The following is a 72,089-nucleotide window of genomic DNA, read 5'->3' on the forward strand; positions in this document are numbered from 1 at the left end:
CAGTTGACAATATCTATAGGCCCTTAGCGTATTTGTCAAAAACAAATAGCTAATGGAGCTTACGACAGCTCACTGCACAGCTCCTGAGCTCCACCATTTACAACACAAATAAACAAATGAGGAATATCAAGCCTGGAGCACCCACCCAAACAAAATAGTGCTTCCACAAGGAAGAGGCTCAAGGAAAGTGTTTACAGCATCTTCATTAAGGAAGTGGTGAGATAAGAGCACATGCATGCACCCACACACATAGTGGACACACGCGCACGTTGTCCGCCCGCCCGACTGTGCACGCACACAAACTCAGATACACGCAAGGACAAGCATTGAGCAGCCTACCATATCATAGATAAGGGGACAGAGAGAGAGAGAGGGCCGGCTGGGTTGAGAGGGAGAGCAGAGAACAGAAAGACAGAAAGAGAAGAGGACGTAACAGAGATGACTGCTAGTGGACGCAACCTCATCTGGACCGGAACTCAGGCTCTTTGGGAGAACACATCAAAAGGTGTGCATAGAGGATAAATGCTGGTGAGATCTGGGATGAGAGTAATTTATCTCCACAAAGAGGTCACGCCGTTTGAGAGGAACACATGTTGCTTCCACTGCACAAAATCCAAGGGTCGACGCAACAAAAAAACAACAAAAGTGGTGGACCTTTCGGGACAGGAGATGGACTGAAATGAACTGATCAGCCAAGCTCATCGTTGGATAAAGGGGTCATAGATCATAGTCGTTGTGTACTACTGTGACATTGGTTCTTTTTAAGACAGCCCCAGTGGACACAATAGAAAAGACAGGTTGTTTTTTTTCCATGGCGAGCATCTGTGTCACTATACTAGGAAATATCTTAACCACCAAGACATTGTTCTTGCTGTTTACCCTCCTGCTCTCCCAGGGGCCACTTTTTGTGCGGGGCAACCCGATCTCCCACACCCTCCAGCGGCATCGCCCAGCCCCGGGTCTGGGCGACGGGCATGGAGGGGTGGTCGACCCCTCATTACTGGAGCAGGGCAACGAAATGGACATGCAGAGTCTGCTGGAGAGCCTAAAGGAGCAGTTTCTTCAGACTTTCAATCTGTCTGGTCTGGGCCCCCCTCACCTACAAGCAGGCTCCACCCGCGTGGAGCCCCCAGAGTACATGATGGAGCTGTACAACCGCTTTGCCAACGACCGCACGGCCATGCCCACGGCAAACATTGTGCGAAGCTTCAAAAACGAAGGTACTCACTCCTCAGGCCTCTGCATCAGTTAATGTTTCCATTTCTGTTGATCTTGTGAAAATTAAATCACTTATTCTAGTCAGTTATTAGAAATGTATGCACAAATCAAATGTATTCATGAATTAATTATTGATCATTCATAAAACGCAAATACAATTATTGAAATAAATAATTCTTATTTTCACTGGTAATTTAAGACAATAATGCAATGATGAATTAAAAAATGGCAACTTTAAATCAATTAAAGGTCCCTCTAGGACTGAATCCTGCTTTAGTTAGATTTAAAGTTGTAGCATTTATAAAAATATAATAAACTAAGAAATGACAGCACAAACAAAATAAAACAGAACGCCACTGAACTTCCACTGTTTCTTCTACTCCCCAGACTCATCTCCGAGCGGTGTAGGGGAGGGGGGAGTTAGGCGCCACCCACTCCTTTTCAACGTGTCTGTCCCTCACCATGAGCGGATTACTGCGGCCGAGCTCCGCCTATACACCCTGGTACAGACCGACCGAAACCTCTACGCTGGCGTTGACCGCAAAGTCACCATCTACGAGCTTGAGTCACACACTGGTGACAACAACGTGACTGAAGAAGACAGCACTGAGAGAGGAGATGGCCTGAGAGCATGCAGGGATGGAGGACGAGGAGGAGGAGGGGAGAGGGTGGAATTGGTGGAGTTGGCTTCACGTCAGGTCTATGGGACTGACAATGGCTGGCAAGCCTTTGATCTCACAGCTGCTGTTCAGCGCTGGCGTAAATCAGAGTATGGCACCACCCATAGACTGGAGGTGCACATCGCGAGCCTAGTTACAAGTCCTGATACTGGTCAGGGTACACCAGAGGGACAGGCAATGGGTGACGGAGGAGGGTCACCCACAGGAGACATGGAGATTGACATGAGCCCAGAGGAGAAGCACAAGCCCTTGCTGATCGTCTTCTCCGATGACCAGAGTGGCGATCACCGTGATGACAAGCGTGAACTGAACGAAATGATTGACCGTGAGACTTCGGATAGCCGTGGCCTGAACGAGCTCTGGAGTGAACTGGGGAGGGATGAAGAGGAGCCGGAAGGAGTTGAGGAGCCGGATGAAGAGGCCCTGATCCAGATGCGCTCAAACCTGATCTACGACACCGCGTCTCGCATCCGTCGCAATGCCAAGGGCAACCACTGCAAGAAGCAGTCCCTCTTCGTAGAGTTCAAAGACATTGGGTGGGACAGTTGGATCCTTGCACCAACTGGCTACGATGCCTTCGAGTGCAGTGGCATCTGCACCTACCCACTGACCAAGCATGTGACACCCACAAAGCACGCCATCGTTCAGACCTTGGTTAACATCAACAGCCCTCAAAAGGCAGCAAGGGCATGCTGCGTGCCAACAAAGCTGGACCCTATCTCTCTCCTATACCTGGACGACACAGGCGTGGTCACCTACAAGTATAAATTCGAAGGCATGGTGGTGGCAGAGTGTGGTTGCAGATAGTGACGGAGAGCCCACCTGGTGTAGAGATGGACTGTTCATTAATTAAGTCTTACTATTAAAGGAAAGGACTCAAAATGACAAGGACACAATTTCCTAACAATAAGCTGTGTGCTGATGAAGCGTCACCTGATGCATATTTCAGCAGAGACAAAGGAAGGGCAGTTTTGGGGGTCCCAAGGGCTTACTGAACGAGACAGGAGTACATACCGTATTTTGCCAATAGTGAATCTATCTAAGTTCGAAAAGAATGAGTACAGTACATACATTTTATTTATATGTTGTATTTCAAGGCAGAAAACATGTTTTTTCCCCAATTTCAGTTCTCAACATTCAGATAGTGACCTGATGAAAATAACTTGTGGTTGATTGTGATGTCCAGGCTTGTCTTTGGAACCACAAACTATGAAGACACAAGAGGAAATACAGCCTAAAGTCCTCAGACTGTACAATGTGGCATAGTGAACATTGTGCATGCAGCCTGGTGGGAACTGTTGGGCAAATGGCAGCCCACCCCTGTCCCCGGTTGCCTGTCCCCTTATTTTGACACCGCTATTCTGACATCTGTCATGCTCTGTACTTATCTCTGGCCTCCCACTGGATACAACACTAATCAGCACTTTGTGCAGCCTGGCTCGGGAAAACGACCTCCCTGACTCGACAGCAACCTGACCAAACCCTAGCTCTCTGGGCCTTCCCACAGCTTTCTGTCCCTCCCTTCTTTCTGATACTTACGTTGTTGCTGGGCAGCTGGAGTTATCTCTCCTAACCCTCCTTCCCACTTCAGCCCCGATCAGATGCCATGGCAGCCGCTCTCTTCCACTCCTCTTCTAGCCACGGTGATAACAAGGTGTTGGGGTTGGGAAACACGTTTGCTGCCACTCAAGGTTGAAGGACCGGACTCCTTTCCAAGCTGTTTGGTAGTTGCTGGTGGGATAGGGGAGAAGGACACGGGTGAGTGGGGGGATGTCCAAATTCCTAGGACACTGAGAATCTATATAGGCTCAACTCTGACCTAGCACCACATTGTTCTCCACAAACATATCTACAACACCTTGGCTCCGTCACCCCTCACTTATGTGTAAGAGATGAACTCTTTCAACTTTTATCGTGTTTAGGACATGGGGGCCGCAGTGTCTAGTATCCTGTTTTGGATTCTCAAATAAGAATCAAATATGTTATGTTGTCATGTTTTTTGATACTTACCTCTGCTGCTCAAGTTAAATGAAAGACTATTTATTTTACTAATTTATTGATTTTTACAACAAAGAGTAGATTCATATGTAATATTTTATAACTGTATTGTAGAGAAAATGTGTGTTCACTTTGGGGATATCTGTGGAAAAAGAGTTCCCCAAAGAATTGTCATTGATCCCAATGTTTTGAGAAAGTACAGTACATACTTTGACAACACTATTAAAATGTCATCTTATCTCAGGATGATTTTAAATACATTTGGTTTTGTTTTGTACACCTAAAGTACATCTAAATGTCAATCTGATTTTGTCAGTTTGAAAATTACAGTACAATTAGCATTTTTTATATGATACAATTGAACCTAAACGTGTCGATAATTACAGATAAAGTATCAAAAATCAAGATGTTACTTTCCTACACACGATAAACACTGAACAAATGTGTTTACAAATCATTTTGAAGAGGACCCATTTAAAATGCATTACGTCACTGTCGGGCAGAAACCTCGTATCTCCAAGTTTCAAATGTGTACATTTTTTCGCAGTAAAGCACTGCTTCATCATATGGCCATCTCACAAAAGTAGTGAAAACAGCCAATCTACAAGCACACAACGCCTCACGGTTGTGTGCTTGTAGATCATTAAATCATTTTAGAAATGATAAAAACAAAACAAACGGTTTTGGACATACAAGGTTTCCACCCGACAACGACGATAACTAACATTCAGATCATTCAGTCTGACAATATCAACTAATGGGTCATAGTTCGCACATGACACACAAACAAAGGCCCATGGGAAACGGATTTAGTACCACACTAATGAACGCAATGGATGGCCTGCTGCTCACACTGACAGCTTGCAGATACTGAGGACTGCAACACAAAAAACTTACCTAAACAAAGATCTGGCCTTTGTGCCCTTCTTCATGTTTTCTTGATTCTTGAATTCTTCATAAGAATTTTGCCTCTAACACAACTGGCAACAGTAATCTTTTCATGTATCAACACACACTGAAGATGTAAATAAATCATGAAGACAAGATTGTGTTCAGAAAAGTGTTTAGTTTACTTTGACTTGTTTCATTGTATTTATTTGACAAATTTGTCCAGTGCTTAAAATGAAGCATGTTTACTAATAGTCCTATCCTATTATTATTCAGGATACTGACAAATTCGGATTATGCCGGGTGCATAAATGCTACATACCGTACACTTTACTATAACTAAGATAGTATTGAAATATTCCAGGCATCTTATCCCAATTATGAGCAACCAGGATACATTTCGTGGAATGTTACAAAATTATCTTGAAACATGTAGACTAAAGTCAAAATACTTTATGTGAACCTGTATTGGAGTATGTGGCTACAACACATTTATCTTTTTTAAAGATGTTTATTTTTGTACTTCACTGTTTGAGCATGTTTAGTTCAGCAGTCCGCGTGAGCAAGACACATACAAGACAGGACAAAGACTGTAGAATAGAGCAATTTACCGGTATATTATACAAGTATAATATAAGTCTATTTTGTTATTGCAGATTTACTATACAGCATACTGTACACCATGCTTTAAAAAAGGTTATTAATTGTCTTTTAATTGACTATATCAGTACTTTGTATGCACTCATTTCTAAATACAGAGGAAAATGTTATACTCTAAAGAAATATATTTTAACCACTTTCAACCTGACATGCATATTTTGGGAATGTCATTATGAGCAAACCTTTTTTCTTTCCTCCTGGTTCTGTGGCAATCATAAATTCCCAACACAGGGGCAACCCAACACAGAATGTTTAAATAATTCTCATATGCTGTATAAGCAGACGATGATATCCTCTACAGTGTGCTCCTACACAGCTGTTTCATTAGCCATACGAAACACAAGTTGCTGCTACAGAATGCCTGCATGTTGAGAGGCCTTGTGTCACCCTTATCCACACATGGAGGAGGGGCACAGACAGGGAGTGAGCTTTGCTCTCCCAAGCTGCAACTGCAAGCCACGGGCAGGCACAGAGGATAATTATGCTGCTAGCTTAAATCTTATGATAAGGAGAACATGCAACACAAAATGCATGAAAACAATCATATGCAATTATAATAATACGTTATTGGGAACATCTCAATAGAGAAGAAATCAGGTTGTATTAAATTAAAGTTTACATTATTCCTCTTTTTCTTTTGCCATGTAGGCCTACCATGATGCGATCTTTAATTTACAATCACAAAATTACTACTGTTTTAGAAGCAGTTATTAAGTATGATCTGTGTCTGTGAACTTTCAGTACAAGCTACTGTATATTTTCATAAGATACACACAACACACTATTAATAGATGCAACATTATGTCTCATTTTAGACCTCCCATGCCCAATGAGCATGACTATTCACAGGCAATTCAAAGACAATTTGTTACACTACTGGCAAGTGTAAAGATCTGTTTTGCGAATGCAAACAAGTCAGTCAGTGACTGACATGTTAGATGAGAGTAGAGGTCGTCTAAAAACGGCTGCAGTTCATAGGGCAAGAACCTCTGACAAACAAGCCGAAATGTGCTAATTGCATATTTATAGAACCCCGCCAAAAGAAAACTATCAATCTGGCGCTTGTCACTGAATGGCAAAGGTTTAAGGGAAATGTTGAAATGGGAAGTGATTCTGATAAGGATTGTTGCAGAATGAGCTGTTGTTTCTCTTCCATCTTTATCTTGATCAATGTGTGGTCCAAAATCCCAGTGGACAAATGTGTAATAATATGACTGCATAGTAGGCCTATAACTATTTTAATCTGGAAATATTGCTTACGTGAATAGGTTGTGAAACATCAACGTAGGCCAACAACAAATAAACACACTGCACAATTGCCATGCAAACGATCTCAAATACTGTATGGTTAAAACTTTTGAAATCTTCTGGAAACAAATGAAATTCGAGCAACTGAGTGCACGCCTGTCAGCCTGTGCGTCAGTGCGTGAACGTGTGATTCAGTGTGTGTTATCCTAAGCTGCACTTCTTGCTAATTGGACGTAGAGTCTCTAATAGGGCCTGATTGTTTCCGTTTTGGGTCACATGTTTATCAAGCCATCTTTTTGGCAACACCTCCACCCAGCATTCTCCCTCATCTCCTGTCCCTCGTTTCCAGGGGCGTCACAAGGGGGGGGAGTGGGACTGTGGTAGCCTACTGGGGCCCAAGGTGGAGGGGCCTTAATTATAGAGGGACAGCAAATGCATTTTCCGGCAGCGGCACCTGCCGCGACGTCGCCGGAACTGCCGACAACAGCCGCGGCAATGATTCCTATGCCGTGGCAATTATACCTAATCCGTTAACGCCGGTTCCGGCGACGCCGCGGCAGGTGCCGCTGCCGGGAAGTGTAGGCCTATTTGCTCCTTCTGGAATTATATTGAAAATAGCCGATACAAGCTCACAGCGTGGCACCGAGTGCCGCGCTGTAAGCTTGTAGATCGGCTATTTTTGAAAAGTCGTGAAAATGTGTGCAAATCTTTGAATAGGCCTACAGTATAGACCTATGTATTTTTTAAGCTAACATGTGTTTGATTGATTGATTGAAGAATTTATTAGAAGTTTGCAATAGAAAAAAGTACAGTTTCATGACAGTACAAATCACTGGTACACGGTCAACTAAAAGGAGATCCTAGAAAGCCGAGGCTTATTTCCACAGGAACCACACTTTAAGTATCTCATATAACATTGAAAGACAGACGGATAGATAGACGGATAGATAGTACTTTATCTAATAATATCAGTTTATCAGTAATATATCAGTAACTAACATTCAGTAACTAACATTTTGCTTCTGGGGTGGGGGTCCCTGGAACTAAATATTTTGAGATGGGAAACATAGGTTTTTCAAAAAACCTTAGAAGGATTTGAAATATTCAAAGACTTTCACGATTTGTATAGGCCTATCTGCTATTTTTCAATAGTTAAAGCACAAAATAATGCATAATATAGCGTTCCCAGTCTAAATGGGTTAAACCCCCTCCCCCTATGAAGAACATTCATGGGGGGCACGCAGAGAATCCTTGTACCCAGGGCCCAACATTTGGTGTGACACCCCTGCTCGTTTCCCCTGCAACTCACTCACTTTCCAGGAAACAGCAGTTGTTCAAGTGGACCTGGACGTAAAATGTGCTAAATGTCATCACGTTGCTGAGCCAACATTATCGTCACACTGAAGCCTTGTTTGTTTTAGTTATTGATTTAAATCCGTGAGCATGGTTTGATTTGTAAAAGCAAAATGAGAATTGTTGTATAGGCTCATAGATGTTGCATCACCATGCGCTGTGAGCTTGTAGATCGTATATTTTCACTTTTTGCTTAGAAATAAATGAAAATAAAATAGAAGTGGTCCCACACACTGTCTTCACATACAAAAATGTATTTATTGAAGAACAATGTTCATCAACTAAATAGACCTGCATAGAGCACAGAGAAGTGAGGTCAAATCATGTAGGCCTACTCTATTTTGTGTTGTATTTGTATTTAGTAGTATTATGTATGTAGTATGTATTTATTATCTGATTCAAGATTCTCAAGATTCTTCTCTTTTGTGATGTCCCAATATTGTAATTTAGTGTCAGACCCTTATTGCGACTATACTGTAGGTCACATTTAGTATGGAAACCTGCAGATCATGTCCGTCCGTCCGTCATGCCTCATATCACGCTCCATATATGGCTTTCAAAATACTTTATAGTACCTTTCAAAATACTTTATAAACATTAAGGATGTCCATAATTACAACACCAGAGGCAGCGCCACAGATCACTTTCAACCCAGAGTCAAAACCAACAAAGGGTCAAACTCTTTTTTCTGCTATACCACCAAAATGTGGAAAGCCTTACCGAAGGCCATAAAGGAGTGTGGATCACTAGCATCCTTTAAAATTGCCCTGAAAAACCACTTACAGGCAGCAGCCGTTCGCAACTGGTAAAAAATGAACCAACCCTACCCTCCCCTGCCCCTTCTTTGTATATACTGTTTGTTTTAGACTTACTGTCTTTTTTTTGTTTTTCTTTACATATCTACTGCATAGTACTGTGTTATATTTGTCTGTCATTCAATGTTATGAGATACTTCAATGGTTTCCAGTGGAAATAAGCTTAGTCTTTTCATGGATCTCCTTTTAGAAGACCTTGTACCAGTGAACTGTACCGTCATGAAACTGTACCTTTTCCTATGCAAACTTCTAATAAAGTCTTCAATCAATCAATGTGTCAGTCTCATGGTCTATGACCTTCTTTCTTTAGCCACTTTAGCCATTTTTGATGGGTAAGGTACCGTAAGACAGGTTGTCTTGACATGTGACTGACCAGTCTGACCACCTGCTTAAATTGAGACAACGATCCAATGATCACACAGACGTGCTAATGTACGCATTGCGTCCATATGTTCGTGAATAAAAAACATCAAAATAAAAGAAATGCAGCTTTAGTCCATGCATGAGGTAAAATTAGAAATGTGTTCATTTTGTAATTTGCCATTAACCCTACAAGGGCCGGTCAGAGTGAACCAAAGGGCTGCATATGACCCCCAGGCCGCACAATGCCCAGGTCTGCTGTAAGGGGTCTGAAATGGAACTGAAATGAGATAACAACCACAATGAACAGTAACAAACTAGTTCCAGAAGGTGGCAGCAATGCAAAGGTGTCATTATAATCATCTACAGGCTAGACTCTCCTTTTTCCCTTGTCAGACCATGTGACACAGGTATGAAATGTCACAGTATGTGAACAAACAGGCCCACAGGAAGGATGGAAAAAATTAGTTGAAAATATGTCAAATACAAATAAAATAAAAAAACGCACCTGTGCGAAGTGAGTGATGCAAACACGACATACTTCTAGATCTCTTCATATTTAGGGAGTTGGATATCTTGTGGACTTAGATCTTCAAACCTGAAAAGAAGATCAGGTTTGAATATAATTCGTTTATATTAATGATGTATATATCGAAAAAGAAATTTAGGAGAGCCAATCACAACACGAGGTCCGATACTGTGACAGAACAATAGTGGCGTTTCCATAAACGTATTCGAATTAGGGAAGCGAATTATCAGAAATACGCATTAAGACAAAGCGAATTTAGCATGTTTCCATTTGCGGGTGTCATTCGAATTAGCAACGTTCGCAAGAGTTGATCGGGCTGATTTTTTTCAGACCAAACCTGAGCACTGCACCGTCTGCACGTCTGACTGCTGTGACTCGGTCGCTGTCTAGTAGTGGGAAGAAGGGATTATCAGTCATCTTCATGGCCCCAAATAACTTTTAAATATATTACAATTGGCGACGAGTCTCTTACGAAATTGGCAAGAGTTCCTCTCAATACATAAAGCTACCGGTTCACCGGGAAAACCGCGGTCGCGTCGCTGCACAGTGCAAGTTTCAGCGTCCTCTGGAAGGTCAGGACAGGTGGCCGATGCAAGCTCACAACGCGGCGCGGAGACGTGGATGCGAGCTGCTGTGCCTGTGAGCTTGTAGATTGGGCACTTCAGGCACGCAACACCGTGGGATGAGGAAGGGTTCGCCACCGATGACTCCGTTCACTAGTAAAGACCACACCATCAAACAATACCAGTTGGGTTGTATTTATTGAATGGATACAGTGTGTATGAATGGAGACTGATTGAGGGATGGAGTAATGGGGATGAGAGGTTAAGGTGTGAAGTGTGCGTGGGCTGAGCGGGGAGCGATGGAGGGGCGAACGGCCGCTGGTGCAGATGAGCTGTGCGGTGTGGATGAGCCATGTGGTGGAGATGGGCTGAAGAGGCATGGGTGCCCGTTGATCTGAATGGAGACTGATCGAGGGATGTACTGAGAATGGTGTGGTGTAGATGGGTTGTGTGGTGTAGATGGGTTGAAGAGGCTTGGGGTGCTTGTTGATCTGGGTGCTAGCCGGTGGCAGTTGGTGGTTCCAGGGGGCGATGAACCCTGGGTGTTTGGCTTTGGGGTCCTCGGATCTGGAGTGGCGCCGAGGTCCACGGATCTGGAGTGGCGCCGATTTACGCTTTAAGGCCCCCTGGAACCTGAAGGAAAGGATAAGGAAATGTTAGTGGAGCGCATGAGAAAAGTGTGGAGATTGGGGTGGTGGAGGGATGCGAGAAATGGATCAGAGGGTAGCAGGTGGAGGTGGTCGTGTATAAATACAACCCTTGGTTGGTTTCAGGGAGGAGATAGGGGAGGAGTTGTTATCAATGGGATCACTAGCAGGTGAGCTTGGGAGGAGTAGAAGTCAGCCAGATTGAAGGCAATGACGTAGTGGGGAGATAGTTCTCCGGTGTGGTCTTTTTCCTCCTGAACTTATGTTGTGCCAACAGCATTTCACTAGTAAAGACAGATAGATAGATAGATAGATAGATACCTTTATTATCCCAAGGGGGAAATTCAGTTGTCCAGTAGTAGCACAGCAGTATACAGTTATTTACAAAGTTACAGAGACGTAAGAAAAAATAGATAAGAGGGAAAGAAACAAGAGAACAAAAAAAAGAGCAGTACAGTACCAATAAAGAGAAGGTGCATCAATAGAGGGGGCGAATAATATATAAGTATATATACATAAAGTGTCTTGCAAAAAAGACCATAGCAGTCAATGCTAGTTAGTGCAAACAAGTATCTCACTGTCATTGTTAAACAAAGCAAAAATACTCAGAAACTACCAACACAAACTAATAGTGCAAAGTCAAAAAAAATCAGTGCGAAAAAAGAAGAAACTAGGAAGCGTGTCACCGCAAGACGCACATGAGCACTCTTCCTGGACGGTCCTTTTGGGTCTAGACCACACCATCAAACAATACCAGTTGGGTTGTATTTATTGAATGGATACAGTGTGTATGAATGGAGACTGATTGAGGGATGGAGTAATGGGGATGAGAGGTTAAGGTGTGAAGTGTGCGTGGGCTGAGCGGGGAGCGATGGAGGGGCGAACGGCCGCTGGTGCAGATGAGCTGTGCGGTGTGGATGAGCCATGTGGTGGAGATGGGCTGAAGAGGCATGGGTGCCCGTTGATCTGAATGGAGACTGATCGAGGGATGTACTGAGAATGGTGTGGTGTAGATGGGTTGTGTGGTGTAGATGGGTTGAAGAGGCTTGGGGTGCTTGTTGATCTGGGTGCTAGCCGGTGGCAGTTGGTGGTTCCAGGGGGCGATGAACCCTGGGTGTTTGGCTTTGGGGTCCTCGGATCTGGACTGGCGCCGAGGTCCACGGATCTGGAGTGGCGCCGATTTACGCTTTAAGGCCCCAAAAAGTGGTGCTTGTTTGTCACGAACACATGGCATGGGCAGGGTTGGACCACTGGAACGGATGTAGACGGACTTCGCAGGTAGAGGATCGAGGCATTCGATTATGGGATGGTGGGAGGTATGGAGAGAACATCTGTGGAGAGAGTCAGGACAGGGAGAGAAGTGGACAGGTAGTTGGGCCATGCTAGAAATTCAGAGGGATAGCATCGTTGGTGTAAATTAGTTGTAAGTTAAGTCGGATGGAATGTTGATCCATGCATTAGTTAGAGGCAAGCGCCCTTGAGGTCTTTTCCTGGGAACAACCCGGGAGAGTAAAGGAAGGTTAGTTTAGTTCGATCGGTGTGAACGATATGGGGTGTAGATAGGGGTGACAATTGGTTGTACGGGTGTATGAGGAAGGAGCGGCTGGACAGGAATGGGTTAGGGTAATCGTAGCAGTGAATACTGAAGTGAATACTGGAGTGAATACTGGAGTGAATACTGGAATGAATACGGGAGTGAATACTGGAGTGACGGCGGAGGTGGCGATGGAACCAGGTCCGAGTGATAACGGTGCCGGTTTCAGAAATGAATAGTGGATCGGAAGGTGAAGCGTTTTGGGACCGGCGGGTATGGAGGTGGCGCACGAGTGGCTCGAAGGGACTGAGGGGTGAATTTAGCTTAAAAAGGTAAATGGGAGTCGATGCTCCGTATTGGTCCGTTTTACTGTGCCTGAGCGTGTAGATTAGGGTGGAAGGGTCTAGAATTGTCAGGTCGGCGAGGCAGGGGTGGTGAGCCGGATTGAATCTGGTATTGGACGCGGTGAACTCCGAACACCTGAGGAACCCGTAAAAGGCCAGGAGGAATACTGATTCGAGTGTGGAGTCGGTGGATGGGTTGGCGTGGCAGGAACGGAGTACCGAGATACAATCGGCGAGTGGTGAGGAGAGGGGTTGGCGGCTAGGAGGATGGCGTGGCTCGTACCGTCTAATGCCTTTAAAAAGCAAAGAGACATGGGGATGTGAATGGAAGGGGTGAGGAGCGCCGGTGAGGAGTTTCGATACGAAGTTAATACCGGCGAGGTAAGCACGGATAGTGGACGAGGGCATGGACCGGGAAGTGTGGCAGTAGCTGATGTAGGAGGCGAGTGTGGCTAGGTCTAGGGACAGGAATGGTAGCGCATAGGCGGAGTGAAATAATTGGAAATTTCTCCAGGCGGTCCAGTAGGAGGACAGGGTGGACGGCGCGAGTGACAGGAGAATGGTTCGTTGGGCGTGGTGTATGAGGTGGCGGAGAGGGTGGTCTATGGGAAGGTCATGTGAGAAAACGGAGGTACCGGAGTGGGGTGGATGTCCGCGTCTGGAGCCAGTAGCCTGAATTCCTGGAAGAGAAAACGAGAAAGTGAGTCAGCAATGGTATTAAGGTAACCGGGAATATGGGCGGCACGGATAATGAATTCCTGGAAGAGAAAACGAGAAAGTGAGTCAGCAGGAGCCAGAAGCCTGAATTTCTGGAAGAGAAAACGAGAAAGTGAGTCAGCAATGGTATTAAGGTGACCGGGAATATGGGCGGCACGGATAATGAAGTTATCCAGGTGAGCCATCTGAGGAGGGACATGATGGGGAGTGAGGAGGAACGGCCTTGTTAATGATATCTACGGTGGTTTGATTGTCTGAGTGGATGAGGACGGAGCGGCTGGTCCATTCTGAACCCCAAAGGGAAGCTGCTACTACGATGGGATAAGCTCATACATGGCGGAGGAATGGTGGGGGTCGCACTGGGGATCTAGCATCTCTTTCGGCCATTCGTCCGTGAACCAGCGCCCACGGTAGTAGCCTCCGTAGCCTACGGAGGGTGCGGCATCAGTGAATAGCTGGAGGTCCTCTGGTGAGGAGTGAAAATTGTCATAGAAAAACTAATGCCGTTCCAGTTTTGGAGGAGGACTCGCCAGAGCCTGCGCTCCATTCTGCACTCTTGTGAGAGTGAGGCCTGGTGGTGGAGGGATGGGACGGAGGAGGCTAGTGAGAGGAGGTGGGAGATGAACGAACGGCCTTGGGGGATAATGCGGGTTGCGAAATTGAGGTGGCCTAGGAGTTGGAGTAGTTGCTGTTTGTGCGGGAGGTGGTGTCTGAGAAGTTTGCCACGATTAGGGTGATTCTGTCCAATTTTTCCTGGGGAAGGGCTGAAGTGGGGAATAGAGAAGAATACTGGAATGAATGCTGGAATGAATACTGGCTAGGTCCGTGATTATTTGCAAATAATCATCCAGCTCCTGCCTGCGGTAGGGGAAAATAGAACAAATGGCATTCCGGTAGATGGAGAAGGCCAGGACGAACTCTGTGGGGGAGAGAATGGTGGGGTTAGTGGAGGGGTTGAGGTCGCGGAGGATGATGGACACCCCTCCGCAGTCTACAGTCCTGGCCTGGTGGGAAAAAGCAGAGGGTTTGGTTAAGGCAGCTAGGTCCACGTCCGTACCCTGGAAGATCTGGAGGCGAAGTGTGTTTGAAACCGGCATCAGGTTGACATGGAAATGCATTTGGTATGGTGGAGGCTGAAGTGGGGAATAGAGAAGAATAATGGAATGAATAATGGAATTAGCCGGCGTGGGTTAACGGGGGGAATGGAGGTTAGAAATGGAGGCGGTTAGCGGGGACGGACGTTGAGTTGCATTTATTGAGATTGAGAAGGAGGAAGGGAGGGAGGGAAGGAGGCACAGAAGGAGGAAGGGAGGGAGGGAGGAGGAAGGGAGGGAGGGAAGGAGGCATGGAAGGAAGGGAGGAGGCACGCTGTGCCGGTTGGAGGAGGCATGCTGTGCCGGTCGGAGGGAGGAGGAGGTATTCATCATGGGCTGCTTTGAGGGAGCCTGGAGATGGTGGGTATGGGTGGGCATGCGACATGGGCTGTGGAACTTCGTACCTGGAAAATGCATGACAAAACAAACAAGGGAACAGTTGTGAACGTGGTTAGCACTGGAAGACGAGTAGGCTGTCACTGGCTATATCGCTGGACTGAAGGCAGCTGTGGGTGGGAGGGGATGTTGTAATGGTTTAGCACTGGAAGCCAGGTAGGCAGTCGCAGGCTATGGCTGCTAGGCTTAAAGGCAGCCGTGATAGTAATGGCTAGGAGGGGATGAATGGCTAGAGGGGGATGTTGTAATGGTTAGCACTGGAAGCTAGGTAGGCAGTCGCTGGCTATGGCTGCTGCCTGGGCTGAAGGCAGCCGTAATTGAAATGGCTAGAGGGGGAAGTTGTAATGGTTTAGCACTGGAAGCCAAGTAGGCAGTCGCTGGCTATGGTTACTGGGCTGAAGGCAGACGTGAAGGAATGGCTAGAGGGGGATGTTGTAATGGTTAGCACTGGAAGCTAGGTAGGCAGTCGCAGGCTATGGCTGCTAGGCTTAAAGGCAGCCGTGATAGTAAAGGCTAGGAGGGGATGTTGTAGTGGTATAGCACTGGAAGCCGGGTAGGCAGTCGCTGGCTATGGCTGCTGCCTGGGCTGAAGGCAGCCGTAATTGAAATGGCTAGAAGGGGAAGTTGTAATGGTTTAGCACTGGAAGCCAAGTAGGCAGTCGCTGGCTATGGTTACTGGGCTGAAGGCAGACGTGAAGAAATGGCTAGAGGGGGATGTTGTAATGGTTAGCACTGGAAGCCAGGCAGGCAATCGCTGGCTGTGGCTAGAGGCCTAGACCAGCTATGGATGCAATGTTGGTAGGTGTAGTTTGGAATAAATGCTGAGCCTGCCTTAAATGGTGCAATGGTTACTGTGGAATTCTGCCTGGGCATACGAGGATAGGGACAGAATGTAATGCGACGATGTGATGTCACAACAATGTGTTGTCATGGGTCAGCTATAGACATGCAGCATAGCATTCAATGGGCATACGAGGGACATTAGCAGAATATATTCCACGATGGTGTGATGTCGCAACAATGTGATGTCGTGGGTCAGCTCTAGACATGCGGTATAGCATACAAAGGCATACAAGAGACACAGGCAGAATATGATGTCACGATGAGATGTCACGACAATAGATGTCATAACGGGTTAGCAGCTATAGACATTGAGGCATTACTCACTCACAGATATACGTATGGACAAGGTGTGACAGTTTTCATAGTTAACTGTGACCTACGTTTGCAAGACAATTAACACATGGAGGTGGCAGAGAGCACGTGCGTAAAAATGTATGCATGAAGATTAGGTGGTGGAGAATGTGGGGAGGGGAGGTGAATGTCACGTTTTAATCAATAGCGCAATGGGACGCTGATGAGAGAAATAGTGTGGGGAGTGGTTAATAACCCGAAGGGATGGGTGGATGTATGGATGATTAGATAAGCTGTTTAGGATCATGCGGTGTTAGCTTTTAGACACCGTTTATTAGATATAGAACAAGATGGTGAGCTGGTGAGGACGATGGGGGGAGGAGTGGTGACTATGGACAGATAGATGTATGGATGAATATGATTCAGAGCTTTGTTGGATCACAGTGAATGTAGGGCTGCAATGGAAATGATCATTGTAAAATACCATTGCTCTAGCCTGTATGTTGTTGGGACTGATAGTATTCAGTGAATCAATGTAGAATGGTGGAGGTTGACGAATGAGTAGGTGGGGATGTGCTGTGGGTATAGGAGTCGGGTGTGTGAAAAGATACTTAGCTTTGAGTGTTGGACAGGAAATCATGGGCACGGCTGAGCAACACTGGATCTGGGAGTGACGTCATCGCTGTGAGTTGTAGCGGAGTCCCGTGGAGCGAGCCGGCTTTGAATGGCGGCGTGGGAGAAATAGGCTATTTCGCTAGCCGCGGAGGTGTCTTGAACACCGTGGCGGTCGGGACTGGACTGACTGGTTGTGTGAGGATAGGACTGGTGTGGTGTTGTGATGTGCCGAACCGGGACTGCCTCGAGACGGCGTGTGGAACCGGGCCGCTGGCGAAACATGTTAAAGTTAGTGGCCACGGAATGAAAACAGGACTGTGAGGTTGGTGTTTGATCTCGCTAGCTGGTGCTGGATAGAAGTGATGGCATCGCTGTAGTAGTACGAGCTGGCATCTGTTGTGGGTTGTAGGAGGAGGAATTGTAGGCCTACGTTTGTAGTTAATATTATTTAATCGGTTCGGTTGACCCAGGGACGCGTTGGTGAGCCTGAGCTTGTGTGTGTCCATGCGAGAAATGGATCAGAGGGTAGCAGGTGGAGGTGGTCGTGTATAAATACAACCCTTGGTTGGTTTCAGGGAGGAGATAGGGGAGGAGTTGTTATCAATGGGATCACTAGCAGGTGAGCTTGGGAGGAGTAGAAGTCAGCCAGATTGAAGGCAATGACGTAGTGGGGAGATAGTTCTCCGGTGTGGTCTTTTTCCTCCTGAACTTATGTTGTGCCAACAGCATGGAGGTGAAAACGGGAAGAATTTACACACGGTCCGTGTCACTCCGTGTGTAACAAACAACAGGTTTGTTTTGTGGGCTAACGCTATACCATGGACAAAGCGGCAGGGGAAATGGACCTAGAACGTCATAATCTATTCGCATTTATTGTCTGACCCGTTTCCATTCACTTAAGCGCATTTAGTTTATTCGATAAAGGCTCAAAATCCTCCTCCTCCAAGCGGATAGCTTTTTTTGCGGATAATGAAAGTTTATTCGGATTTTGAAGTGTTTCCATAAAAACATTTTGCGAATAAGCCGTTAATGCGCAAAAAGTGGCTTTATGGAAACGCCACTAGTGACATCTTTCACAATATAAAAGAGTGTCTGTTCGATAATTAAAAACTTTTGATTTGTCCATGTTGTCACCATTGCCATGTTTCTGTTAACACGAAGCAGAGCATAGGAGCGATTTGCACCGCTCAAAAACCACAATTAATGAAACAAATTTGTGACGTGAGGGCTAATTCAAGAAGGTTAGAACAGAAGGGCTCCAATGGTCTCAGTGTGGGCATGAGATCTATTTAAAACATTAATTATGATTTGAATTGATATTTATTATGGTAAAATGCTGCAGTTCCTTAGTTTGTTTGTTTTTCTCAGTTCTCTGTCTGCTGGAAATGTCTCGTCAAATGATTTGTGCTTCGTCCTCAAATGTCTTTCCAAGTTCTCTTTCTTTACCATCACTGTGCAGTTCTTGCTGATGAGACAAATACTTAGAATAATGATGACACCTCTAGTTCCATGTACAGTATGGTAGGCCTACACAAACTTTGTGTATGTTCTCTGACTGCTTCAAATGTCAAGTCAAATGATTTGTGTCGTTCCAATTTCCCTCTCTTCACTATCACTGCATAGCTGTTGCAATTCATTTTCCCATCAAACATATTTTTTGTATACTATAACTTTTGTCTCATGACACAAACTCATTCAACACAACTGATGTCTTGTCTCATTAGTTGTGGTTGAAACATTGTAGTACGGTAGCTTAATAAACAGGTACCATTGCTACCCAATCCTGTACCACACCGCCCGGCCCACTCATTTGTTATTTTTTGTGGTTTCCGTTAAGGTGAACAAGTATTCAAGTTTGATGAGAAAGTCTTAGACCATGTATAAGTGGTGTGATGTAGCCTATGCCAGTGGAACAATGAAAGAATTAAGGCATGCAGCATGCAGCTATTAGCAAACATTTCTTCTAGCATGTCAGTCTTGTCTTGCATCCTAACCTGATGCAATCATGTACGGGTACCGACATTTTAATGAGCATGTCATCCCATCACCAAAATCATTCAAACTAATTGTTTAAATTCTGTGCCACTGACACCTTCGTCCGTGTACGTACAGACATGTGGATGACCCCTGATCAAGGCTTTCTTCATAATTCCTGAAAAACGAAATAAAAACTACTTTTGCACGTTGTAGGCTAAAGCGAACTAAACTAAAATCAAACAAAAACCTGAAAAATGAAATGACAACTTAAACTAATGGATGACTTTCACTTTAGTCATTTCTGTGTGGTTTTCAGGTACTTTTCCCACCATTGCAAAGTTACACTGGATGTTGTTGCGCAATGCTTTTTATGTGCCAAGGACATTACAGTGGTTTGTGTATACAGAATGTGAATATGTTGTTTTTATCACCATCTGTAATCCATTGAAATTCTGTTTTGTGGAGACAGGCCATAGAGATAAAAGACTAGAAAGTTTATTGGTCTGTATTTTACAAATTGTCTGTGTTGATGACAATAACTAGATTTCTTTGGCATAATGCCCAATGCCTTTTCTAAGGGGAGCCTCAGAGAAGAGTATAGCCAACTTGTCCTGCACAAAGGAGTTAATTAGTTAATATTCCTGCAAAAACATCTGGTTTGCATTTGGTTTTATTGAAAAATCCCAAATGTATCATTAGGCTATGTGCACAGCAGGAGGCCCCAGGCAAGCAAATCATAACACCAAAATAGAAATCAATGAGAAGAAATAAATCTGTGTTTTTCTTTTTGCATGCTCCCTAGGCTACTAGTAGCTGTTCTTGGTATTGGCGACATCGACAACTGCCATATTATATAAGCAGGCACCTTTCCTTAAATACACCAACGATACACCTGTCCTGTAGGGTGCACACCAGGCATTTTAATAGACTATGGTAAAACATCCATATCTTTCGCACCACGCCTCTCCTTAAATGCATTGGACCAAATCTAACCTTGATTTTGAACCACTAGCCCAACAACCAGGTACAACAAGGCCTAATTAGTGTGGTTGCAACAGGCAACACCCTATTGTTCTAGATCCGAGAACTTTTATGCCAGCTGAAGTTAACCTGTTTTTTGGATGTTCAATGGATGTTTTTTGTCATAGACATAGAAAGTTTGTTTATTCGAATGCAATGGTCAGCATCTGGAAGTGAACACTCACACAATATCCCACACATAAACTGGCACAAACCCACACACATAAATATCTATGAACCCATACACACTGACATGAACCCACAAACCCACACACACACAATCTCTACTCTATACTCACTACACTGTAATTCGTTAATGTTCCTGCAAAAACATCTGGTTTGCATTTGGTTTTATTGAAAAATCCCAAATGTATCATTAGCACTTTTTAAGAACAGAGTCACAAAGTGTAAAAACAGAGAACAACCGGGTGCTCAAGGGAGATAAAAAGCATCTTAAAAAGTATGTGGTGCTGCCAGGATCAGTGGGAAAAACACTGCAAAGGATGAGGGGATCCGAGCACTCAGAATAAGGAGGAGAGGAGCTTAAAGTTAACACAAAGTTTATTTCATTAAAACCGACATGTTTCGACCTTATGGTCTTCTTCAGGGCAAGAACTGGAGCAACAAACATACAGAGCCATTAAATAGTGGCTATTCACGTGATGTTACAGATGAACAGGCAATTAATGACCATTGTTGTCAAAAGTCACACCCAAACTGTGCAAGTGTGTGTGTACATGCACACTGATTGTGGTGTCTGCACTTTTCATTATTTTTTCTTACATGATATACCGTACAATGTATTTTTTTTCTTTCTGTTTGAGGTACTTGTTCATTTTGCAGGTATTTTCTTTATTGGATTTTGTTATTTGTTATTATATAAATAAGATATTAGAATACGTCTCCTGCAATAAGATATTTGAATACGTCTCCTGCACTTTTAGTGCAGTCTCAGACTATCTCTGTACGCTCAGTAGTGCTCACTTTGGGTGTGTGTGGCTGTGTGCAGACACTACAATCAGTGTGCATGCACAGTTGCACACACCCACTTGAGTAGTTTGGGTGTGTCTTTTGACAACAATGATCATTAATTGCCTGTTCATCTGTAACGTCACGTGAATAGCCACTATTTAATGGCTCTGTATGTTTGTTGCTCCCGTTCTTGCCCTGAAGAAGACTGTAAGGTCGAAACATGTCGGTTTTAATGAAATAAACTTTGTTTTAACTTTAAGCTCCTCTCCTCCTTATTCTGAGTGCTCGGATCCCCTTGTCCTTTTTAAACAGTCACAAAGTGCTTGACAGAAGAATAAAAAATACAAGGAATCGACAATACAAATGCAACAACAACACAACACAACACAACACAAAAGAAAATGTATAAAATGAAAGTACTGTAAAATAGACAAAATACAATAATAACAGATTAAAATCAAGAGTGCAAGGGGTTGAAGGCAGCTCTATAGAGGTGGGTTGGCAAAGATTCAGCAAGCCTTATCTCTTCGGGTAGGGCATTCCAAAGAATTGGTGCTCTGAAAGCAAAGGCACGTTCACCTCTTGTTCTGTGATTGCAGGCAGTAACGTTCAGCAGTCCTTAATTTGCCCGAAGATCTGAGTGCACAGGATGGCATAAGGGTCAAGTAAGTCTGAGAAGTACGACGGTGCAAAGCTGGACATGGCCTTGTACGTGATGAGTGAAAGTTCTAAAAGAAATAAGACAAGAATAAGACACGTGTCCTCAAAAAGAGTGGTAGTGTCACCGCACTTCAATATATGTGCCAAAGACGTGATCCCAGTGTGTGAAGTAGGGGGCGTAGTTTCCCTTGTAAAGGCGGTGGTGGGCCTGGTGGTAGGGGGCACCTCCCAGGCAGGGCAACAGTCTGTGCAGGCTCCAGGGCAGGTCGAATCCACAGTGGTCCTCCACTGCAAGCCAGCTGTTGATGAGGTGGAACAACACCTCGCTCAGTGGATGGCAGCCGACCACCCAGGCGCTGCTCAAGGCCAACAGCAGCTGGGATAGAAGCTCAGCAGAGCTGGCGTCCTGTGCTGCAAGTGCGATTAGCACTTGGTTGTGATTGTGGTGCACTTGGTGGATGTTCTGGTACAGCCACTGAAACCTGGTGATGGACAGATTGATTGATTGATTGATTGATTGATTGATTGATTGAAGTATTTATTAGAAGTTTGCATATGGAAAGGTACAGTTTCATGACAGTACAGTTCACTCACTGGTACAAGGTCAACAAAAAGGAAACTCAGGTATGACGAGGCTTATTTCCATTGAGATCCTTCTCTTTAACTCATATAACATTGAATGACAGACAGATATTACACAGTACTACCACGCTGCGGCGCGCTGCCACGCTGCGGCGCGCTGCCACGCTGCGGCGCGCTGCTGCATCCATTTACCCCGGTGGAGAAAAACAAATTCACTGCGGCAAGCGTCTAGAAATAGAAGAGCGGCGTATCGGAGCGGCGGGCGAGGCGGCAGACCCGGGTCTGGCGCTGCCGGTGTGGGGTAGTTCATTGGAAATAATGGGGGCGTATGTTTTGACGTGCCGCGTCCTCGCCGCCTCCGTGTCCGGTGTGTGTTTCCCATAGGCTGCGTTCAGACATTAGAAACACTAGTATGCGGGCAGTGTCCAATTCATTCCCTATGGCCGCCTCTAGCATGGAAGCCTCTAGCATGCCTCTTAGGCTTGCCTTAAGCCAACAGGTATGAAACCATGTGACTTTCATAGGGAATGAATTGGACGCTGCCCTCCCCCTCATCCCCCAAGGGGATGCTAGAGGTGTGTGCTTCTAATGTCTGTCTGACTCTGCGGCCATAAAGAAGCGAGGCAGATATTTGGAATTCAGACCCTGGTAAATAGGCAACCCGGCCTGGCAGAGATATGCGCTCCAGCCTCCAATAAGCGCACTTTTAAGTTTATCATAAATCATAGGGTTGCCTATCAACTATTAGGTAGGCTACATTATGTCCACATAAACTTAACCTATTCCAAAGTGACTTTAAGGGGAGACATGGCAGGTGAAAACATGTAAAAAATAATTATTAATTAATTAATTTTGAAAATTGACATTTTTTAGTCAATTTTTTTTTCCTAAACAGGTATTTTTGATGAATCTAACATGATTAAAAAGGAGTTTGAAGTTACAATTGGTTTGTATAGGATGGGGGTGTGTCTGATCTTTAGAGGCCGTTTTCTCAAAAATGTGTTTTTCCTACATAAATCTCCACTTCAGTTGCACCCACATACACCAAACCTTGCAGTTTTATTTTTACAGAAGGGTTTGTTGATATATCATTCATAGCCTGATTTACATCACATTTTATTCCCAAAAACATGGTGAAAATTGTTTTTTTATGCCTGTTGACACTATTTTATGATTTATGGAGTGATAAAAAGAGATATCTAAAATCCCCTCTGTAATTTGTTTTGTCTCTAAAAAATATGTCAAGAAAAGGAAACCTGGCATTATACAATCTTCAGATTTATGTAGGCTACCTGAAAAGTATGCAAACTGACTGGGCATTATTAGCGCATATAATGCCTAATTTGCATATCTAAACATATCATATCAGAAAAAAAAATCTTAGTCAACTGGAAAAGTTTCATTGTGGTAAAGCTATTAGGTTTTTTTTACCCTATAAGATAGTGTCTTGCCGTAAAGAGCATAATTAGTCCCACTTTATCCTAATTAAAATGAGAACTTGATAGTTCTGTGCCTATCAGCAATTCAGCATCCTCACCTGTGCATGTAATAGTGCCAGACATAGAACAGCGTGTCAAACAGAAGAAGGCAAGCAAAGACTTCCACAAACAGCTGCCAACAGGACGGAGCCAGCTCCGGCAATGTGGGGCTCCGGATGCTTTGAAACAGAGCGGCGGCGGGTAGAACAGTTTTTAAGTATTTCAAAAGTATCCTCCAAAAGCAGTCTAACCATCGTCTCATGATATGCAGCGGGTCCCACTCTCTGTTATTACCAGAGATTCTGCACAAACGTATCCGCTGAGAGACGCATCCGAGGATATCGAGCACGAAAAAAGGTGCGCAGAGGAGTATGTGTGTGAGGAAAGCGCCCACAGCGGGAAATAAAGGTGAGAAGAGGATCTTGTCATGTCCTCGCAAACTGTCCCAGAGTGCTTGAAGGACGAGTCCTCCTTCCACCACTGTTTCATCATGTCGTTCACATGTTTGATTCATAGTCCCGATAATGTTTTCGCCCTCTGGATGCAATCCTTTCTTCTTTATAATAACCGTTCAGCTGGCACTTCTTTGTCCCATCTCTAAGTGTTTACTTTCCCCACATCTTTTATACATTAGTACCAGTGTGACCAGTGAGTCCACTGGTTTATCTAGATCTCTTGTTACAAGTGGGTGTTCCCATTCGTCTAAAAGCCATGTTATTGGGTCTAGCTAGCCGTTTTGGACTTGGTTGATTTGATTGACGTTTCTTTGTTGGGTGTGTGTGTGTGTGTGTGTGTGTGTGTGTGTGTGTGTGTGTGTGTGTGTGTGTGTGTGTGTTGTTCATACATGAATGAACACACGTCACGACCCAACCCACTCCCAAATGTGTTTGAAACTGCAGTTTCCCAATTTACAAATAATAAGACAACCACAATATAGCAAAAAAACAACATGGGTAGGCTACTGCACATGGAACCTGCTATAACTAGCCTATTATAAAATGTATAACCATCAATATTTGATGGTTATTATTAGGTAGGATGTTTCATGCCATCTTTTTACACTAGGCTATTATTTTCTGTTTGCCTTCGGCCATCACAAGTTGATACCAAGCACCCACAAGTTCACAACTGCGGCTGTTTGGACATGTTTCTTGTGAAATGTGCATAGGATTAACTCCTACTACTTTGTAAATAGTCATACAGGTATGCCATTTGACATGGATAAGTCTGTCTATGCCTATTCTGAAACCAGGGGGATTATCAAAATAACATTCAGGTGCTTTCTGACATTCTATTTTAAAATATCACCCACAGCATCCCCAAAAAGAAGCTAGCCTACTGGCCGCTTGATAAATTACTGTATGATCAAAATGATTATTTCCCAGCACCTTATGGTGAATAGGCCTACATCACTGCATTACTTGTAAAACAAACTTCCCAAGTTCATAAGCTTCCATTTGAGCCATATATATTACCTTTCTACATTGAATAATACTCTCACATTTAAAATTGTGAATTCACATATGTGAAGTCACAAAGTCGCACAACTGTCTGTCTACTCCACTTGAAGTTCAGTTGCGTTCATCTTCATGAACCCTTTTCCAGATGAACTCTATCTACGCTTACAGATTTCTGGGTAGTGCTCATGAGTCATGAGCACTATCCAGAAATCCGTAACAATAGAAATACATTAGGTTTCACTTTGAAACCTAATGTATTTCTAGTCATATTTCTGGGCAGTGCTCATGAGTCCTTCCGAGGCCAGGCTGACATCACCCCCAAAACCCTCGTCATTGTCTTGTCTGTAGAGGGGACAGAAAAGGATGACCTAGGTCAATGGTTCACAACCTTTTCAGGCTTTTGAACTGGGGACTTTATGAACTGGGGACCCCCTGATAAGCACGTGTGTGTAGGAATGTAGGAGTTGTTAACAACACCTCACATTAATCATTAGCCCCATATAGAACCTCACACTCCGCTGGAGATCTGTTATTAGGTGGTGAGGTCCTATGGAAATTGCCGCCTGCTGTTGAGGAACGGTTCCACGGTGACCAAATAGTGTATACCTTTCTTGTGCCGGTCTAAGGAAAACCGTGGCCGGCGAGCATGGAACTACCCTTATTTTTGAGCGGTGGTTAGACCGCTCCTTAGCATGGCCGTGTGTGTATGTGTGTCTCTGTGTCTCCGTCCGTCCGTGTGGGTCTGTAGCCTGTATATAGCCTCAGTTCCACTGAGTGACCAAAGAGGGTGCTGATGAGTCTAGCCTGTTGAGTCTAGCCTGAGCATCAACTGCAATACACACACACACCTGCACACGCACACACGCATGCACACACGCATGCACGCACACACACGCACACACACACACACACACACACACACACACACACACTGGGTTGGATCCCTTAGGCTTTAACCCATGTGCTGGGTTGATCATTTGACCCAACATAGTGATTGAAATTAACTATATCGCTGGGTTAAATGTGAACCATGCACTGGGTTGGTCATTTGACCCAAGATTTTGGTTGAAATTAACTATATCGCTAGGTTAAATATAACCATACACTGGGTTGTTCATTTGATCTAAGTTATTGGTTGAAATTCTTATATTTTGCTTCTCATAAGATGCTAACGTATATGGTTTGTTATAGGTTTTAGCAATTCAACATTGGGGTGCATATATTCATTTAGTATGCACTAATGGTGAATATACTATAATAGACCTTACCCGTTTTGATATGATATATATATGTTTGATATGTGCTCCAATATATGTGCAGAGTGTGGGTTATGGAGAAATTAACTGTAACTGGTGCGTGTGTGAGAATATGTGGGAGCATCATAATGTAAGGAGCAACCCATGGAGGAGTGTATATTTTTTGATGGATACAAATAATTTAACAGCTAAATTAGGTGAATAGAAGTATGGGGATGTATGCGCTTGCCATACCCGTCGGAAGATAAGACACCCATCAAATGCACCCGGTGCATTAGTGACCCGTGCATGCAGGCAAACCACATATATGAGAGAGAGAGAGAGAGAGAGAGAGAGAGAGAGACACTGCAACATTCCTAACTGTGAGATTGGTGTGTGTTAGCCTGATACTTCAGTCCGCACATCACCACCCCCTGTTGGTGGGTGGTTTGTAGTGGAAAAGCATTTACTTTTTGTGACCTACTGACTGACTGACTGACTGACTGACTGACTGACCTCTCTCTCTAATTATATGTTAGATAGACCGTTTGTCAGCCTTCTGATTGGTCCCTGAGACTCCCTGACTGGCCAACCAGAAGAAATCATTCACTTTTTGCTATCGGGGGTGGAGTTGTGCAGTGAGAGAATGTTGCTTCAGGCTTTCAACAACGGTCCGCACTGCGCGGCACGGCGAGTGTGCAGTACGGCGGCGCGAGGTGATAGCGATTTCGCTCATTATAATGAATAAGCTTCAACAAACTAGTTCACATGGAAACTAAGAGTTTTGATTGGGTACATATATTTTAAATGGGCAGAATTACTAAAGCCAGCCTATTATGTGAGCAGAACTATAGGCTGGCTGTCCAAAATGCACTGAGCTTTCTCTTTCTATTTATCTCCTCTGTCTGATCGAGAGGATTAAACTAATTAAAACATATATTTTCGGGGGAAAACTACTGTTTTGCTATGTAACTACTGTACTTTTTTCTTCCCTTTTTATTAATATCACGTAGATGTGTTTTTTTTGGTACTTTATATAGCTGTAATGAGGCTATGAACAATCTTTTCCCCCCATCCACTTCCACTATAAAATAATCTGCAATGGTGATTCTGTCCCACTGGGATTAAACAAATTAAAACATATATTTTCGGGGGAAACCCCCTGTTTTGCAATGTAACTACTGTACCTTTGTCTTCCCTTTTTATTAATATCACCTAGATGTTTTTCCTTTGCTACTTTAAATTGCAATAATGAGGCAATGAAAATACCCTCTCCCCCCATTCACTGCCACTATAAAAATAATCTGCCCAGGGTCATTTGTACCACCATAGTTAACAGGGCAGAATGGGGCGGGATTTGACATACGGTCTATTAGAATAGTTTAGAGAAAATTGATATAATAATCTCAGAGTTACTATGGACTATTCTCTTTCAGACCTGTAGGGGGAGGGAGCTCAACCCTAAGCTAGCAGCCTAGCAGTTAGGGTTAGGGTTTTAGGCTCAAATACTGTCAGCTTGCCAAGGCAGACACATGGATATGACAGATTTAGCATTTTTAGCTCCCAAAAGCTTAGAAAATGTCCCTGGAAACCTAGACAAATGCTTCCCAGCATGCTTTGCATACCAGGTGACCAGAAGCAAGAAAATGAATAAACCAAAAATTCAAAATAACCCAGCCAGGTTATTATTTCTATTTCCAGGTATACACAATTCTGCCAGAAACATGTCCCAACATGAGACCAAATGGCCCAAGTGGGTGCTAGGTATCAACTGATGGCCCAAGCTATAGGCTCACAGGAAATAATAGTGGATAAAAGGTTGTGAAAAACATCCAGAGGCTTCCGGACCACATGACTCGTCTCGGTTTGATAACTGTACCTAGACCCAAAAGCTTCATTTTGAAATGCATCCATCAGAGCTGGCTGCTGGAAATGTAGGGGGTTTCTCCTGTCTGTCTACTCCAGACAGTAGGTTATATGATATTATAGGCAGAGATGGCCAGGGATGGTGGACTAGGCAGTATACTACTACAGAGTATCAGTAGTAATCTAATGTAACTCTGTATGACCATTTCAATTTGTCTCCAAAATGCTTACAATACACAGAAAATGTATGGGTCTTTACAGTGTAATATAGTGGTTATATTTCTAAAACAGTTGTGTAAACTATGTTGCACTGGGCAACTTTTTGACAACCTTCCCTACAAAAACAGTAGAACGCTGATGTATAATTTAATTCAGTGTTACAGAATGTAACAATAAACAACAGTATGAGCCATTATGTCATGACAGTGCAAAAATAAGTGATTTCATCTCATGGTCATTTACAGTAATATTCAAAGAAAAATAACGCACATCCTCCTTTGTTTGGTGCTAGGCTGAAACTGCCAGAGCAGTATTACTAAGAAACAAGAAAATAGCTCGCAACTCACTTTCAGTGCTCAGTTTCATTTTAGACGACAAGCAGCATAGCATCAATATAAACGTTTCGACCATTCTTGGTCTTCTTCAGTATGATAGAAGCATACTGAAGAAGACCAAGAACGGTCGAAACGTTTATATTGATGCTATGCTGCTTGTCCTCTAAAATAAATATTGGAGCACTGAAAGTGAGTTGCGAGTTATTTTCTTGTTAATCTACAGTATATGAAATCATGCAAATCATGTGACTGCAATGATTAAACCTTTGGTCAACTTTCAGAAGACCATCGTCATATGGTGTTATGACGTCAGAGCCATATCATATAGATATGGCACTGACGATGGTCTGTCCTCTTTTCACTTATGCACTTAAAGATCACATTCAATACATTTCTGCTTTGACAGTAAGTTGGAGAGAGACGGGAAGGAGTGTCATGCAACGAACACAGGACCTGAGCCAGACCTGAACCCAGTACATTGAAAATATAAGGTCAGTGCACTAGTTTAAATACCAGAATGCCACACATTTAGAGTGCTTACTGTCAGATTTCTTAGTCAAATATAACACAAATATGTGCTTTCCCAAATTTGCCATTTTGTGAATTGACGACCACAAAGGAAATATACCACGCAATATATTTGTATTATAAAACATGAATCTTAAATAATGCAACTACATCTCAAAGAAAACAACTTTATTGTCTAAGGACAGTATCTTGATTGCACATTCATAACTGAAATGGGTGGGGGAAAAAAGAAAAATCTCCCTTTCAAGTCACAATTAGTCAAATGAACCTGAGCAATTCTAATAAAAATATTCTTCCAGGGGTAAATCATTTTATTTTTTAAGGATGACACCTTAGACAGACTAGAAAAAATATACTTTTTCTATTGATTTTTACATGATCAACGAGGTGCTAAAGTGCATACAAGTGATGTGATAGGAGGACGAACATTTCCGATCAGAAGACCATCGTCATATGGTCTGTCCTCTTATCACTTATGCACTTTGAGCATGTGGTTGAGCATGTCAAATATATTATAATATAATACGTATGTCATAGGAGTCATCCTTAAATTGCTTTGTGGTGTACGAGTCTTTCACCACTTAGTTTTCACTGAGACAATCAACCTACAACCTTATATTAAAGACAAAGAAAGTTGCAACCGTCTACCCCGGACTTACACGCTAATGATGATCATTCTTAGCTAGAAACAGCCAGTGAAGTGACCAGAAGAACTCCATGAATGCACAACAAATGCAACCAAAATGTCCAGCAAATGCTTTGATATATGGCAATAGATTGGGGAAAAGAAATTAAGAAAGTCGAGGTAAACCAATATTTATGGAAGCAGTGACAAAAGCTCTTATCATTACCATCAGTCATTTGCAAGCTTATTTCCAGCATCCAGCTGTTGATTATGTCCATTCGATTCAGTTCTTAAACACGCAACTTGTTTGGTCTTAAAAGAAAATTATATAACAGCAAACATGTAGACTTTAAATCAGTCTGTTAAGAAAACAGCAGACACGTTCTTTGGAAAATACATAAGGAAACAACATGCCCATTATGATGATGGTTTCACACATTAAACTGATATCATTAAACAAAAGTTAACCACATGGTTTATGCAGGCTTTCAAAGGCTGTATTAAAACATATTTCACACTATTTTAAGATGCATAGTTTTCCCCAGCACCTCAGTTTCAATCAAGTATCTGTTCAAATCATAATTTAAACAAAAAAAAATATGGAATTAGGCTTTTTCTAAAAAACAACTTCAAGCATGTTCCTGATCTTAAAAATAACAAAACATGCACAAACCCTGTAGCCAAGAAATATTAAATTGAAAAGCAAACAGACGAAGAAGAAGTGTTTTTTAACATTTACATGTTTCACGGTTTAGGTTTTGGTCCAAGATTGATGACTTTTAGCTGAAACACTTTTTATTTTTATTGAGCTGGTATTGTTTGTTTTAACACTTTTTTTTTTACCAGGCACCAGATTACTACCATAGAAAACTTGTTTATTTTGCACATACAGTAGACTGCAGACTTTACCTAGATCTTACTTCATCAACAATGCTGACAGATAACAAATCCCTCAATGGATTAAAAAGACAATTGTAAAACTATTCAATATTTAAAGATCAGTGCAATTCTTGTTTTAGAAGATACATTTCAGTAGCCTGACAGACTGGTTACGATAGGATTCAATCACAAGTTCCTCCACTGATACCATGGAGGAATCCCACGTGATCAGTCTGGCAATTCCAGGCCAACATTTCAGAGCAACAAACAATATAGGCTGGTGAAAGTTCTTAAAGGACGGTCTCGCCACAATAGTGGCGAGATAGTCCTTTAAGGAAAATCTTTTGACATTCATTTTCAGTTGGTCTCTGATTTCCTCATGGACTCATACCACACAATAACATCGGCCCTTAATTTTCCCTACAGTATCGGTATCAAACTTGAAACCCCTGGATCTGATCCCCTCTCGCGTATCCTCCTCCTCCTCTACTTACTCTATATGCCCTTTCCTTAACATTTAAGAACACTATCACGAGTCAAGTGGTAAGTTCTGGGAACTTTGAAAGTGAAAAGGTGATAGCCCGTTATTAAAATCCTCGCCTGAACCTGTATCAACATTCTGATGGAGCAGAATTGCTTTCTCCACCAAACTCAAAACAATGTGCACACTGCCTTAAAATGTGAACGGCTATCTATTTTACAGCAATTGGTTTCAGAACCATCTATTAATGACAAAAACTGGGCCAAAGTTTTCAAACTGTATCTGTACGTTAAACAGATAAAGACCTTTCAAACAAAAACAACGGACGGACTTTCGATACACTCATAGCTGTGTACAATGTGATCAGCAGAAGTGATGTGCAACATCCTCCAAAACACAGCCAAAAACATTTGCATGGCATTACACCCTTAAACCAGTTCAATATTCACTACAATGTTCAAATATCCCTTGTGCAATAAAGACATATTACAGAACAAACAAAAATTCAATGGAGTGGCGATATTACATACAAAAGGCAATAGCGACAACACCTTGCTTTCAACATCCATTGATATTTGCTTACAGTACAGACATACTTTCTGGTCAGTACAGGCAGAGGAGCTTCCCTTGTGGGGTGGGAAAGTTAAGAGCTGAGGAGCCACACTTCAGCCTGCTGGTCCTCCTGCCAGGGGTGATGGTTCTGTGACTTGATTCAGAAGAATGGGATCAGACTCAACTGTGGGTCATATATTTTACAATGTTTGATTCCATTCAGGACAGAAGTTCACAGAACTGAAGTAAACACTGTAACAGAACAGAGGTAAACATTGTAAAATATGCTCACGATTGAAGACAACCCACTTTAAACAGGCATAGGATTATGTGCTGAATGGTCAGAGTACAGTGGTGTATCTACAAGCAGAGTGTCCTGTGGGTCACCCCACACCCTTCCCCTTTATTCCATGTCCAGGACGGGCTCAGCCATGATGTCCATGGCTGCCTTGGTGGCTGAGCTAGGAGCTCCGGACTCCACAAACATGTGGGGGATGTCGCTGCCAAAATAGATTTTACTGTTGGCTGCGATGGCCTTGTACTTCATCAGCTGCAGATACTCTGGTGTTAGTTTCCCCTGCAGGCGGAGAAAGATTGATTACTCAAAGTTGCTATAGTAACTGTGAGAAATATGAGCACCACTTTGTATTAGGGATGTTAACAATTAATCTAAAGTTGATTAATCGATCGTTAAGGGATTATTTGATTAAAATAAATGAATCGCAATTTTCTTTTTTTTAACTTTTTTTGTTTGCCTAGTGAAAGTTACAGGTATGGTGTGTGTGATATCAAATGTGATCTTAACAAAATCACAGTGATCTTTAATCATATTTCATAATATTCAAAGGCTTTGGAGATAAATGAGACAGACTCCAATTGAAGGGGAGAGGGTCTGTGTCCAGCTGAAGCTTGTTGACACTTGTTAATGTTATATACATCAAGGCAATTATGTGTCTGCACTCATTTTCGGTTTTGGATAATTTGGTCCTGAAAAACACCGCTTATCAATTAATCGTTAATCGATCGATAAGGTTATCAACTATCAATTAATTAATTAATCGTTAATTTGCATCCCTACTTTGTATTATAACGATGGCTCTTGTCTCATGCTCCAACATGTGAGTATGGATGTGAGTATAGACCTATACACTCCTGTATTATGTCTACACACACGGAGCACAACGCTAATGTATCACAGAGAGATGTTGCAGATTCAGTAGCCTAGTCGCTGGTGCAAGACAAAATAAACAACTATAAAGAGAAAAGACCAAAATGTTTAAGTACACCGTCAAATTTTTATCAGAGCTCTATGCTGACGCCTCTCACCCACAACAGCAGCCAAACCAGCAGAAGGTAATTAAGTCGAAATGCAATCAAAAATATGTTTTTCACACTTTTAGAGCATATCTGTAGTGATAATATGGCCATACCTAACACTGGATGCCAAAAAAAAGTGAAAAATTAGAGTATTTGTGTATTATAATGAAACAATTAAGAGTCCTAAGCCTATCCTCTAATGGGCTCTTGCGTGATGACGAACATCAAGAAAATGTATAATTCACGAGGTCAGAATGACTGACAGGTGTCTATGTCAATAAACGTCATCTACTTCAACTTCAGCGACTCCCCGCGAGCCGCTGGTTCGCGTGTCTCCCCCCTTCACCCGTCCACTCACCTATTGCTGCTTTCAAACGTACATTGTTTAAGTCACAGGAGCATGGTTTTCATATCATAAATATGAACTAGATTAGTCAAAAGCTTTTGTATAATCCACGTGATTTGTTTACATCTAATAGGCTGCAGCAAGTAGACAATAACAACACGCTGAAGCATTTCCTCTTAACCCTTTCAGTGCCACCTTTTTACCACTAGAGGGCGCCCAATGGCCATAGAATCCACCATAGACAAGTGCTGTATATGCACAAGCCGTGCGCAGCCATGACGCGCCTGAACACTTTCCTTTGTGCATGAACAGGGACAGGATGAAGTTAGCTTGAAGTTAGCTATTGGCTACCAAGCATTTTAGAAGCCCTATTTTCGGCGATTTAGCCATGATTAAACCTTGCACACCTCATGGATATGCATGGCACAGAGAAAATGAGCTCTAAAGATCCTGGATTGCATTGGAGTGGATGGTAAATATCGGCGGTGCGACGCTCTCGCAATATTTTTTTTTAAAAAGCCGAACTAGTTCGGGATAGGCACAATAAGAGTTAAAATGGTGGATTTCAAAATAAGACGCTCCCGTAATATGATTAGGCAACTGGTTTTATTTTTAAGTCTACTTACAGGAAGTACAATGGACTAAATTAGAATTACATGACACTTGACACACCAGCATCTCTTGACATTCAAGGGACGCTCTAGACAGCTTGGCTGCGTGCAGGGAAGGATGCTTGATGCACATTATACATTATTTGGACGGGACCGCCCCAACCTGCCCGCCAATAAAGTGTCAATTTCTTGACCCAACTCATCCCACTCTGTGGGCTGACCGCGGGTTCGGGCCGGCCCACGCATCACTAACACACACACAGACAGATAGACACACACTCGCAATGTTTGTTGCCATTGTGTGTGCTAATGGCTAGCAATGTTGTGTGCACGGATGAAGGAGACGTGAGTCACGTGACAAGACTGGTTTAGGGGAAGTCAAAGTCCCTCCCCCCGTACATCACTCAGACAGGGAATAATCAGGCTACGACGAAGAATGAATGAATAGAGGGTATCCGTGAGACATCATCATCATACCCGGAAGTTATGCAGGAACACCAAAAAACTACTTTTTGGCCTTGACAGCCCAGACATCCAAACAGAAAAGTCCTATCTGATTGCATTAAACAACGTTAAACAACGTTAAATCACTTTGCCACTTGATTTGCCATTCACTTTATGCATGTGCATACCCGTGTTCTCATGCTCTCCTGGGTCTATGGGTCTCCTGTGAAACGGCTCCCCCTAGGGCAGGGGTGGGCAACTTTGATGATGGAGAGGGCCACTACATTTTCACTCACTCCAGAGGGCCGCAATGCATATTCATAGCAAAAATAGCCGATCTACAAGCTCAAAACACGCCGCAGTGAGACGCGTTTTGAGCTTGTAGATCTGCTATTTTTTTATATTTTTGAAATCCTGCAATCCATACTATAATTAGAGAGAGAGGTCAGTCAGTAGGAGGTCAGTCACAAAATGCATTATCTATTCACTCGCTTCAGCGACTGATCTCAAATTTAACAAGGCATTGGCCATTAGCATTATACACACGGTGACGGAGCCCCAATTTCATTTTCCCCAAATTCTAGCTATTTATTAGCGTTTCTTCACTCTACAGCTTTACAGCCTGTTGTCAGGGTTACGGTCCGTTCCTCCAGGCCATGGGATCTGTAGCCCCGGGCCCACACACACCTCTCTCACAGTTAGGAATGTCTCTGTCTCTCTCTCTCTCTCTCTCTCTGCATGGGTTGCAACGGGTCATGTGTGTCTCATCTTCCAACGGGTATAGAAAAATGATGTGGAGCAAATACATCCTCATACTTCTATTCACCTAATTTTGCTGTTAAATTATTTGTATCCATCATAAATATACACTCCTCCATGGGCTGCTCCTTACATTATGATGCTCCCACATATTCTCACGCACGCACCATGCAGTTACAGTTACTTTCCCCATAACCCACACTCTGCACATATTTTGCAGCACATATATTCGAACGGGTAAGGTCTAGTTTTTTTATATTTTTGGAATGCTGAAAAGTTACTTCTATTTTGTTAATTTCAAATGCATTTATATGTTCTTATGTTGACTTTATGAACTTAAATACAAATACATTGGACTTAAAAAATACAATAACATTTTAAAACTAGTCATTAAGCTACAGATATAGACTGAAGTAATTAAAGTGTCTAATTTTTCCATGTTTGGAATTGTAACAGCTGAAATCAGTAATATATCAATACTCCAATATCAACCTGCGGGCCGCATTAAGTGAAGGTGGGGGCCGCATGTGGCCGGCGGGCTGCCGCATGTGGCCGGCGGGCTGCCAGTTGCCCATGTATGCCCTAGGGTAACAGCTTTCAGTAACATAGACCACCTTAGGCTCACTGGAATGTTTCTTTTTTTTACAGCAACATAGATGGATCAAGACTATCATAGTATTTACTAAGCGCTACTTCTATGTGGTAAATGTGCAGGTTTTTGCCCACTTGTGGTACGAAACAGCAGGTAATGAATTCCACGCAGTAGGACTATCCCCGATACTCCATTCAAATCACCTGTTGCCTACAATGTGGAGCGATGATTTGGGAGTGGGGGGTAACAACGCTAGCTGCAGAAAGTTTAGAAACCGACCCATTCCAAGTCGCTGACTTCATTTGGTAGAAAAAGAAAGTGGTTGTGGTGTTGTGTCACTGAAACAAGGACTTCAGCTGTTGTGGTTATGTTACCCTATTGGCCTCAGCTGCCCTCTGTGCTGTGTAGAATTCTGCATCTGCCCTGGCCTTCATCCTGGCAAGGAAAGCACCGTCTACAAATAGAGACAGTCAGAGAAGTTGTCATTTATGAGAAGGAAAGAGACAAAACAACAATTACAAATTACCGAAAACAATTGTCTCTGTGTGTATGTGTGTCAGTCACAAAGGGCTATTTTGCAGACTGTTTGCTCCCATACTCAGTATTACTCACCCGCATCATCTTTTTACACCGTGTCCAAAGACAAAGAACAATGACTGTTCCCTCAAAAGTAGACCGATGACAAACTATGCTGCTACATGCTTGATGTCATGACATTTAACAGTGCCTGCATTGAACTAGCCAATCGCAGCCAATGACAAGTTAACAAACCCCAAACCTCGCAATTTATGGAAGTCCAATACTTCTTTTGCTACTTTGAATGTGTACTTGTAATCTGTTTTTATCCCAGTTTTTAAGATTAGAAACAATTAATCAACATTCAACATTCCTGTACACCCGAGTGGTTAAAGCTGAGAGCTTTAACCACTTAAACTCTATATACTTTATGCACGGACCTTTTGGTTTGCATAAAACTTTGCAAGATTAGCTGTGCAAAAATAATAATGTATTATTTTGTATAATCTATAGTTGTTGCAATGTATTTTCATCTAATGAATCAAAAGCATTTTTGACTAAAACAATATTTTATTCAGTTGGTAATTAATTGACACAATCAATATAACTAAAATCAAGAGTCTACCAACCTTCAATTTGAGAGATCTTTTTCTCTGTCTCCTTTTCCATGACTTTCTGGCTAAACTTGATCTCAGCCACCTGAGCCACCTTCTCAGCCTCTATAACAGAAGAGAAGAGAAGAATACAACTTTCAAATGTCGTATAACATAATCAGGTGCAGCATTGTCCAGGACAGAATTTGAAACTTGTCATTTTGTCATTATTCCCCCAGCCCCCATTTTATCGAGCAGTGTCTTATTAGTGCAAGACAAGAAAGAATGGTATTTTTTAATGGGGTGTTTTCAACTGATTGTGAGCCAGGGACCGCCTGCCGTCTGCAGCCGGTGTGTGTTCCCCTTAAGAATCAACCTGGGGACCACGGTTGTGTTGGGTGGGGATATGTGGGCTAAGATGTGTTAAAGGTGGCTTGGGGAGGCCCTTGAATATTGCTTGGAATATGCTATTGTGGTCCAGAGCTGGAAAACGTTTGTGAACCAAAGACTGATCTATTCCTCTTACATTATCCAACCGTCCATATTAAACTCATGTTAACTGATACTATATGTATCGCCATGAATTAACCAATATCATCCATGTATCGTATCGTCAACCAAGTATCGTGAAGCGCAACAAATAGCTTAACACATGCCATGGGGTGCCTAACACGTTCCCACACGTGTTAATGATTCCCCCATGAAGTGCTGCGACCCAGTTATCACGTTCACAGACGTGTTAACAGTTACAATGGTAACCAGTTCTGCAAATAGACCCCATGGTCAGTCATTTGGGATCAGTATAAGTAGGAAAATGAGCCTATATTTTATTTAGTGGCTTGTGCACCGACAGGGGCTGCCAGAAAAGACCAAGAGGGTCGGTTCCTTATGAGCTGTATGTTGTTGCTCTGTTGAATCCTCCTAATAAATTGTCAATCTTCACCCTGACTGTATATTAATATTTTCCATTACAGTCCCATCCCTAGTGTGTGTGTGTTATCTACTTATTGCCAAACATGTGTTTCATCTTCTCACCAATCACAGCTTTTATCCTCTCCGTCTCTGCCTCCTTCTCCACAACCTTCTGAGTCTGTTGTGTAATCAGCAACTTGGTTTTCTCACTCTCCCTGCCGGCAAAACAAACACACACACATTTTAATTCTTTATTTGAATCCAAAGATTACAATTAATTTACAGGGAAACAAATGTAACAGTTCATGGGCACCTGAGGATACCTTCTCCTCCACACAGACAAACTGCCTTTAGTTAACAGCTGAAACATTTAGCCAGTTGTTTGGCTTTGCTCATTGTCATGCCAGCGATTGTTTGGCTTCCAAATATGAGTATGGAGAATCTACATCTGTACATCTGTTAAGTTTGATATGATGAGATAGAAATAGTTTTTAGTTTGTAGGGGTCTGGCTGGTCCAATAGATTGTCTTTTGAGCCCTTTAGTTTGTATTTGTTCAATAGGCGGACAGATTAGCTGGTCAATATCCTTTGGTTGCATGCTTTCACTACTTAATCATTGTTTATATATTAAAACAAAACTATTAATACTGTTCCTAAGAAAAAATGTGGGCTCGCATGGAACCCCATGTATGGGCATAAAGATCTGCCCAACAGGCACTCCAACATGGAACACCATACTGTATATGGGCATAAAGATCTGCCCAACAGGCACTCCAACATTACTTCTGAGACTCCTTGGTCTCGCTTTCAGTAACATCATGTAATTCCCATGCAGATTTTTATTCCCAGCTGATGAGTGGAATGTAAAACACACAGTCACAGACAGCATGGGGTAAGGGAATATTCTTTTTCTGGGAACTTACATGATCTCGTAGTTCCTGCGAATGCTCTCTGGGATGATGGGCTTTGTGACCCTGACCGCCTGTGTACACAGAGAGAATGGGGTAGGGTGTGCCGAGGGAGGATGAAGATTATGGATTTATCTTTTGATTGATTGACTGATTGAATCTTTTATTTAGACAACATGAGTACAGACAACAGAAATATATGCAGCACAGCACAGGCTGGTTAAACATCCTGCTCAAAAAGGAACATCCCGAATAAGACCTTTTGAGGTTTTGTTTACGTTGGAAGTCCTTGGCTAATAAAAATAGATGGACAAGATTGTGAAAGGGCAACAAATAGGATAAATAACTAGAAGCAGCGCTCTTCCGAGAGCACAGGTCTCCGCCAGGGCAGGCGTCCTGGTGGCGCTATAATAGGCCAATGTGAAAAGGGTGGCAATGTCTTCTTCGCCAATCTTAGGCCTTTCACGATAATCGGACGCTGCATGCATGATTTGAGGCATTGTGTTACAAGAATGTGTGTTTCCAAAATTCTACCTGCTGGTGGCGCTGTAACAGAACAATGTGAAAAGGGTGGCATTTGTTCCTTGACCTTGTGGGAATATGTGTGGCAAATGTCAAGGTAATCGCAAGCTGCGTTGATGATTTGAGGCATTTTGTTCAAAAACGGAGAAATCATGCAAACTTTGGAAGCTAATATTAGCCAATTAGGATGGAATATGAAATATCGGACAGATCGGACTTGATCACATGATTAGAGATACTTTGTACTTATTTGCATGATTTGTGGACAAAACCTGTAGATTTAGTGTACAGAAATGTGTTTTGCAAACATCGGCCTCATGGTGGTCCTAGAACAGGGCCAAGTGACGGGGGGATAGGGGTGAAAACATACTCTCTTGGCGGAGACAATAACAATGAGAAGTGAGCAGAACAGCCCTATGGGACAACTTCCCTTTCAGACTGTAATCCCCAAAATAATCACATTTGAACTGGGGACCCCCCACCCTGATAAGCACTTAGAATCATAGGATGAGGCATGACATTTTGTTTTACTCGGTTCCACAGATAAATATAACAAGCTCACAACGATGTGTGTGTAGTGTGGACCTTGAACAGGGGGGAAACCACTGCGTTTCCTTTTAAGGTCAGCCAGCAAAATACTTGGGAAATGGGAATAAAAAAAGAAAAGAGGAAACAAATGTGTCTGAATCACACAGAGTCTCATACACTTGATGCAACAGCAAGCCTCCGCTGTAGCTGTCGGAGAGGGAAAGGCGGGGAGGTGCACTCAGTGGCAGCGCTCGAGGAGATGAAAAATGACCAGTCTCCAAGTAATGTTGAAAATAAGCATCGGACACAGTAAGGGTCTACAGTCACAACCAGATTGGGTACATTTTCCCTGGCTCCATTTAGGATCGGATCCAATTTTAATCGGTTCCATTTCGGACCGGATCCATTCACTCTCTGTGCCGTTTCATTTACTAGCCCCAGGCTAGTAAATCAGAATATTTCTTCGGGAAATTCGGTGCGGGTATACCCGGGTCTCGTTTTTTGGACCCGTGCTACCCTCTACTAAACAATACAACTATTGTTTATTCTTAAGAAAAGGAGCCTACTTAGACCTAGTGGTACAGCTTGCCAATGCTGTTCCACACAGTTTACATTAGCCAGAACTTGAGTTCTGCAATACCTGTATGATAAGACCAGGGGCCATGGATGTTAGATCCTCCTGTAGTGTTTTCTTCAGATTCTCATCGATCACATCTGAGGGGAATAGTAAGATTGAGAGAGTGATCAGTGATTAAAATGAGATAGTGTGAGAGAGTTTATTACAAGTGAGAGTAACTGCTCGGGTGAAATATAGCCTCCCTCTAAAGTTTTATTTTTTTTCATGTGTTGACCACCTTACCCCTCCTACATTTTCTCCCAGCACTTCTCTCTTGCAGGACTATTTCACATGCCACCAATCCTACTACACTTACCAAATAAGCCAATGTAGACCTCCTGTAACGAGTGCACGCTACAGAATTGATTGAGCTCATGATGCACTTTGTTAAATATCAAGGCTTTGTCATAGTCAGCTGTGAAGTTCCTCACTATGTCGTACACTGAAAAGAAGAGAAATAAGCATTAGTTAAGTCATGAATCATAGTGGCATGGCTATTTTGTGATTGGGTTGTGTAATGTGTATTTTGGTCCAGACAGCTTAAAATATTGTTTCACAATCATACTGAGTAGGTTGTCCATGTCGGTAAAAATCCAAAACTAATAGAAAGTGATTCATGGTGAATAAATAGTTTGATGTTCTTGGCCCTTCACATGTTTTATGAGTTTACCTGCTGAAGGAACAAGATAGTTCACCACTTCTATGCGGTCGAAGTAAATCATCACTCCCCCACTGAGGAAAGAAAATATAATAACTTAAACACATGTACTTTACTGTTAGAGATGTTACCGATCAATCGGCAATGGATCGGATCGGGCCGATCAAAGCGTGATCGGCGATAATCGGTGGTTTAGATCAAAAGGTAAATTCACCGATCCGATCGGATCGGTGCATCCGATCAACCAGCCGTTCAGTATGCCCACTTGAGGCCATTTTGGGGTATTGATTTCCACAGTGCTGAAGGAATAATTAGTTACTGCTATGATAATAAATACATAGTAATGCTGGTAAATAACTATAAGGCAAATATATAAATTAATTCATGAGTGAATGAATGAATTAAAGTTAAAACATTAACATTTAGAAAATATAAATAATAACTTGATCGGATCGGTGATTGATCGGTATCGGGTGATCAAACCTTTGTGATCGGTGCTCGCTGATCGGTTCCAAAAAACCTGATCGGACGATCCCTATTTACTGTACACTTTTATTCAAAGCATCGTTCAGTATCACAAGTATGTTTTCATGGATGAGTGGTGGGCCCAGTGACAATGGACCATTTACTCTTAACCTAGCAATATTAAATGAAAGGTGATGCTTGGAGGGGTTGGGAATCTATAGTATTTTAACAATTCAGCTTCCTTAACTGTTCCCTCTTAACGGTTCACTTTAACGATTCCTATAGGGGGTTCCAAATGGACTTTAACATGTCTGTAACTCTTAGAGTGTAGAAATGGTTCCATTTGTACAGTTATGGTGGTCCTTGATATAAAAAAGTTTGAGAACCACTGTAATTATATAGCAGTTGGAAGTCCACAGTGTGATAGAACCCAGTTCCAGAAACGGTTACAAATGTGAAGGAACATAACCACAACTAGACAGACTAGTGTCTCCGCTACCATGAAAATGTGTTTATACTTGATACTGTTTCTATCAATGGCAGAATGATATTTAGTGATAAGGCATGTTTCAATTGTACACATCTGGTGCTTTAGTGCTGCTGATGTCCATCTATTTCACTCAATCAAAATGCTTGTCAGGAACTACTTGTACAATATCAGTAAGTATGAACCACTAGAATGCATCTTGTAGCGCCACCACTGAGCTACATGGAGAATAGAACCTCTGACCATGGCAGTATTCGGATAAACAGGGAATAATACCCCATAACAGCATTAGTGTCATATCAGCCAAAATGGCAATATTGTGCATCACTACACGAGAGAAAATATCAACAAAGTCAGCCTGACTGGTAAACACAAATATAGGATGGCTAGAGTCAACATAAACAGTACCTTGTGCCACACGGTACATTCTTCACCTCATCAGTTTGCAGAGTTGTCTAAAAGATAAAGAGAGTAAGACTAATTAATGATCAGTAGTATTACAATTTTACACACACACACATAGAACCAGCAAAGTGACTTGATGGAGCTTATTTGACTCCAAAGATTAACCAAATGGAACGTTCTATTTATTCACTATTCAGAGCTAAATCAACAGTAACACTGATGATTTTACAGTGTAGGCTGCAGTGGTGCACCGCAAAGTCAGAATATTCAGTAGAAAGGATGCAATTACCACATTTTGTGGGGTGTAAGGGGAAAGTTATAGAACAAGTAACTTAATAACTGTTGGTAGGGAGAAGTAAAATAACAGTATTACTTTTAAAATGAGTAATGTATAACTTAGTAATAAGGCCAACACTGGTAGAGTAACAAGCTTCTGTTGTTTAGTTTTGTGATGATTTAAAGCTACGTTCAAAATGTCATACTGTCAACTAACAGGTGCAATACAAGGAACTCATTAATTTGATATTTGGCACGCAGATGCACATAGATGACATTGGCACCTCTATCAACATGTTAGAATATCATTAAATAGTATATACTATTCAATAAATACTATTAGCAAATACTATACAGCATTATAATTGCATTGTTCAGTAGTAATGTGTATTAGCCCAGACAGGGATTCAATTGGGCTGCTAGAACCCAATCAGACTGACCTGAACAGATTTATAAATGGTGATAAATGGAAGCATCAAGTGAAAGCCAGGACCACTGGTGACTGTCAGCAGTGCTCCTCCCCTATGACACACGCACACACGCACGCGCACACACGCACACACACACACACACACACACACACACACACACACACACACACACACACACACACTTTCAATGGTAACAATGCCATGTTGACAGTATTGCCATATGGTTGGTTTTGTAGGAACATTTCATTGTAATATCCCTTCTGTTCTAAGTTCTGTTACTCTGTCACTTTGTCAACATGGGGTCTAGGAAACTCCAGTGGTCCTTTAGGGCACTGGTTCTCAACCTGTGGGTCGGGTCCCCAAATTATTCTAGGGGTCCCCAGATGATTAACTTAATGTGCAACATTGTTTTCTCACACAACAGTAAACAAACCAACATAAAGTGTAAGTGTATAGAGGGTATCTGCACATTTCTAAAGTGACAATTTAAGGACTTTTTAATCTTTTTAACCTCTAAAATGACAAATTAAACATTGGCCAAAGTGTCAAATATTAGAGGCAGAAATTGTCAAATAAGACGATCTACATGCTCACAAGGTCTCGCGTTGTGAGGCGTTGTGAGCATGTAGATCTGCTATTTTCACAATAGAGCCGTGTTATACAAAATGTAATGCCTCAACTCTTAATGCTTGTCAGGGTGGGGCCACTGTGGGGGTCCCCAGTTAAAATATGATTATTTTGGGGGTCACAGCCTGAAAAGGTTGAGGGAACCACTGCTTTAGGGAGTTCTAGACCTACGGTGTTAAGGACCAAATGGACCTTCATGTGTCTGTAACTCTGAGAGTGTACAAATGGAACCAAACGGACCCTTATCATCTCAGAGTTAAATTAAAGTAATACTAAGGATATAGACTATTTTTTTGGGGGGGTCCCAAAGATAAAATGTGAATCAAATGGGGGTCTGTGAGCTAATGCATATCAAATTAGAGCAGGGTTAGATCATTTGATAATATTTGGAATTCATTTGGACACTTGAAAGAATATTATTTAGTATAATTTTAAACTTGAAGTACAAAGTTATTTTCAGTTCTACCCAAAATTATCTCAACGTTTTCCTCGCAACATAACCACTAAAATATCGTCACTGTCGGGCAGAAACCTTGTATCTCCTCATGTCTTTTGCCCTGCTTCATCATACAAGACCGTCGTACAAAACTAGTGAAAACAGCCGATCTACAAGCAAACGTGAGGTGTTGTGTGTAGATCTGCTATTTTCACTAGTTTAGTACATTTTATAGATGATAAATACAAAACGAACGGTTGCTGGGAGTGAAAATTATAATGACGGGGTGCCTCGGATTAAAATAAATATTTATGGGGTGCCCTGAGACAAAAAAGTTTGGGAACCCCTGAATTAGAGGTCCTTGAAATGAAAATGCTTGAGAGTCACTGGTTTAGGTTTACATGATGCATCATAGCTCTTCATAGCTCATCATAGAGCAGATGTTCACTTTCTTATAGTCGTTGTACTGCTGTACATTTGTACTGTTTTAGTGTTTTACCATGAAGGCCTTGAATGACGCCTGAAGAGAACCTTTGAAGCTTTTCTCTCACCTGTAATAAACTCCGGTGTGCCCCTCCTCGATCTTGTGGACTGAAGCAAGAAGCGCTGCACCTGCAATAGCTGCGATGATTGAGAATATGGCACTCCACTGTGCCATCCTGGGGACATTTCAGAAGACAAAAAGGTTGTTAGGAAGGAGCTCATATCATAGTTTACAACACGACTCAAACTGTACAGAGTTTGGAAGTACTTGTTTTAAGTCAACCAAACTCCTGCATACACCATTTCATACACCATTGGAATTGCGCATATGCAGGAGTTGAGGGTTTCCAATTTCCATGTAAACAGTGGTTCTCAAACATTTTCATGCCACATTAATATGTATCTGTCCGCACATCCACATCTGAAAATATTTTGAGCCAGAGACCCCCATACCGGATGTGAGTACTGTTTTCGTAGGATGCGAGGGGAGAGAAGCTTGTGATTGGTTGAAATGGGCAGGGCAGGGAGTGCTTGCCTGTGTTCACTTGGACGTTGGTTGTGTGAGGCAGTGTAGACATGTCGGAGGTACCGAAAATAGGGGGAGGAGCATTTATGATTCTGTCCCTATTGACACATAACTCGGACAGCACTGAGTCGGCTGAAGCAGACTTTGCAACATTCGGCACGGCGACTCACTCTGCGATGCCTCTCATGGCTCAAGTATGCTTCAGATGGCACGCCTCCATCACCTGCGCCAAAAACTAGCGTTCCCTTGCGTCTTAGAAAATAGCAGATCTACAAGCTCACAGTGCATCAGAATGTGTTGAGAGCTTGTAGATCGGCTACTACAAATATATAAATAAATATAGATAGATAGATAGATAGATAGATAGATAGATTATTACTTATTTTGGGCTTGTTTTCATAGACCTGGTTTCTTATTTCTCCAGCAAAATCTGGCAACACTGTGTGTGCAGGACGTGGAGTGATTTAAAACAAGCGCTTCCAAATTCGAGCACAGAAGAATCATGACAGCACGGACTCTGGGGTTCTATGAGACCTTGACAGAGACAAAGAGGATATTCCAAGTTGTCCATACAGGTACAATATTGGTGAGTTAATCGTGGATTAATACAATCAGATATGGTCTGTTTCATGAATGGGCTGCTGTCAATGTGGAGGATATGCAGTATAGCATGATCTATGTTGCTTGAGGCTAGGTGTAAGTAAGAGATTTGAGACACACCAGTGGGCATCATGCTCAATAGTTTATCGCCTTTGAACGGGCTTAGCCAGGCATAAGAGTGACCTTCTCTCAACCTAGTAAGAGGATTGACCAGAGTGTGTCCTTAACCTCTTGTCTCCCTAGTCCTCGTTCAATGTTTGGAGAGCTCATAGAAATTAAGCGGCCAAAAACATATGCTTCAGTTTTCATGATGACAGTACTATTTCCAACCTTCAGTACATGTCAAATTCAGTTATTTATTTGACCCCCGGGACATAACTGATTGATGTCTTTATTCATGCTAGAGTAGTTTATGTTTCTCTTTCTCTTTACTGTTAGCTATGTATGGCATTGACTGCTAAACTGACAGTGGTCAGGGCAACATTTGTGTAAAAGTTGGATAACATTCTTGTACACCGTGCCTTCGATTGTCTCACAAACGTGACATTTAAGTGCATAAAGCAGGTGGTTCGTCACAAAACTGTAATATTTTCGGCCAGTCGACCTACCTGTGTTTTCTTCAGACGCTCACACGACGGATAAATAAAGCAAACAGCTCTAGAGAATGGTTTGCTTCCGCATTTTGCGTCATACGTCACCATCAGGCCAACGTAAACGTGCTGGCTGCCTTTGGTTGGCGTTGAGTTCGTTTCATCTTTTCACCGCCAGAGGGCGACACAGACCAGCTTAGACAAAGGTTTGGGCAGCGGGGAGACATCTCCCCATCTGTATATTATTTCATTAGTCTGTCTCCATTCATATCAATGATGTAATGTAAAGTAACTAGTAAGTACATTTACTTCAGTACTGTAGGCTACTTAATTGCAATTTTGAGGTATTTGTACTGGAGTTTTTCTAATTTCCAACACCTTTACTTCTACTCCACTACATCTCAGAGGCAACTATTGCACTTTTACTCCACTACAATTATTTGAAAACTAGTTACTAGTTACTTTATAGATATACATTATGATATTATTATAAAACATGCATGAACCACTTTAGCCCTATTTAATACATAGGATATTTGAAAAGAGTTTATCTGCATGCTCATGCTCACAACGCGTCGTGAGCTTGTAGGTCTGCTATTTTCAAACATTTTGGACTTTTACTTTTTGTGCTTTGATACCAATACTTTTGTACTTTTTAAGTACATTTTGAATAACAGATTTTTACTTGTAACAGAGTAGCCTACTTCTACATTGCAGTATTGCTACTTTTACTGAAGTAGCCTACCGGTATACAAAATGTGAGTATACATCACTGACAGATTTTCAATAAACGTATCTGCAGCTATAGTGATAGGTTGTTGGTTGACTTTATACACCTTCAAAGAGGGAAATTAATTCTCAAATTAAAGGGTTTTTCCCACTTCATATTCACTCACCCACAAAGCTTTGGATCCGTAAAGGTCGTGACACTAAATTGACTGCAGTGCTTTATTTTTAGACCTTGGGTTGCTCTCTTGAGAAATCTAGCGAGGGCCACAGCTAACCCCTAGGTGCTGCAGTGGCAGCCTCTACGCCGTGCATTTTAAACAGGGGAGGGCGAAAAAAAAGGGGGAACAACAGAGCTGGGGAAAAGAAGTTTGTCAGAGTTCATTAAGTATCAAGGGAACATCGCTGGAACTGGCAGCGTAAGCCGCGCTGGGGCCCCGGTGCCATTAATCACGACTGACAAGAAACCAGGGGCCGAGGGAGCGGAGAGGAGGGTGGAGGAGGAGGTGTGGGGAGGAGGGGGAGCGGGGGGAGAACTCTGCCAGAGTCTCTGGTAGTGATTATAAACCAGGTCCACACGGCCATGGGTGTTGAAGGTATACACCACCACCACAGCCACGAACTGTAAAGTTCAGGTACTACAGTTCACACAATTGTGTACACTATGCTCCACGTAATAATGTAATGGAAGCACATGGTCCAAAAGACAAGGGCACATGCTAGTACGACTCCCTCACTGCAGCAGCAGCTGAGAGAAAAGCCACATCAACATTGTGGGCCAAGAAAATGCGACATGCAGCATAATTCTCCAAAGAATTGAATATCTTGTTGGGAGAAAGTAAGAAGATAACTAGTAGGCCTATACTGTACTCTCTCTCTTACTCTCTCTCTCTCTCTCTCTCTCTCTCTCTCTCTCTCTCTCTCTAACATTTATATGAGCACTGCCTCTGGCTTTAATAGCATGCAGGAGAGTGGAAGTGCGCTGTATAACGGAGTGTCGCCCATATATCTCTGTCTGCCTCGCCTTATTTTCTCTGCGCCCCAGAGCTCTCGTGCTACAGCAATCCCTTCCCCGCAATGCTGCCACCCTGGAAGAAGAAATAAATAGGAGAGAGAAGACAGAGGGAGAAGAAATGAATGGGAAAGTGAGCGAGTGACAGAGGCAGAAAGGGAAAGAGAGGAGAGAGAGAGAAGGAGGAGGGGCGGGGTGGGGGACAGGGACGTGCAGAGAATGTTAGCGAGGCAGGGGCTGACGTTTCTAAAAGGGCCTTTTGCTGGAAATATTTGAAAATAGCAAACCTCCAAGCTCACAACACGTCGCAGTGTGACGCGTTGTGAGCTTGGAGGTCTGCCATTTTCAGTGCTTGATACCACACTAAACTAAGCATAATCAAGTGAATACTGGAGATTTGGTGTATGGCATGTATTTCTACACAGAGAGGGCAATTCTTTCAACATAAGACGCTGCCTTCAAGTTCAGGAGAGTTTGGACAAGGCAATTCTCTTGAATGCTGCCTTCAGGTATGGCATGGAAAGAGGGCATTTGCCTTTCTTTCACCATAGTAAAAACTACATTCATGGTCTGGAGAGGGCACTTTTTACAAATGGATAAAAAGGCAGGGGCTCAAGCCCCCCTTTGACGTCTATGTGTGCACGTGCCTGAGAAGGGGGGTGGGGTGGGGGGAGGAGGAGTGGCGCTCGTGACTCGCGAAGATGGAGGCCTCTGTTAAGTGCTGTGCTTGAAAGCCCGTCCGGCCTCATTAGCTGTCAGTTGTAACAATAGTGAACTGGCAGCAAAGACTGCTCCCAGTCTCCCGGCCATAAATCACTGGCTGACAGCGCCCTGACAGGGCTGGGAACCAGCACACATGCAAGCCCTGCTACCTCTCTCTCTCTCTCTCTCTCTCTCTCTCTCTCTCTCTCTCTGTCTCTCTCTCTCTCTCTCTTTCACTCACTAGCTCTCTCTCTCTCTCTCTCTCTCTCTCTCTCTCTCTCTCTCTCTCTCTCTCTCTCTCTTTCACTCACTAGCTCTCTCTCTCTCTCTCTCTCTCTCTCTCTCTCTCTCTTTCACTCACTAGCTCTCTCCCCCATGCTCTCTTTTTTCCTCCCTCTCTTTTTCTCCTTTCTTCCACTCTCTCCAATGCCTCCCCTCTCTCTCTCTCCCTATCTCTCTCGTTCTCTCTCTCTCTCAGTCTCTCTCTCTCTCTCTCTCTCTCTCTCTCTCTCTCTCTCTCTCTCTCTCTCTCTCTCTCTCTCTCATTAAGTGTGCCTATGCATAGCATGGGGACACTTATTGTTCTTGCTCATATTTATATATTTAAGTCTGTCCATGCAATTCCCCAAAAGTTTGGCACGCTACTCCTCCCACAGTTTTTGCACCACACACTCCCGCCATATGTCAAATTGATCGGCTTGCTCGGGAATGGTGTGCTATCAAGTTGCTAAGAGAAAGGTTCTATAGTTTAATTGATATTAATTTATTAGTGAATTAATTTCCCCCATTGACTTATAATGGGAATCGCATTCAATTATTTTTTTCTCGCAAACCATAGGGGCTACAGTTTCAAGACTTGGAGAGGAGGTTCATAATGATTGTAAGAATTAATCAAAAAATAATTACGTCATTTGGCCTCATGGTGGCGCTATAACAGCCCAGTTTACGTTTTGGCCTGTAACTGTTGAACCGTAGGTCGGAAAATTAAAATTATTTTTTCCCTGGATTCCTTGGGTCATGACGCATCTCCCCATATAGGCCACGCCCATTTGCGTATGGGTAGATTTTCCGCCATCTTGAATTTTCTCCAAAACACACTTTTTGCTCCTTTTCCTACATATTTTCTTCAAATGTCTCAAAAACCGGTACACATGATCTATGAAGCCACGCGATAAACATAGTCAAAGGATATTTCGATAGTCCGTACCGTTCGTTCGTAACGTGCTTCCAAAGTTAGCGGGAGGGGCCCGTTTGGCAAAAAATTGCCCTAACTCACAAACAAAAGGTTGAGTCGACACTAAATTTCAACCACAGGTTGCGGGTGGCATACTCAACAGATCCCCAAAAGCATTTCCACTTCGACCCCTAGGGGGCGTCACAAACGCGAGAAACGTAACCGCTTCGTGCCAGAACGCGTTTTTCACGGGGACCGACCCTCTCACAACGAAACACAGACGACTCGGAGGATGGTCTCACAGTTTGAACTGCTTGCTTCCTTACTGTAGTGTACTGTACTGTACTGTACCTTAGTGTGCTGTACTGTACTTTACTGTACTGTACTGTACTGTATGTTATTGTACTGTGCTATACCTTACTGTGCTGTACCTTACTGCACTGTACTGTACTTAACCTTACTGTGCTGTACTTTACTGCACTGTATTGTACTGTACCGTACCTGCACTGTATTGCACTGTACCGTACCTTACTGTATGTATTGTACTGTATCTTCTGTACTGTACTGTACTGTACTGTACCGTACCTTACTGTGCTGTAGTGTACAGTACCTTACTGTATTGTAGTGTACTGTATCTTCTGTACTGTTCTGTGCTGTACCTTACTGTGCCGTAGTGTACTGTACCTTGACTTGGCGGATTGTCTCACCGTCCAAACCGCTGCACAAGGTCGCGCACTGCAGGCACACTTGTCAAAATTGACTCTGTCAATTCTAGTTTAGGTCTTTCTTTCTGTCCATACTTTTCCCCAAAGTTTGGCACGCTACTCCTCCCACAGTTTTTGCACCACACACTCGCGCCATATGTCAAATCGACCGGCTTACGCGGGAATGGTGTGCTAGTAAGTTGCTAAGAGAAAGGTTCTATAGTTTAATTGATATTAATTTATTAGTGAATTAATTTTCCCCATTGACTTATAATGGGAATCGCATTCAATTATTTTTCTCTCGCAAACCATAGGGGCTACAGTTTCAAGACTTGGAGAGGAGGTTCATAATGATTGTAAGAATTAATCAAAAAATAATTACATCACTCGGCCTCATGGTGGCGATATAACGGCCAACTTTACGTTTTGCCCCGTAACTTTTGAACCGTAGGTCGGAAAATTTAAATTATTTTTTCCCTGGATTCCTTGGGTCAAGACGCATCTCCTGATATAGGCCACGCCCATTTGCGTATGGGTATATTTTCCGCCATCTTGAATTTTCTCCAAAACACACTTTTTGCTCCTTTTCCTACATATTTTCTTCAAATGTCTTAAAAACCGGTACACATGATCTATGAAGCCACGCGATAAACATAGTCAAAGGATATTTCGATAGTTCGTACCGTTCGTTCGTAACGCGCTTCCAAAGTTAGCGGGAGGGGCCCGTTTGGCAAAAAATTGCCCTAACTCACAAACAATAGGTCGAGTCAACACTGAATTTCAACCACAGGTCGGGGGTGGCATACTCAACAGATCCCCAAAAGCATTTCCACTTCGACCCCTAGGGGGCGTCACAAACGCGCAAAAGGTAACCGTTTCGTGCCAGAACGCGTTTTTCACGGGGACCGACCCTCTCACAACGAAACGCGGACGACTCGGCGGACGGTCTCGCGGTCCGAACCGCCGCACGGGGTCGCGCATTTAGCGCGCTGCAGGCACACTTGTCAAAATTGACTCTGTCAATTCTAGTTAAGTGTGCCTATGCATAGCATGGGCAGACTTATTGTTATCACTCATACTTAAGCCAGACATGGACACACACATGTATTTCCCCAAAGTTTGGCACGCTACTCCTCCCACAGTTTTTGCACCACACACTTGCGCCATATGTCAAATCGACCGGCTTACGCGGGAATCGTGTGCTATCAACTTGCTAAGAGAAAGGTTCTATAGTTTAATTGATATGAATTTATTAAGAAATTAATTAACCCTTACCTGTCCCCATTGACTTATAATGGGAATCGCATTCAATAATTTTTTTCTCGCAAACCATAGGGGCTACAGTTTCAAGACTCAGAGAGAAGGTTCATAATGATTACAAGGAATAAATAAAAAATAATAGCGTCATTTGGCCTCATGGTGGCGCTATAACAGCCCAGTGTACGTTTTGGCCTGTAACTGTTGAACCGTAGGTCGGAAAATTAAACTTATTTTTTCCCCGGATTCCTTGGGCCAAGACGCATCTCCCCATATAGGCCACGCCCATTTGCGCCAGGATAGATTTTTTGCCATCTTGAATTTTCTCCGAAACACACTTTTTGCTCCTTTTCCTACATATTTTCTTCAAATGTCTTAAAAACCGGTACACGTGATCTATGAAGCCACGCGATAAACATAGTCAAAGGATATTTCGATAGTCTATACCGTTCATTCGTAACGTGCTTCCAAAGTTAGCGGGAGGGGCCCGTTTTGCAAACAATAGCCATAAATCACAAACAAAAGGTCCATTCAACACTGAATTTCAACCACAGTTCGGGGGTGGCATACTCAACGAATCCCAAAAAGCATTTCCACTTGGCCACATGGTGGCGCTATAACGGACCGCTTGCCTCGTAACTCTTGAACCGTAGGTCACAGAATTACAATTCTTTTTTCCCTGGATTCCTTGGGTCACGACGCATCTCTCCATATAGGATACGCCAATTTGCACATGGGAAGATTTTCCGCCATCTTGAATTTTCTCCTAAACACACTTTTTACTCCTTTTGCTACAAATTTTCTTCAAATGTCTTAAAAACCGGTACACATGATCTTTAAAGCTATGCGATAAACATAGTCAAAGGATATCTCGATAATCCGTACCGTTCGTTCGTAACGCGCTTCCAAAGTTAGCGGGAGGGGCCCGTTCGCAAACGATAGCCATAAATCACAAACAATAGGTCGAGTCAACACTGAATTTCAACCACAGGTCGGGGGTGGCATACTCAACGGATCCCCAAAAGCATTTCCACTTCGACCCCTAGGGGGCGTCACAAACGCGCAAAAGGTAACCGTTTCGTGCCAGAACGCGTTTTTCACAGGGACCGACCCTCTCACAACGAAACGCGGACGACTCAGCGGACGGTCTCACGGTCCAAACCGCCGCACGAGGTCGTGCATTTAGCGCGCTGCAGGCACACTTGTCAAAATTGACTCTGTCAATTCTAGTTAAGTGTGCCTATGCATAGCATGGGCAGACTTATTGTTATCGCTCATATTTATTTACTTAAGTCTGTCCATACTTTTCCCCAAAGTTTGGCACGCTACTCCTCCCACAGTTTTCGCACCACACACTCGCGCCATATGTCAAATCGACCGGCTTACTCGGGAATGGTGTGCTATCAAGTTGCTAAGAGAAAGGTTCTATAGTTTAATTGATATTAATTTATTAGTGAATTAATTTTCCCCATTGACTTATAATGGGAATCGCATTCAATTATTTTTCTCTCGCAAACCATAGGGGCTACAGTTTCAAGACTTGGAGAGGAGGTTCAAAATGATTTCAAGGATTAAATAAAAAATAATAGTGTAATTTGGCCTCATGGTGGCGCTATAACAGCCCACTTTACGTTTTGGCCCGTAACTGTTGAACCGTAGGTCGAAAAATTAAAATTATTTTTTCCCTGGATTCCTTGGGTCAAGACGCATCTCGCCATATAGGCCACGCCCATTTGCGCCAGGATAGATTTTCCGCCATCTTGAATTTTCTCCAAAACACACTTTTTGCTCCTTTTCCTACATATTTTCTTCAAATGTCTTAAAAACCGGTACACATGATCTATGAAGCCACGCGATGAACATAGTCAAAGGATATTTTGATAGTCCGTACCGTTCGTTCGTAACGCGCTTCCAAAGTTAGCGGGAGGGGCACGTTTCGCAAACGATAGCCATAAATCACAAACAATAGGTCGAGTCAACACTGAATTTCAACCACAGGTCGGGGGTGGCAGACTCAACAGATCCCCAAAAGCATTTCCACTTCGACCCATAGGGGGCGTCACAAACGTGCGAAACGTAACCGTTTCGTGCCAGAACGCGTTTTTCACGGAAACCGACCCTCTCACAACGAAACACGGGCGACTTGGCGGATTGTCTCACCGTCCAAACCACTGCACAAGGTCGCGCACTGCAGGCACACTTGTCAAAATTGACTCTGTCAATTCTAGTTAAGTGTGCCTATGCATAGCATGGGCAGACTTATTGTTATCACTCATACTTAAGCCAGACACCCACACACACATGGATTTCCCCAAAGTTTGGCACGCTACTCCTCCCACAGTTTTTGCACCACACACTCGCGCCATATGTCAAATCGACCGGCTTACGCGGGAATCGTGTGCTATCAACTTGCTAAGAGAAAGGTTCTATAGTTTAATTGATATGAATTTATTAGTGAATTAATTAACCCTTACCTGTCCCCATTGACTTATAATGGGAATCGCATTCAATTATTTTTCTCTCGCAAACCATAGGGGCTACAGTTTCAAGACTCGGAGAGGAGGTTCATAATGATTACAAGGAATAAATAAAAAATAATAGCGTCATTTGGCCTCATGGTGGCGCTATAACAGCCCAGTGTACGTTTTGGCCTGTAACTGTTGAACCGTAGGTCGGAAAATTAAACTTATTTTTTCCCCGGATTCCTTGGGCCAAGACGCATCTCCCCATATAGGCCACGCCCATTTGCGCCAGGATAGATTTTCCGCCATCTTGAATTTTCTCCGAAACACACTTTTTGCTCCTTTTCCTACATATTTTCTTCAAATGTCTTAAAAACCGGTACACGTGATCTATGAAGCCACGCGATAAACATAGTCAAAGGATATTTCGATAGTCTATACCGTTCGTTCGTAACGCGCTTCCAAAGTTAGCGGGAGGGGCCCGTTTCGCAAACAAAAGCCATAAATCACAAACAATAGGTCGAGTCAACACTGAATTTCAACCACAGGTCGGGGGTGGCATACTCAACGAATGCCCAAAAGCATTTCCACTTCGACCCCTAGGGGGCGTCACAAACGCACGAAACGTAACCGCTTCGTGCCAGAACGCGTTTTTCACGGGGACCGACCCTCTCACAACGAAACGCAGACGACTCGGAGGATAGTCTCACAGTTTGAACCGCTTGCTTCCTTACTGTAGTGTACTGTACTGTACTGTACCTTAGTGTGCTGTACTGTACTTTACTGTACTGTACTGTATGTTATTGTACTGTGCTATACCTTACTGTGCTGTACCTTACTGCACTGTGCTGTACTTTACCTTACTGTGCTGTACTTTACTGCACTGTATTGTACTGTACCGTACCTGCACTGTATTGCACTGTACCGTATCTTACTGTATTGTACTGTATCTTCTGTACTGTACTGTACTGTACCGTACCGTACCGTACCTTACTGTGCTGTAGTGTACAGTACCTTACTGTATTGTAGTGTACTGTATCTTCTGTACGGTTCTGTGCTGTACCTTACTGTGCCGTAGTGTACTGTACCTTATTGTACTGTATTGTGCTGTACCTTACTGTACCGTAGTGTACTGTATCTTCTGTAATGAACTGGATGGTAGTGTACTGTACTTTATGGTACTGTTCTGTGCCTTACTGTAGTGAACTGTAATACTGTACTGTACCTTAGTGTGCTGTACTGTACCTTACTGTACTGTACTGTACTGTATGTTATTGTACTGTGCTATACCTTACTGTAGCTTACTGTGCTGTACCTTACTGCACTGTACTGTACTTTACCTTACTGTGCTGTACTTTACTGCACTGTATTGTACTGTACCGTACCTGCACTGTATTGTACTGTACCGTACCATACTGTATTGTACTGTATCTTCTGTACTGTACTGTACTGTACTGTACTGTACTGTACCTTACTGTGCTGTAGTGTACTGTATCTTCTGTACTGTTCTGTGCTGTACCTTACTGTGCTGTAGTGTACTGTACCTTATTGTACTGTATTGTGCTGTACCTTACTGTACCGTAGTGTACTGTATCTTCTGTAATGAACTGGATGGTAGTGTACTGTACTTTATGGTACTGTTCTGTGCCTTACTGTAGTGAACTGTAAAATTGTTATGTAAATTCCAGATATTATTATTTTTACCCTTATTATTATTATTATTCCAAGATTCCAATCTTTATATTATGTATCCGTCTATGTATCCAGAAATAGCAAGTCTAGGCCCTGGCCCCTAAGCAGACAGTTGTTTGTCAGTTGTGGAACCGTCTGTGATGGAAGTATAAAACATTTGGACTATATTCGGCTCAACAGCAGCAGTTCCGCCCACGTCAGTGACTTTTTCTGATGGTCCGTGCAGTTATATAATCTGTAGCCTATGCCTTTCAAGTTTCAATTGGTACAGTGTCTAGCCTAATTAATCGACCATGCTTTTTTACCTGTTGTGTGAGGTGATGGTGTGAGTGAGTGGATAATATTAATGTGTTTGTTGGCAATTCTGATATAGTAATGAACTGGATGGTAGTGTACTGTACTTTATGGTACTGTTCTGTGCCTTACTGTAGTGAACTGTAAAAGTGTTATGTAAATTCCAGATATTATTATTTTTACCCGTATTATTATTATTATTCAAAGTTTCCAATCTTTATATTATGTATTTGTCTATGTATCCAGAAAGAGCAAGTCTAGGCCCTGGCCCATAAGCAGACAGTTGTTTGTCAGTTGTGGAACTGTTTGTGGTGGAAGTATAAAACATTTGGACTATATTTGGCTCAACAGCAGCAGTTCCGCCCACGTCAGTGACTTTTTCTAATGGTTTGTGCAGTTATGTAATCTGTAGGCTATGCCTTTCAAGTTTCAATTGGTACAGTGTCTAGCCTAATTAATGGACCATGCTTTTTTACCTGTTGTGTGAGGCGATGGTGTGAGAGAGTGGATAACATTAATGTGTTTGTTGGCGGTTCTGATATACTAGAAGTTTGCGGCCCTTCGGGCTGCTCAAGTCTAGAGTCCACGCCCGCACGAGGTCGCGCGTTTAGCGAGCTGCAGGCACACTTGTCAAAATTGACTCTGTCAATTCTAGTTAAGTGTGCCTATGCATAGCATGGGCAGACTTATTGTTATCACTCATACTTAAGCCAGACATGGAGACACACATGTATTTCCCCAAAGTTTGGCACGCTACTCCTCCCACAGTTTTTGCACCACACACTTGCGCCATATGTCAAATCGACCGGCTTACGCGGGAATCGTGTGCTATCAACTTGCTAAGAGAAAGGTTCTATAGTTTAATTGATATGAATTTATTAAGAAATTAATTAACCCTTACCTGTCCCCATTGACTTATAATGGGAATCGCATTCAATAATTTTTCTCTCGCAAACCATAGGGGCTACAGTTTCAAGACTCAGAGAGGAGGTTCATAATGATTACAAGGAATAAATAAAAAATAATAGCGTCATTTGGCCTCATGGTGGCGCTATAACAGCCCAGTGTACGTTTTGGCCTGTAACTGTTGAACCGTAGGTCGGAAAATTAAACTTATTTTTTCCCCGGATTCCTTGGGCCAAGACGCATCTCCCCATATAGGCCACGCCCATTTGCGCCAGGATAGATTTTCCGCCATCTTGAATTTTCTCCGAAACACACTTTTTGCTCCTTTTCCTACATATTTTCTTCAAATGTCTTAAAAACCGGTACACGTGATCTATGAAGCCACGCGATAAACATAGTCAAAGGATATTTCGATAGTCTATACCGTTCATTCGTAACGTGCTTCCAAAGTTAGCGGGAGGGGCCCGTTTTGCAAACAATAGCCATAAATCACAAACAAAAGGTCCATTCAACACTGAATTTCAACCACAGTTCGGGGGTGGCATACTCAACGAATCCCAAAAAGCATTTCCACTTGGCCACATGGTGGCGCTATAACGGACCGCTTGCCTCGTAACTCTTGAACCGTAGGTCACAGAATTACAATTCTTTTTTCCCTGGATTCCTTGGGTCACGACGCATCTCTCCATATAGGATACGCCAATTTGCACATGGGAAGATTTTCCGCCATCTTGAATTTTCTCCTAAACACACTTTTTACTCCTTTTGCTACAAATTTTCTTCAAATGTCTTAAAAACCGGTACACATGATCTTTAAAGCCATGCGATAAACATAGTCAAAGGATATCTCGATAATCCGTACCGTTCGTTCGTAACACGCTTCCAAAGTTAGCGGGAGGGGCCCGTTCGCTAACAATAGCCATAAATCACAAACAATAGGTCGAGTCAACACTGAATTTCAACCACAGGTCGGGGGTGGCATACTCAACGATTCCCCAAAAGCATTTCCACTTCGACCCCTAGGGGGCGTCACAACCGCACGAAACGTAACCGCTTCGTGCCAGAACGCGTTTTTCACGGGGACCGACCCTCTCACGACGAAACACAGACAACTTGGCGGATGGTCTCACAGTCCAAACCGCTACACAAGGTCGCGCACTGCAGGCACACTTGTCAAAATTGACTCTGTCAATTCTAGTTAAGTGTGCCTATGCATAGCATGGGCAGACTTATTGTTATCGCTAATATTTATTTACTTAAGTCTGTCCATACTTTTCCCCAAAGTTTGGCACGCTACTCCTCCCACAGTTTTTGCACCACACACTCGCGCCATATGTCAAATCGACCGGCTTACTCGGGAATGGTGTGCTATCAAGTTGCTAAGAGAAAGGTTCTATAGTTTAATTGATATTAATTTATTAGTGAATTAATTTTCCCCATTGACTTATAATGGGAATCGCATTCAATTATTTTTCTCTCGCAAACCATAGGGGCTACAGTTTCAAGACTTGGAGAGGAGGTTCATAATGATTGTAAGAATTAATCAAAAAATAATGACATCACTCGGCCTCATGGTGGCGCTATAACGGCCAACTTTACCTTTTGCCCCGTAACTCTTGAACCGTAGGTCGGAAAATGAAAATTATTTTTTCCCTGGATTCCTTGGGTCATGACGCATCTCCCCATATAGGCCACGCCCATTTGCGTATGGATAGATTTTCCGCCATCTTGAATTTTGTCCAAAACACACTTTTTGCTCCTTTTCCTACATATTTTCTTCAAATGTCTTAAAAACCGGTACACATGATCTATGAAGCCACGCGATAAACATAGTCAAAGGATATTTCGATAGTTCGTACCGTTCGTTCGTAACGTGCTTCCAAAGTTAGCGGGAGGGGCAAGTTTCGCAAACGATAGCCATAAATCACAAACAATAGGTCGAGTCAACACTGAATTTCAACCACAGGTCGGGGGTGGCATACTCAAGGAATCCCCAAAAGCATTTCCACTTCGACCCCTAGGGGGCGTCACAAACGCGCGAAACGTAACCGTTTCGTGCCAGAACGCGTTTTTCGAGGGGACCGACCCTCTCACAACGACACACGGACGACTCGGCAGACTGTCTCACAGTCCGAACCGCCGCACAAGGTCGCGCATTTAGCGCGCTGCAGGCACACTTGTCAAAATTGACTCCGTCAATTCTAGTTAAGTGTGCCTATGCATAGCATGGGACACTTATTGTTCTCGCTCATATTTATTTATTTATTTATGTCTGTCCATACGATTCCCCAAAGTTTGGCACGCTACTCCTCCCACAGTTTTTGCACCACACACTCGCGCCATATGTCAAATCGACCGGCTTACTCGGGAATGGTGTGCTAGTAACTTGCTAAGAGAAAGGTTCTATAGTTTAATTGATATTAATTTATTAGTGAATTAAATTGTCCCCATTGACTTATAATGGGAGAAAGCAAAAATTCACATTCAATTATTTTTCTCTCGCAAACCATAGGGGCTACAGTTTCAAGACTTGGAGAGGAGGTTCATAATGATTGTAAGAATTAATCAAAAAATAATTACATCACTCGGCCTCATGGTGGCGCTATAACAGCCCACTTTACGTTTTGGCCTGTAACTGTTGAACCGTAGGTCGGAAAATTAAATTTATTTTTTCCCTGGATTCCTTGGGTCAAGACGCATCTCCCGATATAGGCCACGCCCATTTGCGCCTGGATAGATTTTCCGCCATCTTGAATTTTCTCCAAAACACACTTTTTGTTCCTTTTCCGACATATTTTCTTCAAATTGCACAAAAAACGGTACACATGATCTATGAACCCATGCAATGAACATACTCAAGGGATATTGCGATAGTCCATTACGTTCGTTCGTAACGCGCTTCCAAAGTTAGCGGGAGGGGCCCGTTTTGCAAACAATAGCCATAAATCACAAACAAAAGGTCCAGTCAACACTGAATTTCAACCACAGGTTGGGGGTGGCATACTCAACGATCCCCAAAAGCATTTCCAATTGGCCACATGGTGGCGCTATAACGGACCACTTGCCTCGTAACTCTTGAACCATAGGTCGGAGAATTAAAATTCTTTTTTCCCTGGATTCCTTGGGTCACGACGCATCTCTCCATATAGGACACGCCAATTTGCACATGGGAAGATTTTTCACCATTTCAAATTTTCTCCAAAACACACTTTTTGCATTTTTTCCTACATATTTTCTTCAAATGTCACAAAAATGGGTACACATGATCTACTAACCCATGCAATGAACATAGTCAAGGGATATGTCTATAGTCCATACCATTCGTTCGTAACGGGCTTCCAGAGTTAGCGGGAGGGGCCCGTTTTGCAAATAATAGCCATAAATCACAAACAAAACGTTGAGTCAGCAATGAATTTCAACCACAGGCTGCGGGTGGCTTACTCAAGGAATCCCCAAAAGCGTTTCCAATTCGACCCGTAGGGGGCGTCACAAACGCGCAAAACGTAATTGTCCCCATTGACTTATAATGGGAGAAAGCAGAAATTCACATTCAAGTATTTTTCTTTCGCAAAGCATAGGGGCTACAGTTTCAAACCTTGCAGAGGAGATTCATAATGATTTTAAGAATAAATCAAAAAATAATTACATCACTCATCCTCATGGTGGCGCTATAACGGCCCACTTTACGTTTTGCCCCGTAACTCTTGAACCGTAGATCGGAAAATTAAAATTATTTTTTCCCTGGATTCCTTGGGTCAAGACGCATCTCTCGATATAGGCCACGCCCATTTGCGTAGGGATAGATTTTCCGCCATCTTTGATTTTCTCCAAAACACACTTTTTGCTCCTTTTCCTACATATTTTCTTCAAATGTCTTAAAAACCGGTACACTTGATCTATGAAGCCACGCGATAAACATAGTCAAAGGATATTTTGATAGTCCATACCGTTCGTTCGTAATGCGCTTCCAAACTTAGCGGGAGGGGCACGTTTCGCAAACGATAGCCATAAATCACAAACAATAGGTCGAGTCAACACCGAATTTCAACCACAGGTCGGGGGTGGCATACTCAACGGATCCCCAAAAGCATTTCCACTTCGACCCCTAGGGGGCGTCACAAACGCGCGAAACGTAACCGTTTCGTGCCAAAACGCGTTTTTCACGGGGACCGACCCTCTCACGACGAAACGCAGGCGACTCGGCGGACGGTCTCACTGTCCGAACCGCCGCACGAGGTCGCGCATTTAGCGAGCTGCAGGCACACTTGTCAAAATTGACTCTGTCAATTCTAGTATTGACTTTACAAGCGCACTCTCTAAACTTCGGCACGCTACTCCTCCCACAGTTTTTGCACCACACACTCGCGCCATATGTCAAAACGACCGGCTTACTCGGGAATCGTGTGCTAGTAACTTGCTAAGAGAAAGGTTCTATAGTTTAATTTATATTAATTTATTAGTGAATTAATTTTTCCCCATTGACTTATAATGGGACAATGAAAAAAGTCACATTCAAGTATTTTTCTATCGCAAACCATAGGGCCTACAGTTTCAAACCTCGTAGAGCAGATTCAAAATGATTTTAAGAATAAATCGAAAAATAATTACACCATTCATCCTCATGGTGGCGCTATAACGGCTCACTTTACGTTTTGCCCCGTAACTCTTGAACCGTAGATCGGAAAATGAAAATTATTTTTTCCCTGGATTCCTTGGGTCAAGACGCATCTCTCCATATAGGCCACGCCCATTTGCATATGGATAGATTTTCCGCCATCTTGAATTTTCTCCAAAACACACTTTTTGCTCCTTTTCCTACATATTTTCTTCAAATGTTTTAAAAACCGGTACACATGATCTATGAAGGCATGCAATAAACATAGTCAAAGGATATTTCGATAGTCCATACCGTTCGTTCGTAACGGCCTTCCAAAGTTAGCGGGAGGGGCCCGTTTCGCAAACGAGAGCCATAAATCACAAACAAAAGGTCAAGTCAACACTGAATTTTAACCACGGGTCGCGGGTGGCATACTCAACGTTTTCCCAAAAGCATTTCCACTTCGACCCATAGGGGCCGTCACAAACGCGCGAAACGTAACCGTTTCGTGCCAGAACGCGTTTTTCACGGGGACCGACCCTCTCACAACGAAACACGGGCTTGGCGGATTGTCTCACCGTCCAAACCGCTGCACAAGGTCGCGCACTGCAGGCACACTTGTCAAAATTGACTCTGTCAATTCTAGTGTTGAATCTACAAGCACACTTTCCCAAAGTTTGGCACGCTACTCCTCCCACAGTTTTTGCACCAGACACTCGCGCCATATGTCAAATCGACCGGCTTACTCGGGAATGGTGTGCTAGTAACTTGCTAAGAGAAAGGTTCTATAGTTTAATTGATATGAATTTATTAGTGAATTAATTTTTCCCCATTGACTTATAATGGGACAATGCAAAAAGTCACATTCAAGTATTTTTCTCTCGCAAGCCATAGGGGCTACAGTTTCAAACCTCGGAGAGGAGATTCATAATGATTTTAAGAATAAATTGAAAAATAATTACACCACTCATCCTCATGGTGGCGCTATAACGGCTCACTTTACCTTTTGCCCCGTAACTCTTGAACCGTAGATCGGAAAATGAACATTATTTTTTCCCTGGCTTCCTTGGGTCAAGACGCATCTCCCCATATAGGCCACGCCCATTTGCGTAGGGATAGATTTTCCGCCATCTTGAATTTTCTAAATCACAAACAATAGGTCGAGTCAACACTGAATTTCAACCACAGGTCGGGGGTGGCATACTCAACGGATCCCCAAAAGCATTTCCACTTCGACCCCTAGGGGGCGTCACAAACGCGCCAAACGAAACCGTTTCGTGCCAGAACGCGTTTTTCGAGGGGACCGACCCTCTCACAACGAAACGCGGACGACTCGGCGGACGGTCTCACGGTCCGAACCGCCGCACGAGGTCGCGCATTTAGCGTGCTGCAGGCACACTTGTCAAAATTGACTCTGTCAATTCTAGTTGACATTTACAAGCGCACTCTCTAAACTTCGGCACGCTACTAGTGCCGCACCATTTACGCCACCCGCGCAATATATACATCAAAACGTGCGGCTCGGCCGGGAATGGTGTGCTAGTAACTATCTTTCCGATCCGCGTTACCATGGCGACGTAATTGGCAAAAAACTATGCTTAATTTTCCCCATTGACTTATAATGGGACAATGCAAAAAGTCACATTCAATTATTTTCCTCTCGCAAACCATAGAGGCTACAGTTTCAAGACTTGGAGAGGAGGTTCATAATGATTTCAAGGATTAAATAAAAAATAATAGTGTCACTTGGCCTCATGGTGGCGCTATAACAGCCCAGTTTACGTTTTGGCCTGTAACTGTTGAACCGTAGGTCGGAAAATTAAAATTCTTTTTTCCCTGGATTCCTTGGGTCAAGACGCATCTCTCGATATAGGCCCGGCCCATTTGCGTAGGGATAGATTTTCCGCCATCTTGAATTTTCTCCAAAACACACTTTTTGCTCCTTTTCCTACATATTTTCTTCAAATGTCTTAAAAACCGGTACACATGATCTATGAAGCCACGCGATAAACACAGTCAAAGGATATTTCGATAGTCCCTACCGTTCGTTCGTAACGCGCTTCCAAAGTTAGCGGGAGGGGCACGTTTCGCAAACGATAGCCATAAATCACAAACGATAAGTCGAGTCAACACTGAATTTCAACCACAGGTGGGGGGTGGCATACTCAACGAATCCCCAAAAGCATTTCCACTTCGACCCCTAGGGGGCGTCACAAACGCGCGAAACGTAACCGTTTCGTGCCGGAACGCGTTTTTCACGGGGACCAACCCTCTCACAACGAAACGCGGGCGACTCGGCGGACGGTCTCGCGGTCCAAACCGCCGCACGAGGTCGCGCATTTATGGAGCTGCACTGCAGGCACACTTGTCAAAATTGACTCTGTCAATTCTAGTTCTCTCTCCCCCTCGCTCTCTGTCTCTCACAAACACACACTCACATATATACACACACACACACACACACACACACACACACACACACACACGTAAAGCACATTGTAATACCTCAGCAGTCAGCCCCGGTACACATGGGCTCGTATGAACATTCTCACTGACACGCCTGCCTATTACAGCACTTTTTGGAGTCTCATACAGGACTTCATCAAACTGGGGTTTGGAAATGTCTGTTTTACTTCAGTGGTGTTGAGTCAAGTGTGTGTGTGTGTGTGTGTGTGTGTGTGTGTGTGTGTGTGTGTGTGTGTGTGTGTGTGTGTGTGTGTGTGTGTGTGTGTGTGTGTGTGTGTGTGAGAGAAAGCCTGGTTATTATTTTCTTTTTGAACCATGTCTCCTCAACGTGTGTGTGTGCGCGCGCGTGTGTGTGTGTGTGTGTGAGAGAGAGAGAGAATGTGAGAGATTGTGTGTGTGCGTTTAGTACATGTATTGCCATTTATTGCACCGTGGCTTTGATCCTTGCTCACCTCACAGCCCATTGTTTCTAATGTTGTGAATGTGTGAGTTGAAGTTTACATTGTACTTGCTGTCATATTGTAGGTTGCTCTGGATAAGAGCTCAGTGAACTCTACAGGTACGTGTGTGTGTGTGTGTGTGTGTGTGTGTGTGTGTGTGTATGCGCCTGCACAAGATAGTTCTGCTCCATCTGTCTGTGAGGCCTGGCAGGGGTTGCTGTGGCACTTGTCTGCCTGCGTTTGTTATAGTGACGCGTGTGTGCGTGTGTGCGTGTGTGCGTGTGTGCGTGTGTGTGTGTGTGTGTGTGCGTGTGTGTGCGCATGCGCATGCACGCGTGTGTGTGAGTGTGTGTGTGTGACACGACCGGCGAGGAAGGAAGTGAAAGAAGGCAGGCCTGTGAGTCATTAATCACAGTGATCTGACACACACATGCACGCGCGTGCGTGCACGGATTGCACGCACACACGCACATTACGGAGGTGGTGCTGACTAGCTGAGCTTATAGCTGGGATGAAGGGAACTGAATACACACACACACACACACACACACACACACACACACAAAGACACAGAGACATATGCACACACTCACAGAGCAGTGTACAGGATGTGTACGTACGTGTAAACATAAAGTGAGCTCATCACTGGGCTGGATGCCTCACAGTGTGCTGACACATCACCTCACACAGAGACTGCACTCCTCATAGATAGAGGTATGCAGTATACCTGCCCACGACAACGTGCTCCAAATGGAGGCTTTGTGTTCCTTGCTTTGGGTTCATGGGTCTAAAAAAAAAGATGGGAAAAGTGTTTTAATTTAGTTGTATAAATAATATCGTCGCTGTCGGGTGGAGACCCTGTATGTCCACAACCGTTCCTTTTTTATTATTATTTAAAAAACGAGTTAAAGTAGTGAAAACAGCCAATATACAAGCACTTGTAGATCGGCTGTTTCCACTAGTTTTGTGCGACAGTCTTGTATGATGAAGCAGCGCTTTACTTTACGAAAAAAACGTAAGGTTCAAAATACACATTTGAACCTTGGAGATACGAGGTTTATGCCTGACAGTGACGAAGACGATATGCTTGGTTCAGGTTTCGGAGGGAATTTTTTTAATTTTAATCATTTTCTGATGATGAATAGCCATGCAGCAACCAGACTGAACCTCAGAAGCTGAGAGAAACTACTCGCCCCATTCCTTTTGTATCCAGTCAGGTGGTCCTCCTAACACATATGTCAAGCTCTAAGCAAACAGAATAAATCACATAGTTCTCTCCTCTCCTCTCATCTCATCTCCTCTCCTTTCCTTTCCTTTCCTTTCCTTTCCTTTCCTTTCCTTTCCTTTCCTTTCCTTTCCTTTCCTTTCCTTTCCTCTCCTCTGTCCTTGCTTTGCCCTGCCTTGGCCTGTCTTCCCTCCTCGCTCCTCCCTTCCCCACTGTTATCCGCTATCATTAGTGTCTGAAGAGTCTAGGATGTCCTTTTCTCCACGCTGACTCCCGGACGACACCCCAGTGCAGAGTTACACAATGCTCTTCTCTCTCTCTCTCTCTCTCTCTCTCTCTCTCTCTCTCTCTCTCTCTCTCTCTCTCTCTCTCTCTCTCTCTCCCTGTCCAGCAGTACATTAATCTTCCTCCTCGTTGAAGAAATCTCCATTTAACATCTTCCTCATGGGTGTCCGCCTGCTTTTTCTTCACTTTAAGATTTATGAGAGGACAGTTTGTGTGCGTGTGTGCGTGCGTGTGTGTGTGCGCGTGTGTGTGTGTGTGTGTGTGTGTGTGTGTGTGTGTGTGTGTGTGTGTGTGTGTGTGTTTGTTGTTAGCGTTTATGCATGTGTGTGAGTGCCTGTGTGCATACAGGAGTGCACGTGAATACTAGGGTGGATCTTAAATGACCTTTTTCTGATTTTCTTGAGTCTCACCCCCCAATTATGTTCCAATGTACAAAAAACTGCTTTGGTTAAAATTTGGTTGAATTTCAAGCATATTTAGAGGTAGCTCAATCAAGTCAAATATTGTACATTTTATTGGTCAAAATCGAATTGCACTGCAGGCACATTTAAGTTATACATTACACATTATTCTTATACTAAGCACAGAAATGATATTTTTTAAGCTTACAAATCTAAACACAAATCTGATTACATGTTTGTCATATGTCAAACCAGAATTAATGTATTGTAGGTAATAGCAAAGCAAAGAATGACAATTTGCAATTTTTCATTTAACGTGCACAATGACATGTCTTTATTGCACACTCTTCAATCATACTCACAACACACAACAAGTACACAGCCCCACTTCCTTGTTTACCCCCAAAACCCCCGAAAGTCACTGCAGTATAGCAATTCAGTAGTTACTGATCAATTAAAGTTTGTTTACGGCTATCGGGATACTTGTGCCGATAGTCCTGCACAATTTGCAGCAAGTATTGGAGTTGGGACTCATCTTTAGTAATGAGACCACAATATTCTTGTATTAGGTCAACCCCACACTCTGCATGATCATTAACAACATTCATCGCCTTCACTACAGCCAGAGCTTCTTGGTAGTCCTCCCTGGGCTCCCACTCAAAGCACCTTGGAAAAAATCTTCAATGTTCTTCCTTGCAATTGTTCCAAGGTCAACAGTAATTCTCTTCATATGCCCCTGTTCACCATAAGTGATTGGAAAACTTTTGAGAAGCAGCTTTAGACACCTCAGCATTTATTGATGAACCGGATACCTCGCTGCTCGAGGTATCCGGTTCAGAGCTCCAGGAGCTACCCATCATGCCCGTTGGATGGCAAAGGTTATTTATTGTATGAAGATCTGGATGTTTCATGGCCAATTCAAACTGACCTTCAGGGAAGAAAAAGCATGCATGGATTTGTGCATTTTTGCAGTTTGCAATTATGTGAAGGCATGGATGATGGCACCTGTTGCTGTCAGCGCTCCACTAAATTACTTGGCAGCTGTTAAAATAGTTGCTGGAATATTCATCAATAAATACTGAGGTGTCTAAAGCTGCTTCTCAAAAGTGTTCCAATCACTTATGGTATTTTGCTCCAGAGATTGTCGGACTTGCATTGTTTGACAGTCCAGTGAGCGCGCAAACGAAGAGGCTGATGGTGAGAGCCATGAAAGATGGAAATGAAGATCATGAACTGAGAATTACTGTTGACCTTGGAACAATTGCAAGGAAGAACATTGAAGTGCTTTTCAAAATGATGGATCTCCCAGATGACTTCCTTGACGTTGATCCCGATGAGTGGGAGCCCAGGGTAGACTACCAAGAAGCTCTGGCTGTAGTGAAGGCAATGAATGTTGTCAATGATCATGCAGAGCGTGGGGTTGACCTAATACAAGAATATTGTGGTCTCATTACTAAAGATGAGTCCCAACTCCAATACTTGCTGCAAATTGTGCAGAACCATCGGCACAAGTATCCCGATAGCCGTAAACAAACTTTAATTGATCAGTAACTACTGAATTGCTATACTACAGTGACTTTCGGGGTTTTTGGGGGTAAACAAGGAAGTGGGGCTGTGTACTTGTTGTGTGTTGTGAGTATGATTGAAGAGTGTGCAATAAAGACATGTCATTGTGCACGTTAAATGAAAAATAGCAATTTGTCATTCTTTGCTTTGCTATTTCCTACAATACATTAATTCTGGTTTGACATATGACAAACATGTAATCAGATTTGTGTTTAGATTTGTAAGCTTAAAAAATATAATTTCTGTGCTTAGTATAAGAATAATGTGTAATGTATAACTTAAATGTGCCTGCAGTGCAATTCGATTTTGACCAATAAAATGTACAATCTTTGACTTGATTGAGCTACCTCTAAATATGCTTGAAATTCAACCAAATTTTAACCAAAGCAGTTTTTTGTACATTGGAACATAATTGGGGGGTGAGACTCAAGAAAATCTAAAAAAGGTAATTTAAGATCCACCCTAGTGAATACATACAGTATGCATCATGCCGGCGCATACATACACGTGTGTAGGTGGACAGGGTAATTGGTCCTGTGAATGTGCTTGTGTCTATTTGGGCCTACATGCACACAGTGGTGTGTGGGGGTGTGGGAACACATCACGGTGGACTTTAGCTGAAGAATGAGAAAATTGCAGACAGATAGATCTTAATGACTGCGCTGAAGGAAGAGGCTGTGGCGCGAAACAGCTGCCAGCGAACCATCTGGACCTGCCTGCATGGTGGAGAGCTGGTCCGCATCAGGGCCGTCACAAGGGGGGGGGAATGGTGGGACTGAGTTACTAGGGCCCGAGGTGGAGGGGCCCTTTATGCGTTAGCTATTGAAAAATAGCAGATATACAAGCTCACAGCGCGGCACCGAGTGCCGCGCTGCGAGCTTGTAGATCTGCTATTTTTGGGAAGTTGTGAAAATGTGTGCAAATCTTTGAATATATGTTATTTTTTTAAGCAAACTTTTGTTGCACAAATTTTGCTGACTGGGGGTCCCTGGAAATAAATATTTTGAGATGGGGGTGCGTGGCCAAATACATATCATTTTGGGGGTCCTTCACATGAAAAGGTTTGAGCACCACTGGCATAGAAACATAGTTTTTTTTTAAACCTTAGAAGGATTTGAAATATTCAAAGACAAATTTTCACGATTTTTCAAAAATAGCAGATCTACAAGCTCGCATCGTGGCACTCGGTGCCGCGCTGCGAGCTTGTATAGCTGCTATTTTTCAATAGTTAAAGTACCCAGGGCCCAGAATTTGGTGCGACACCTCTGTCCTCATTCACCACTGGGTTTTGTACTGGGACTTTCCGCCAGGCCCGGGTCAAAGAGTAAACGTGCGCAAATTAGGAGTGTCTCTCTCTCTCCCATATGTCTTGAGAGACCTTGTTAAATGGATGATAGCACGCGTTATAGCAAATAAATAGTTTCCCGTCGAGAACTCAACATGTTTAGTAAACCTTTGCCCCAATTTGGACATTCAGATCTTTGAAATAGAAGACGTTGTCCTTTCTGGAGAGGGAGAGAAGTTAACTGATGTCATTCAGCTGAAAGCACTTAAACAGACTGTAACGTTTAGACTTTACAGTGACGTTGAATGATGCAGGGTCGCTCTTTCCTGTCATAAAGTGATGTACAGCACTTGAGAACCGAGCTCTTCAAAATTCTTTGATATTTGTTTCATAAACTCCTGACAGTGTTTGATTGGAAAATGTCAGTTATCCCTGTCTTAAAATCAACGGAAAATACCAAGTAATATGAAATAATATGTCACGACAACATAGTTTCCAACTTTCACAAGTTACAAGTTCATATTCTGTTCTATTCTCTATTACATCAGGGGCGTGTTTTCAAGCCCAAAAGAATTATATTATGATGTTATTTATGACAGGGACGTGCTGAACATCAATTACCGCTGAGTAATGAGAGGAGTATTGCTTATTCCTGCGGTTTTGCTGCGAGGCATATTGGCAAGTGACGAATGGAAGCCTAAATACCTCGCGACAGTTGTTTGATTTATGGAGGATGTGACATCAATCACATCATTGGCGTTGCATAATAGCGCCGAAAAAATATAAAAACCAGCTCAGGGGAAAAAAAAACTCTCTCCCCGGGGGCCGTGTTGTTGATTTCTGTAGAGCGAAGGGCAAAAGTTTATGGGGGGAGTGGAGGGGAGGGGGTGAGGGAGGGAGGGAGGGAGGGAGGGGGGGATTATTTACTCACTAGGCCCCTGTCTCTCCTCTCGATCCCTCCTGAAGACTCCATGTCCTGTTGGACTTATACGCTCTCACCGCAAATCCCTTTCCTCCCTCTGCACCGCCCTGCCACGCCATGAAACACACGCGCGCACGCACGCACGCAGGCACGCACGCACGTATACACTTACATGCATGCACAGACGTGCTTTCATATACATGCATCCGCACACGTGCAAATGTAAATGCATATCGCCGTTGTCGGCCAGAAACCTTGTATGTCCACAACCGTTCGTTTTGCATTTATCATTTAAAAAATGATCTAAACTAGTGAAAATAGCAGATCTACTTCTTGTGGAGCTGCTATTGTCACTTGCTTTGTGCGACCGTCTTGTATGACGAAGCAGGGCTTTACTTTACGAAAGAAACGTACAAATGTGAAACTTGGAGATATGAGGTTTCTGCCCGACAGTGACGATATGTACATGCACAACATACACATTTTATGCACACGTGCGCACGCACACCCACGCACACACACACACACACACACACGCACAACCACACGCACACACGCACAACCACACGCACGCACACACACACACACACACACACACACACACACACACACACACACACACACACACACACACACACACACACACACACACACACACACACACACACACACACACCTTCTAACCTCAGTGTGGCCTCACACACCAGGCCTGCCATAAATCAATGGGCAGGATCGTGTCTGCCAGTTAGACTAAACAAGAGCATTTGTGAGGATTTGCTCTCGCCCATTAATCATCTTGACAGCTTGAAAAACACATTTCCCCTTTAATGACTGTATTTGGATAATCAGCCCTGTTTTCCTTCCCACCCCTCTCTCCCTTTTCCCTTTCCCTCTCTCCCTCACTCCTTTTCTCTCTCTCTCCCTCTCCTTCTCTCCCTCTGTCCCTCCCTCTTTTACACTCCACTTCTTTTTTTAACCCCCGCCCATTCCAAGCAACATGACAGGGAGCTGGTAAAGTCACTGCAGAGTAGGGATGGGACGATATGAAAATGTCATATCACGATTATTGTGACAAAATAAATTGCGATTTACGATATTATCGCGATAATAAAAATCCATTATCCTGGGGCGGAACATTTGCCAAAAAATAGCAGATCTACAAGCTCACAACGTGTCAGAGCATGACGCATTGTGAGCTTGTAGATCGGCGATTTTTTGGCAAAGACATTTGATAGGGTGAAAAAAGACTGTATCAAGTACATATATTAAAAGTACCTTTTACCAATTGGGTTTAAGTGGTACCAGATATGCAGCTCGGCAAATAAAAGGTGAATTGATCCCAGTGCATGACGGAGGACGATATCATGACAAATTAAATCTCCACCATACGATGTGTGTTTTTTATCGCGATAAACGATAATATCGCGTATCGTCCCATCCCTTTACAGAATGGGGAGGAGTCCCCGGATGAAAGGGGGCGTGGTCTCTCAGTTTCTAGTAAAAAAATGCTCATGCTGCTGCTGTTTATTTTTCTTTTTTTGTCCTTGCTCAACAAACCACACAGCCTCCCATAATGTAATCGTGTGTATGTGAACACACACCCTTGTGGTGCCGCTAAATTAAATACATAACTCATGGATTGGCATGAAATGCTAACATTAAC

General features: G+C 43.1%; 3 protein-coding genes across 3 annotated transcripts; 1 reads left to right on the forward strand and 2 right to left on the reverse strand.

Annotated features, from left to right (window-relative positions):
* The first annotated feature begins 419 nt into the window (after positions 1–419).
* Positions 420–4,867, forward strand: bmp10 (bone morphogenetic protein 10). Its single transcript, XM_080739516.1, is given in 4 exon segments — positions 420–1,220; positions 1,606–1,849; positions 1,851–1,878; positions 1,881–4,867. Coding segments are annotated over 4 exon segments (1,506 nt in total). The 5' UTR covers positions 420–811; the 3' UTR covers positions 2,706–4,867.
* Positions 4,868–21,543: 16,676 nt separating this feature from the next.
* On the reverse strand, positions 21,544–23,996 carry ch25hl3 (cholesterol 25-hydroxylase like 3; the record flags this gene model as incomplete). The annotated part of the gene is made up of 2 exons (XM_080738557.1): positions 21,544–21,904; positions 23,542–23,996. 2 exons carry the CDS (start codon positions 23,994–23,996, stop codon positions 21,544–21,546), a joined length of 816 nt encoding a protein of 271 aa, XP_080594683.1.
* Positions 23,997–29,278: 5,282 nt separating this feature from the next.
* On the reverse strand, positions 29,279–46,393 carry erlin2 (ER lipid raft associated 2). The gene is made up of 12 exons (XM_080739184.1): positions 46,329–46,393; positions 44,663–44,770; positions 43,058–43,139; positions 42,345–42,391; positions 40,997–41,058; positions 40,643–40,768; positions 40,351–40,424; positions 38,676–38,734; positions 37,876–37,967; positions 36,877–36,966; positions 36,106–36,185; positions 29,279–32,239 (listed from the first exon to the last, which is right to left on the reverse strand). Exons 2-12 carry the CDS (start codon positions 44,767–44,769, stop codon positions 32,066–32,068), a joined length of 993 nt encoding a protein of 330 aa, XP_080595310.1. The 5' UTR covers position 44,770; positions 46,329–46,393; the 3' UTR covers positions 29,279–32,065.
* Between the last annotated feature and the right edge of the window lie 25,696 nt (positions 46,394–72,089).

This window comes from Nannobrachium achirus (assembly GCF_963921795.1).
Source record: "Nannobrachium achirus genome assembly, chromosome: 12".
Taxonomy (NCBI): Eukaryota; Metazoa; Chordata; class Actinopteri; order Myctophiformes; family Myctophidae; genus Nannobrachium; species Nannobrachium achirus.

What these genes read in the sequence shown, in the direction of transcription:
- erlin2 (XM_080739184.1), bottom strand. Translation starts at nt 44,769, where the DNA reads ATGGCACAGTGGAGTGCCATATTCTCAATCATCGCAGCTATTGCAGGT. An exon ending in AAAGATCTCTCAAATTGAAG is followed by an intron (nt 36,186 to 36,876) that starts GTTGGTAGACTC and finishes CTCTATTTGTAG; the next exon opens with ACGGTGCTTTCCTTGCCAGG. An exon ending in GGGCAGCTGAGGCCAATAGG is followed by an intron (nt 32,240 to 36,105) that starts GTAACATAACCA and finishes CTCCGCCTGCAG; the next exon opens with GGGAAACTAACACCAGAGTA.